Here is a 72,089-nt window from a genome sequence, read left to right on the forward strand (position 1 = left end):
AAGGGGCCTGACGGACATTTTTCGAGATATTTCTTCTTCTTGTTGTTCTTCTTCTGCACAGCTAAGCTGGAAGTGGCATTTGCAGCTCGCAATAGTGCAGAGTTATCTCGAAGAAAGGGGCCACGGTGTTTCTGTATCTCTATTATGTTGGTGCGGCTTCGGAACTTTAAAATATCTTTATATATCTCGAGAACTACGCATCTGATTAAAAAATATCATAGAACGTAAAAAGTAGGAAACTTAATTCTCTACAAATAAAGTCGCTTAACATTTTGCCATAGCTCGCTTCGTTTCCGAGATATTTGCAGATTTATCTCAAGGGAAGGGGCCTGACGGACATATTTCGAGATATTTCTTCTTCTTGTTGTTCTTCTTCTGCACAGCTAAGCTGGAAGTGGCATTTGCAGCTCGCAATAGTGCAGAGTTATCTCGAAGAAAGGGGCCGCGGTGTTTCTGTATCTCTATTATGTTGGTGCGGCTTCGGATCTTTTAAATATCTCGATATATCTCGAAAACTACGCTTCTGATCAAAAAATATCATAGAACGTAAATTGTGGGAAACATAATTCTCTACAAAAAAGGTCTCTTAACATTTTGCCATATCTCGCTTCGTTTCCGAGATATTTGCAGATTTATCTCAAGGGAAGGGGTCTGACGGACATATTTCGAGATATTTCTTCTTCTTGTTGTTCTTCTTCTGCACAGCTAAGCTGGAAGTGGCATTTGCAGCTCGCAATAGTGCAGAGTTATCTCAAAGAAAGGGGCCACGGTGTTTCTGTATCTCTATTATGTTGGTGCGGCTTCGGAACTTTTAAATATCTTGATATATCTCGAGAACTACGCATCTGATTAAAAAATATCATAGAACGTAAAAAGTAGGAAACTTAATTCTCTGCAAATAAAGTCGCTTAACATTTTGCCATAGCTCGCTTCGTTTCCGAGATATTTGCAGATTTATCTCAAGGGAAGGGGCCTGACGGACATATTTCGAGATATTTCTTCTTCTTGTTGTTCTTCTTCTGCACAGCTAAGCTGGAAGTGGCATTTGCAGCTCGCAATAGTGCAGAGTTATCTCAAAGAAAGGGGCCACGGTGTTTCTGTATCTCTATTATGTTGGTGCGGCTTCGGAACTTTAAAATATCTTTATATATCTCGAGAACTACGCATCTGATTAAAAAATATCATAGAACGTAAAAAGTAGGAAACTTAATTCTCTACAAATAAAGTCGCTTAACATTTTGCCATAGCTCGCTTCGTTTCCGAGATATTTGCAGATTTATCTCAAGGGAAGGGGCCTGACGGACATATTTCGAGATATTTCTTCTTCTTGTTGTTCTTCTTCTGCACAGCTAAGCTGGAAGTGGCATTTGCAGCTCGCAATAGTGCAGAGTTATCTCAAAGAAAGGGGCCACGGTGTTTCTGTATCTCTATTATGTTGGTGCGGCTTCGGAACTTTTAAATATCTTGATATATCTCGAGAACTACGTATCTGATCAAAAAATATCATAGAACATAAAAAGTAGGAAACTTAATTCTCTACAAAAAAGGTCTCTTAACATTTTGCCATAGCTCGCTTCGTTTCCAAGATACTTGCAGATTTATCTCAAGGGAAGGGGCCTGACGGACATATTTCGAGATATTTCTTCTTCTTGTTGTTCTTCTTCTGCACAGCTAAACTGGAAGTGGCATTTCCAGCTCGCAGTAGTGCCGAGTTATCTCAAAGAAAGGGGCCACGGTGTTTCTGTATCTCTATTATGTTGGTGCGGCTTCGGAACTTTTAAATATCTTGATATATCTCGAGAACTACGCATCTGATCAAAAAATATCATAGAACATAAAAAGTAGAAAACTTAATTCTCTACAAAAAAGGTCTCTCAACATTTTGCCATAGCTCGCTTCGTTTCCGAGATATATGCAGATTTATCTCAAGGGAAGGGGCCTGACGGACATATTTCGAGATATTTCTTCTTCTTGTTGTTCTTCTTCTGCACAGCTAAACTGGAAGTGGCATTTCCAGCTCGCAATAGTGCAGAGTTATCTGAAAGAAAGGGGCCACGGTGTTTCTGTATCTCTATTATGTTGGTGCGGCTTCGGAACTTTTAAATATCTTGATATATCTCTAGAACTACGCATCTGATCAAATAATATCATAGAACATAAAAAGTAGGAAACTTAATTCTCCACAAAAAAGGTCTCTTAACATTTTGCCATAGCTCGCCTCGCTTCCGAGATATATGCAGATTTATCTCAAGGGAAGGGGCCTGACGGACATGTTTCGAGATATTTCTTCTTCTTGTTGTTCTTCTTCTGCACAGCTAAGCTGGAAGTGGCATTTGCAGCTCGCAATAGTGCAGAGTTATCTCAAAGAAAGGGGCCACGGTGTTTCTGTATCTCTATTATGTTGGTGCGGCTTCGGAACTTTTAAATATCTTGATATATAATTTGAGAACTACGCATCTGATCAAATAATATCATAGAACATAAAAAGTAGGAAACTTAATTCTCCACAAATAAGGTCTCTTAACATTTTGCCATAGCTCGCTTCGTTTCCGAGATATTTGCAGATTTATCTCAAGGGAAGGGGCCTGACGGACATATTTCGAGATATTTCTTCTTCTTGTTGTTCTTCTTCTGCACAGCTAAGCTGGAAGTGGCATTTGCAGCTCGCAATAGTGCAGAGTTATCTCGAAGAAAGGGGCCACGGTGTTTCTGTATCTCTATTATGTTGGTGCGGCTTCGGAACTTTAAAATATCTTTATATATCTCGAGAACTACGCATCTGATTAAAAAATATCATAGAACGTAAAAAGTAGGAAACTTAATTCTCTACAAATAAAGTCGCTTAACATTTTGCCATAGCTCGCTTCGTTTCCGAGATATTTGTAGATTTATCTCAAGGGAAGGGGCCTGACGGACATATTTCGAGATATTTCTTCTTCTTGTTGTTCTTCTTCTGCACAGCTAAGCTGGAAGTGGCATTTGCAGCACGCTGTAGTGCAGAGTTATCTCAAAGAAAGGGGCCACGGTGTTTCTGTATCTCTATTATGTTGGTGCGGCTTCGGAACTTTTAAATATCTTGATATATCTCGAGAACTACGCATCTGATCAAATAATCTCATAGAACATAAAAAGTAGGAAACTTAATTCTCCACAAATAAGGTCTCTTAACATTTTGCCATAGCTCGCTTCGTTTCCGAGATATTTGCAGATTTATCTCAAGGGAAGGGGCCTGACGGACATATTTCGAGATATTTCTTCTTCTTGTTGGTCTTCTTCTGCACAGCTAAGCTGGAAGTGGCATTTGCTTCTCGCAATAGTGCAGAGTTATCTCAAAGAAAGGGGCCACGGTGTTTCTGTATCTCTATTATGTTGGTGCGGCTTCGGAACTTTTAAATATCTTGATATATCTCGAGAACTACGCATCCGATCAAAAAATATCATAGAACATAAAAAGTAGGAAACTTAATTCTCTACAAAAAAGGTCTCTTAACATTTTGCCATAGCTCGCTTCGTTTCCGAGATATTTGCAGATTTATCTCGAGGGAAGGGGCCTGACGGACATATTTCGAGATATTTCTTCTTCTTGTTGTTCTTCTTCTGCACAGCTAAGCTGGAAGTGGCATTTGCAGCTCGCAATAGTGCAGAGTTATCTCAAAGAAAGGGGCCACGGTGTTTCTGTATCTCTATTATGTTGGTGCGGCTTCGGAACTTTTAAATATCTTGATATATCTCGAGAACTACGCATCTGATCAAATAATATCATAGAACATAAAAAGTAGGAAACTTAATTCTCCACAAATAAGGTCTCTTAACATTTTGCCATAGCTCGCTTCGTTTCCGAGATATTTGCAGATTTATCTCAAGGGAAGGGGCCTGACGGACATATTTCGAGATATTTCTTCTTCTTGTTGGTCTTCTTCTGCACAGCTAAGCTGGAAGTGGCATTTGCAGCTCGCAATAGTGCAGAGTTATCTCGAAGAAAGGGGCCACGGTGTTTCTGTATCTCTATTATGTTGGTGCGGCTTCGGATCTTTTAAATATCTTGATATATCTCGAGAACTACGCATCTGATCAAAAAATATCATACAACATAAAAAGTAGGAAACTTAATTCTCTACAAAAAAGGTCTCTTAACATTTTCCCATAACTGGCATCGTTTCCGAGATATTTGCAGATTTAGCTCAAGGGAAGGGGCCTGACGGACATATTCCGAGATATTTCTTCTTCTTGTTGTTCCTCTTCTGCACAGCTAAGCTGGAAGTGGCATTTGCAGGTCGCACTAGTGCAGAGTTATCTCAAAGAAAGGGGCCACGGTGTTTCTGTATCTCTATTATGTTGGTGCAGCTTCGGATCTTTTAAATATCTCGATATATCTCGAAAACTACGCTTCTGATCAAAAAATATCATAGAACATAAATTGTAGGAAACATAATTCTCTACAAAAAAGGTCTCTTCACATTTTGCCATAGCTCGTTTCGTTTCCGAGATATTTGCAGATATATCTCAAGGGAAGGGGCCTGACGGACATATTTCGAGATATTTCCTCTTCTTCTTGTTCTTCTTCTGCACAGCTAAACTGGAAGTGGCATTTCCAGCTCGCAATAGCGCAGAGTTATCTCAAAGAAAGGGGCCACGGTGTTTCTGTATCTCTATTATGTTGGTGCGGCTTCGGAACTTTTAAATATCTTGATATATCTCGAGAACTACGCATCTGATCAAAAAATATCATAGAACATAAAAAGTAGGAAACCTAATTCTCTACAAATAAGGTCTCTTAACATTTTGCCATAGCTCGCTTCGTTTCCGAGATATTTGCAGATTTATCTCAAGGGAAGGGGCCTGACGGACATTTTTCGAGATATTTCTTCTTCTTGTTGTTCTTCTTCTGCACAGCTAAGCTGGAAGTGGCATTTGCAGCTCGCAATAGTGCAGAGTTATCTCGAAGAAAGGGGCCACGGTGTTTCTGTATCTCTATTATGTTGGTGCGGCTTCGGAACTTTTAGATATCTTGATATATCTCGTGAACTACGCATCTGATCAAAAAATATCATAGAACATAAAAAGTAGGAAACTTAATTCTCTACAAAAAAGGTCTCTTAACATTTTGCCATAGCTCGCTTCGTTTCCGAGATATTTGCAGATTTATCTCAAGGGAAGGGGCCTGACGGACATATTTCGAGATATTTCTTCTTCTTGTTGTTCTTCTTCTGCACAGCTAAGCTGGAAGTGGCATTTGCAGCTCGCAATAGTGCAGAGTTATCTCGAAGAAAGGGGCCACGGTGTTTCTGTATCTCTATTATGTTGGTGCGGCTTCGGAACTTTTAAATATCTCGATATATCTCGAAAACTACGCTTCTGATCAAAAAATATCATAGAACATAAATTGTAGGAAACATAATTCTCTACAAAAAACGTCTCTTAACATTTTGCCATAGCTCGCTTCGTTTCCGAGATATTTGCAGATATATCTCAAGGGAAGGGGCCTGACGGACATATTTCGAAATATTTCTTCTTCTTGTTGTTCTTCTTCCGCACAGCTAAGCTGGAAGTGGCATTTACAGTTCGCAATAGTGCAGAGTTATCTCAAAGAAAGGGGCCACGGTGTTTCTGTATCTCTGTTATGTTGGTGCGGCTTCGGAACTTTTAAATATCTTGATATATCTCGAGAACTACGCATCTGATCAAAAAATATCATAGAACATAAAAAGTAAGAAACTTAATTCTCTACAAAAGAGGTCTCTTAACATTTTCCCATAGCTCGCTTCGTTTCCGAGATATTTGCAGATTTATCTCAAGGGAAGGGGCCTGACGGACATATTTCGAGATATTTCTTCTTCTTGTTGTTCTTCTTCTGCACAGCTAAGCTGGAAGTGGCATTTGCGGCTCGCACTAGTGCAGAGTTATCTCAAAGAAAGGGGCCACGGTGTTTCTGTATCCCTATTATGTTGGTGCGGCTTCGGAACTTTCTATATCTCGATATATCTCGAAAACTACGCTTCTGATCAAAAAATATCATAGAACATAAATTGTAGGAAACATAATTCTCTACAAAAAACGTCTCTTAACATTTTGCCATAGCTCGCTTCGTTTCCGAGATATTTGCAGATTCAGCTCAAAGGAACTGGCCTGACGGACATATTTCGAGATATTTCTTCTTCTTGTTGTTCTCCCTCTGCACAGCTAAGCTGGAAGTGGCATTTGCAGCTCGCAATAGTGCAGAGTTATCTCAAAGAAAGGGGCCACGGTGTTTCTGTATCTCTATTATGTTGGTGCGGCTTCGGAACTTTTAAATATCTTGATATATCTCGAGAACTACGCATCTGATCAAAAAATATCATAGAACGTAAAAAGTAGGAAACTTAATTCTCTACAAGAAAGGTCTCTTAACATTTTGCCATAGCTCGCTTCGTTTCCGAGATATTTGCATATTTATCTCAAGGGAAGGGGCCTGACGGACATATTTCGAGATATTTCTTGTTCTTGTTGTTCTTCTTCTGCACAGCTAAGCTGGAAGTGGCATTTGCGGCTCGCACTAGTGCAGAGTTATCTCAAAGAAAGGGGCCACGGTGTTTCTGTATCTCTATTATGTTGGTGCGGCTTCGGAACTTTTTAATATCTCGATATATCTCGAAAACTACGCTTCTGATCAAAAAATATCATAGAACATAAATTGTAGGAAACATAATTCTCTACAAAAAAGGTCTCTTAACATTTTGCCATAGCTCGCTTCGTTTCCGAGATATTTGCAGATATATCTCAAGGGAAGGGACCTGACGGACATATTTCGAGATATTTCTTCTTCTTGTTGTTCTTCTTCTGCACAGCTAAGCTGGAAGTGGCATTTGCAGCTCGCAATAGTGCAGAGATATCTCAAAGAAAGGGGCCACGGTGTTTCTGTATCTCTATTATGTTGGTGCGGCTTCGGAACTTTTAAATATCTTGATATATCTCGAGAACTACGCGTCTGATCAAAAAATATCATAGAACATAAAAAGTAGGAAACATAATTCTCTACAAAAAAGGTCTCTCAACATTTTGCCATAGCTCGCTTCGTTTCCGAGATATTTGCAGATTTATCTCAAGGGAAGTGGCCTGACGGACATATTTCGAGATATTTCTTCTTCTTGTTGTTCTTCTTCTGCACAGCTAAGCTGGACGTGGCATTTACAGCTCGCAATAGTGCAGAGTTATCTCAAAGAAAGGGGCCACGGTGTTTCTGTATCTCTATTATGTTGGTGCGGCTTCGGAACTTTTAAATATCTTGATATATCTCGAGAACTACGCATCCGATCAAAAAATATCATAGAACATAAAAAGTAGGAAACTTAATTCTCTACAAAAAAGGTCTCTTAACATTTTGCCATACCTCGCTTTGTTTCCGAGATATTTGCAGATTTATCTCGAGGGAAGGGGCCTGACGGACATATTTCGAGATATTTCTTCTTCTTGTTGTTCTTCTTCGGCACAGCTAAGCTGGAAGCGGCATTTGCGGCTCGCACTAGTGCAGAGTTATCTCAAAGAAAGGGGCCACGGTGTTTCTGTATCTCTATTATGTTGGTGCAGCTTCGGATCTTTTAAATATCTCGATATATCTCGAAAACTACGCTTCTGATCAAAAAATATCATAGAACATAAATTGTAGGAAACATAATTCTCTACAAAAAAGGTCTCTTCACATTTTGCCATAGCTCGTTTCGTTTCCGAGATATTTGCAGATATATCTCAAGGGAAGGGGCCTGACGGACATATTTCGAGATATTTCCTCTTCTTCTTGTTCTTCTTCTGCACAGCTAAACTGGAAGTGGCATTTCCAGCTCGCAATAGCGCAGAGTTATCTCAAAGAAAGGGGCCACGGTGTTTCTGTATCTCTATTATGTTGGTGCGGCTTCGGAACTTTTAAATATCTTGATATATCTCGAGAACTACGCATCTGATCAAAAAATATCATAGAACATAAAAAGTAGGAAACCTAATTCTCTACAAATAAGGTCTCTTAACATTTTGCCATAGCTCGCTTCGTTTCCGAGATATTTGCAGATTTATCTCAAGGGAAGGGGCCTGACGGACATTTTTCGAGATATTTCTTCTTCTTGTTGTTCTTCTTCTGCACAGCTAAGCTGGAAGTGGCATTTGCAGCTCGCAATAGTGCAGAGTTATCTCGAAGAAAGGGGCCACGGTGTTTCTGTATCTCTATTATGTTGGTGCGGCTTCGGAACTTTTAGATATCTTGATATATCTCGTGAACTACGCATCTGATCAAAAAATATCATAGAACATAAAAAGTAGGAAACTTAATTCTCTACAAAAAAGGTCTCTTAACATTTTGCCATAGCTCGCTTCGTTTCCGAGATATTTGCAGATTTATCTCAAGGGAAGGGGCCTGACGGACATATTTCGAGATATTTCTTCTTCTTGTTGTTCTTCTTCTGCACAGCTAAGCTGGAAGTGGCATTTGCAGCTCGCAATAGTGCAGAGTTATCTCAAAGAAAGGGGCCACGTTGTTTCTGTATCTCTATTATGTTGGTGCGGCTTCGGATCTTTTAAATATCTCGATATACCTCGAAAACTACGCTTCTGATCAAAAAATATCATAGAACATAAATTGTAGGAAACATAATTCTCTACAAAAAAGGTCTCTAAACATTTTGCCATAGCTCGCTTCGTTTCCGAGATATTTGCAGATTTATCTCGAGGGAAGGGGCCTGACGGACATATTTCGAGATATTTCTTCTTCTTGTTGTTCTTCTTCTGCACAGCTAAGCTGGAAGCGGCATTTGCGTCTAGCACTAGTGCAGAGTTATCTCAAAGAAAGGGGCCACGGTGTTTCTGTATCTCTATTATGTTGGTGCAGCTTCGGATCTTTTAAATATCTCGATATATCTCGAAAACTACGCTTCTGATCAAAAAATATCATAGAACATAAATTGTAGGAAACATAATTCTCTACAAAAAAGGTCTCTTAACATTTTGCCATAGCTCGTTTCGTTTCCGAGATATTTGCAGATATATCTCAAGGGAAGGGGCCTGACGGACATATTTCGAGATATTTCCTCTTCTTGTTGTTCTTCTTCTGCACAGCTAAACTGGAAGTGGCATTTCCAGCTCGCAATAGCGCAGAGTTATCTCAAAGAAAGGGGCCACGGTGTTTCTGTATCTCTATTATGTTGGTGCGGCTTCGGAACTTTTAAATATCTTGATATATCTCGAGAACTACGCATCTGATCAAAAAATATCATAGAACATAAAAAGTAGGAAACTTAATTCTCTACAAATAAGGTCTCTTAACATTTTGCAATAGCTCGCTTCGTTTCCGAGATATTTGCAGATTTATCTCAAGGGAAGGGGCCTGACGGACATTTTTCGAGATATTTCTTCTTCTTGTTGTTCTTCTTCTGCACAGCTAAGCTGGAAGTGGCATTTGCAGCTCGCAATAGTGCAGAGTTATCTCGAAGAAAGGGGCCACGGTGTTTCTGTATCTCTATTATGTTGGTGCGGCTTCGGAACTTTTAAATATCTCGATATATCTCGAAAACTACGCTTCTGATCAAAAAATATCATAGAACATAAATTGTAGGAAACATAATTCTCTACAAAAAACGTCTCTTAACATTTTGCCATAGCTCGCTTCGTTTCCGAGATATTTGCAGATATATCTCAAGGGAAGGGGCCTGACGGACATATTTCGAAATATTTCTTCTTCTTGTTGTTCTTCTTCCGCACAGCTAAGCTGGAAGTGGCATTTACAGTTCGCAATAGTGCAGAGTTATCTCAAAGAAAGGGGCCACGGTGTTTCTGTATCTCTGTTATGTTGGTGCGGCTTCGGAACTTTTAAATATCTTGATATATCTCGAGAACTACGCATCTGATCAAAAAATATCATAGAACATAAAAAGTAAGAAACTTAATTCTCTACAAAAGAGGTCTCTTAACATTTTCCCATAGCTCGCTTCGTTTCCGAGATATTTGCAGATTTATCTCAAGGGAAGGGGCCTGACGGACATATTTCGAGATATTTCTTCTTCTTGTTGTTCTTCTTCTGCACAGCTAAGCTGGAAGTGGCATTTGCGGCTCGCACTAGTGCAGAGTTATCTCAAAGAAAGGGGCCACGGTGTTTCTGTATCCCTATTATGTTGGTGCGGCTTCGGAACTTTCTATATCTCGATATATCTCGAAAACTACGCTTCTGATCAAAAAATATCATAGAACATAAATTGTAGGAAACATAATTCTCTACAAAAAACGTCTCTTAACATTTTGCCATAGCTCGCTTCGTTTCCGAGATATTTGCAGATTCAGCTCAAAGGAACTGGCCTGACGGACATATTTCGAGATATTTCTTCTTCTTGTTGTTCTCCCTCTGCACAGCTAAGCTGGAAGTGGCATTTGCAGCTCGCAATAGTGCAGAGTTATCTCAAAGAAAGGGGCCACGGTGTTTCTGTATCTCTATTATGTTGGTGCGGCTTCGGAACTTTTAAATATCTTGATATATCTCGAGAACTACGCATCTGATCAAAAAATATCATAGAACGTAAAAAGTAGGAAACTTAATTCTCTACAAGAAAGGTCTCTTAACATTTTGCCATAGCTCGCTTCGTTTCCGAGATATTTGCATATTTATCTCAAGGGAAGGGGCCTGACGGACATATTTCGAGATATTTCTTGTTCTTGTTGTTCTTCTTCTGCACAGCTAAGCTGGAAGTGGCATTTGCGGCTCGCACTAGTGCAGAGTTATCTCAAAGAAAGGGGCCACGGTGTTTCTGTATCTCTATTATGTTGGTGCGGCTTCGGAACTTTTTAATATCTCGATATATCTCGAAAACTACGCTTCTGATCAAAAAATATCATAGAACATAAATTGTAGGAAACATAATTCTCTACAAAAAAGGTCTCTTAACATTTTGCCATAGCTCGCTTCGTTTCCGAGATATTTGCAGATATATCTCAAGGGAAGGGACCTGACGGACATATTTCGAGATATTTCTTCTTCTTGTTGTTCTTCTTCTGCACAGCTAAGCTGGAAGTGGCATTTGCAGCTCGCAATCGTGCAGAGATATCTCAAAGAAAGGGGCCACGGTGTTTCTGTATCTCTATTATGTTGGTGCGGCTTCGGAACTTTTAAATATCTTGATATATCTCGAGAACTACGCGTCTGATCAAAAAATATCATAGAACATAAAAAGTAGGAAACATAATTCTCTACAAAAAAGGTCTCTCAACATTTTGCCATAGCTCGCTTCGTTTCCGAGATATTTGCAGATTTATCTCAAGGGAAGTGGCCTGACGGACATATTTCGAGATATTTCTTCTTCTTGTTGTTCTTCTTCTGCACAGCTAAGCTGGAAGTGGCATTTGCGGCTCGCACTAGTGCAGAGTTATCTCAAAGAAAGGGGCCACGGTGTTTCTGTATCTCTATTATGTTGGTGCGGCTTCGGAACTTTTAAATATCTTGATATATCTCGAGAACTACGCATCTGATCAAAAAATATCATAGAACATAAAAAGTAGGAAACTTAATTCTCTACAAAAAAGGTCTCTTAACATTTTGCCATAGCTCGCTTCGTTTCCGAGATATTTGCATATTTATCTCAAGGGAAGGGGCCTGACGGACATATTTCGAGATATTCCTTCTTCTTGTTGTTCTTCTTCCGCACAGCTAAACTGGAAGTGGCATTTCCAGCTCGCAATAGTGCAGAGTTATCTCGAAGAAAGGGGCCACGGTGTTTCTGTATCTCTATTATGTTGGTGCGGCTTCGGAACTTTTAGATATCTTGATATATCTCGAAAACTACGCTTCTGATTAAAAAATATCATAGAACATAAATTGTAGGAAACATAATTCTCTACAAAAAAGGTCTCTTAACATTTTGCCATAGCTCGTTTCGTTTCCGAGATATTTGCAGATATATCTCAAGGGAAGGGGCCTGACGGACATATTTCGAGATATTTCCTCTTCTTGTTGTTCTTCTTCTGCACAGCTAAACTGGAAGTGGCATTTCCAGCTCGCAATAGCGCAGAGTTATCTCAAAGAAAGGGGCCACGGTGTTTCTGTATCTCCATGATGTTGGTGCGTCTTCGGAACTTTTAAATATCTCGATATATCTCGAAAACTACGCTTCTGATCAAAAAATATCATAGAACATAAATTATAGGAAACATAATTCTCTACAAAGAACGTCTCTTAACATTTTGCCATAGCTCGCTTCGTTTCCGAGATATTTGCAGATATATCTCAAGGGAAGGGGCCTGACGGACATATTTCGAGATATTTCTTCTTCTTGTTGTTCTTCTTCCGCACAGCTAAGCTGGAAGTGGCATTTACAGTTCGCAATAGTGCAGAGTTATCTCAAAGAAAGGGGCCACGGTGTTTCTGTATCTCTGTTATGTTGGTGCGGCTTCGGAACTTTTAAATATCTTGATATATCTCGAGAACTACGCATCTGATCAAAAAATATCATACAACGTAAAAAGTAAGAAACTTAATTCTCTACAAAAGAGGTCTCTTAACATTTTCCCATAGCTCGCTTCGTTTCCGAGATATTTGCAGATTTATCTCAAGGGAAGGGGCCTGACGGACATATTTCGAGATATTTCTTCTTCTTGTTGTTCTTCTTCTGCACAACTAAGCTGGAAGTGGCATTTGCAGCTCGCAATAGTGCAGAGATATCTCAAAGAAAGGGGCCACGGTGTTTCTGTATCTCTATTATGTTGGTGCGGCTTCGGAACTTTTAAATATCTTGATATATCTCGAGAACTACGCGTCTGATCAAAAAATATCATAGAACATAAAAAGTAGGAAACATAATTCTCTACAAAAAAGGTCTCTCAACATTTTGCCATAGCTCGCTTCGTTTCCGAGATATTTGCAGATTTATCTCAAGGGAAGTGGCCTGACGGACATATTTCGAGATATTTCTTCTTCTTGTTGTTCTTCTTCTGCACAGCTAAGCTGGAAGTGGCATTTGCGGCTCGCACTAGTGCAGAGTTATCTCAAAGAAAGGGGCCACGGTGTTTCTGTATCTCTATTATGTTGGTGCGGCTTCGGAACTTTTAAATATCTTGATATATCTCGAGAACTACGCATCTGATCAAAAAATATCATAGAACATAAAAAGTAGGAAACTTAATTCTCTACAAAAAAGGTCTCTTAACATTTTGCCATAGCTCGCTTCGTTTCCGAGATATTTGCATATTTATCTCAAGGGAAGGGGCCTGACGGACATATTTCGAGATATTCCTTCTTCTTGTTGTTCTTCTTCCGCACAGCTAAACTGGAAGTGGCATTTCCAGCTCGCAATAGTGCAGAGTTATCTCGAAGAAAGGGGCCACGGTGTTTCTGTATCTCTATTATGTTGGTGCGGCTTCGGAACTTTTAGATATCTTGATATATCTCGAAAACTACGCTTCTGATTAAAAAATATCATAGAACATAAATTGTAGGAAACATAATTCTCTACAAAAAAGGTCTCTTAACATTTTGCCATAGCTCGTTTCGTTTCCGAGATATTTGCAGATATATCTCAAGGGAAGGGGCCTGACGGACATATTTCGAGATATTTCCTCTTCTTGTTGTTCTTCTTCTGCACAGCTAAACTGGAAGTGGCATTTCCAGCTCGCAATAGCGCAGAGTTATCTCAAAGAAAGGGGCCACGGTGTTTCTGTATCTCCATGATGTTGGTGCGTCTTCGGAACTTTTAAATATCTCGATATATCTCGAAAACTACGCTTCTGATCAAAAAATATCATAGAACATAAATTGTAGGAAACATAATTCTCTACAAAGAACGTCTCTTAACATTTTGCCATAGCTCGCTTCGTTTCCGAGATATTTGCAGATATATCTCAAGGGAAGGGGCCTGACGGACATATTTCGAGATATTTCTTCTTCTTGTTGTTCTTCTTCCGCACAGCTAAGCTGGAAGTGGCATTTACAGTTCGCAATAGTGCAGAGTTATCTCAAAGAAAGGGGCCACGGTGTTTCTGTATCTCTGTTATGTTGGTGCGGCTTCGGAACTTTTAAATATCTTGATATATCTCGAGAACTACGCATCTGATCAAAAAATATCATAGAACGTAAAAAGTAAGAAACTTAATTCTCTACAAAAGAGGTCTCTTAACATTTTCCCATAGCTCGCTTCGTTTCCGAGATATTTGCAGATTTATCTCAAGGGAAGGGGCCTGACGGACATGTTTCGAGATATTTCTTCTTCTTGTTGTTCTTCTTCTGCACAGCTAAGCTGGAAGTGGCATTTGCGGCTCGCACTAGTGCAGAGTTATCTCAAAGAAAGGGGCCACGGTGTTTCTGTATCCCTATTATGTTGGTGCGGCTTCGGAACTTTCTATATCTCGATATATCTCGAAAACTACGCTTCTGATCAAAAAATATCATAGAACATAAATTGTAGGAAACATAATTCTCTACAAAAAACGTCTCTTAACATTTTGCCATAGCTCGCTTCGTTTCCGAGATATTTGCAGATTCAGCTCAAAGGAACTGGCCTGACGGACATATTTCGAGATATTTCTTCTTCTTGTTGTTCTTCCTCTGCACAGCTAAGCTGGAAGTGGCATTTGCAGCTCGCAATAGTGCAGAGTTATCTCAAAGAAAGGGGCCACGGTGTTTCTGTATCTCTATTATGTTGGTGCGGCTTCGGAACTTTTAAATATCTTGATATATCTCGAGAACTACGCATCTGATCAAAAAATATCATAGAACATAGAAAGTAGGAAACGTAATTCTCTACAAAAAAGGTCTCTTAGCATTTTGCCATAGCTCGCTTCGTTTCCGAGATATTTGCAGATTTATCTCAAGGGAAGGGGCCTGACGGAAATATTTCGAGATATTTCTTCTTCTTGTTGTTCTTCTTCTGCACAGCTAAGCTGGAAGTGGCATTTGCAGCTCGCAATAGTGCAGAGTTATCTCAAAGAAAGGGGCCACGGTGTTTCTGTATCTCTATTATGTTGGTGCGGCTTCGGAACTTTTAAATATCTTGATATATCTCGAGAACTACGCATCTGATCAAAAAATATCATAGAACATAAAAAGTAGGAAACTTAATTCTCTATAAAAAAGGTCTCTTAACATTTTGCCATAGCTCTCTTCGTTTCCGAGATATTTGCAGATTTATCTCAAGGGAAGGGGCCTGACGGACATATTTCGAGATATTTCTTCTTCTTGTTGTTCTTCTTCTGCACAGCTAAGCTGGAAGTGGCATTTGCAGCTCGCAGTAGTGCAGAGTTATCTCAAAGAAAGGGGCCACGGTGTTTCTGTATCTCTATTATGTTGGTGCGGCTTCGCAACTTTTAAATATCTTGATATATCTCGAGAACTACGCATCTGATCAAAAAATATCATTGAACATAAAAAGTAGGAAACTTAATTCTCTACAAAAAAGGTCTCTTAACATTTTGCCACAGCTCGCTTCGTTTCCGAGATATTTGCAGATTTATCTCAAGGGAAGGGGCCTGACGGACATATTTCGAGATATTTCTTCTTCTTGTTGTTCTTCTTCTGCACAGCTAAGCTGGAAGTGGCATTTGCAGCTCGCAATAGTGCAGAGATATCTCAAAGAAAGGGGCCACGGTGTTTCTGTATCTCTATTATGTTGGTGCGGCTTCGGAACTTTTAAATATCTTGATATATCTCGAGAACTACGCGTCTGATCAAAAAATATCATAGAACATAAAAAGTAGGAAACATAATTCTCTACAAAAAAGGTCTCTCAACATTTTGCCATAGCTCGCTTCGTTTCCGAGATATTTGCAGATTTATCTCAAGGGAAGTGGCCTGACGGACATATTTCGAGATATATCTTCTTCTTGTTGTTCTTCTTCTGCACAGCTAAGCTGGAAGTGGCATTTGCGGCTCGCACTAGTGCAGAGTTATCTCAAAGAAAGGGGCCACGGTGTTTCTGTATCTCTATTATGTTGGTGCGGCTTCGGAACTTTTAAATATCTTGATATATCTCGAGAACTACGCATCTGATCAAAAAATATCATAGAACATAAAAAGTAGGAAACTTAATTCTCTATAAAAAAGGTCTCTTAACATTTTGCCATAGCTCTCTTCGTTTCCGAGATATTTGCAGATTTATCTCAAGGGAAGGGGCCTGACGGACATATTTCGAGATATTTCTTCTTCTTGTTGTTCTTCTTCTGCACAGCTAAGCTGGAAGTGGCATTTGCAGCTCGCAGTAGTGCAGAGTTATCTCAAAGAAAGGGGCCACGGTGTTTCTGTATCTCTATTATGTTGGTGCGGCTTCGCAACTTTTAAATATCTTGATATATCTCGAGAACTACGCATCTGATCAAAAAATATCATTGAACATAAAAAGTAGGAAACTTAATTCTCTACAAAAAAGGTCTCTCAACATTTTGCCACAGCTCGCTTCGTTTCCGAGATATTTGCAGATTTATCTCAAGGGAAGGGGCCTGACGGACATATTTCGAGATATTTCTTCTTCTTGTTGTTCTTCTTCTGCACAGATAAGCTGGAAGTGGCATTTGCAGCTCGCAATAGTGCAGAGATATCTCAAAGAAAGGGGCCACGGTGTTTCTGTATCTCTATTATGTTGGTGCGGCTTCGGAACTTTTAAATATCTTGATATATCTCGAGAACTACGCGTCTGATCAAAAAATATCATAGAACATAAAAAGTAGGAAACATAATTCTCTACAAAAAAGGTCTCTCAACATTTTGCCATAGCTCGCTTCGTTTCCGAGATATTTGCAGATTTATCTCAAGGGAAGTGGCCTGACGGACATATTTCGAGATATTTCTTCTTCTTGTTGTTCTTCTTCTGCACAGCTAAGCTGGAAGTGGCATTTACAGCTCGCAATAGTGCAGAGTTATCTCAAAGAAAGGGGCCACGGTGTTTCTGTATCTCTATTATGTTGGTGCGGCTTCGGAACTTTTAAATATCTTGATATATCTCGAGAACTACGCATCTGATCAAAAAATATCATAGAACATAAAAAGTAGGAAACTTAATTCTCTACAAAAAAGGTCTCTTAACATTTTGCCATAGCTCGCTTCGTTTCCGAGATATTTGCATATATATCTCAAGGGAAGGGGCCTGACGGACATATTTCGAGATATTTCTTCTTCTTGTTGTTCTTCTTCCGCACAGCTAAACTGGAAGTGGCATTTCCAGCTCGCAATAGTGCAGAGTTATCTCGAAGAAAGGGGCCACGGTGTTTCTGTATCTCTATTATGTTGGTGCGGCTTCGGAACTTTTAGATATCTTGATATATCCCGAAAACTACGCTTCTGATTAAAAAATATCATAGAACATAAATTGTAGGAAACATAATTCTCTACAAAAAAGGTCTCTTAACATTTTGCCATAGCTCGTTTCGTTTCCGAGATATTTGCAGATATATCTCAAGGGAAGGGGCCTGACGGACATATTTCGAGATATTTCCTCTTCTTGTTGTTCTTCTTCTGCACAGCTAAACTGGAAGTGGCATTTCCAGCTCGCAATAGCGCAGAGTTATCTCAAAGAAAGGGGCCACGGTGTTTCTGTATCTCCATTATGTTGGTGCGTCTTCGGAACTTTTAAATATCTCGATATATCTCGAAAACTACGCTTCTGATCAAAAAATATCATAGAACATAAATTGTAGGAAACATAATTCTCTACAAAGAACGTCTCTTAACATTTTGCCATAGCTCGCTTCGTTTCCGAGATATTTGCAGATTCAGCTCAAAGGAACTGGCCTGACGGACATATTTCGAGATATTTCTTCTTCTTGTTGTTCTTCCTCTGCACAGCTAAGCTGGAAGTGGCATTTGCAGCTCGCAATAGTGCAGAGTTATCTCAAAGAAAGGGGCCACGGTGTTTCTGTATCTCTATTATGTTGGTGCGGCTTCGGAACTTTTAAATATCTTGATATATCTCGAGAACTACGCATCTGATCAAAAAATATCATAGAACATAGAAAGTAGGAAACGTAATTCTCTACAAAAAAGGTCTCTTAACATTTTGCCATAGCTCGCTTCGTTTCCGAGATATTTGCAGATTTATCTCAAGGGAAGGGGCCTGACGGAAATATTTCGAGATATTTCTTCTTCTTGTTGTTCTTCTTCTGCACAGCTAAGCTGGAAGTGGCATTTGCAGCTCGCAGTAGTGCAGAGTTATCTCAAAGAAAGGGGCCACGGTGTTTCTGTATCTCTATTATGTTGGTGCGGCTTCGCAACTTTTAAATATCTTGATATATCTCGAGAACTACGCATCTGATCAAAAAATATCATTGAACATAAAAAGTAGGAAACTTAATTCTCTACAAAAAAGGTCTCTTAACATTTTGCCACAGCTCTCTTCGTTTCCGAGATATTTGCAGATTTATCTCAAGGGAAGGGGCCTGACGGACATATTTCGAGATATTTCTTCTTCTTGTTGTTCTTCTTCTGCACAGCTAAGCTGGAAGTGGCATTTGCAGCTCGCAGTAGTGCAGAGTTATCTCAAAGAAAGGGGCCACGGTGTTTCTGTATCTCTATTATGTTGGTGCGGCTTCGCAACTTTTAAATATCTTGATATATCTCGAGAACTACGCATCTGATCAAAAAATATCATTGAACATAAAAAGTAGGAAACTTAATTCTCTACAAAAAAGGTCTCTCAACATTTTGCCACAGCTCGCTTCGTTTCCGAGATATTTGCAGATTTATCTCAAGGGAAGGGGCCTGACGGACATATTTCGAGATATTTCTTCTTCTTGTTGTTCTTCTTCTGCACAGCTAAGCTGGAAGTGGCATTTGCAGCTCGCAATAGTGCAGAGATATCTCAAAGAAAGGGGCCACGGTGTTTCTGTATCTCTATTATGTTGGTGCGGCTTCGGAACTTTTAAATATCTTGATATATCTCGAGAACTACGCGTCTGATCAAAAAATATCATAGAACATAAAAAGTAGGAAACATAATTCTCTACAAAAAAGGTCTCTCAACATTTTGCCATAGCTCGCTTCGTTTCCGAGATATTTGCAGATTTATCTCAAGGGAAGTGGCCTGACGGACATATTTCGAGATATTTCTTCTTCTTGTTGTTCTTCTTCTGCACAGCTAAGCTGGAAGTGGCATTTACAGCTCGCAATAGTGCAGAGTTATCTCAAAGAAAGGGGCCACGGTGTTTCTGTATCTCTATTATGTTGGTGCGGCTTCGGAACTTTTAAATATCTTGATATATCTCGAGAACTACGCATCTGATCAAAAAATATCATAGAAGATAAAAAGTAGGAAACTTAATTCTCTACAAAAAAGGTCTCTTAACATTTTGCCATAGCTCGCTTCGTTTCCGAGATATTTGCATATTTATCTCAAGGGAAGGGGCCTGACGGACATATTTCGAGATATTTCTTCTTCTTGTTGTTCTTCTTCCGCACAGCTAAACTGGAAGTGGCATTTCCAGCTCGCAATAGTGCAGAGTTATCTCGAAGAAAGGGGCCACGGTGTTTCTGTATCTCTATTATGTTGGTGCGGCTTCGGAACTTTTAGATATCTTGATATATCCCGAAAACTACGCTTCTGATTAAAAAATATCATAGAACATAAATTGTAGGAAACATAATTCTCTACAAAAAAGGTCTCTTAACATTTTGCCATAGCTCGTTTCGTTTCCGAGATATTTGCAGATATATCTCAAGGGAAGGGGCCTGACGGACATATTTCGAGATATTTCCTCTTCTTGTTGTTCTTCTTCTGCACAGCTAAACTGGAAGTGGCATTTCCAGCTCGCAATAGCGCAGAGTTATCTCAAAGAAAGGGGCCACGGTGTTTCTGTATCTCCATTATGTTGGTGCGTCTTCGGAACTTTTAAATATCTCGATATATCTCGAAAACTACGCTTCTGATCAAAAAATATCATAGAACATAAATTGTAGGAAACATAATTCTCTACAAAGAACGTCTCTTAACATTTTGCCATAGCTCGCTTCGTTTCCGAGATATTTGCAGATTCAGCTCAAAGGAACTGGCCTGACGGACATATTTCGAGATATTTCTTCTTCTTGTTGTTCTTCCTCTGCACAGCTAAGCTGGAAGTGGCATTTGCAGCTCGCAATAGTGCAGAGTTATCTCAAAGAAAGGGGCCACGGTGTTTCTGTATCTCTATTATGTTGGTGCGGCTTCGGAACTTTTAAATATCTTGATATATCTCGAGAACTACGCATCTGATCAAAAAATATCATAGAACATAGAAAGTAGGAAACGTAATTCTCTACAAAAAAGGTCTCTTAACATTTTGCCATAGCTCGCTTCGTTTCCGAGATATTTGCAGATTTATCTCAAGGGAAGGGGCCTGACGGAAATATTTCGAGATATTTCTTCTTCTTGTTGTTCTTCTTCTGCACAGCTAAGCTGGAAGTGGCATTTGCAGCTCGCAGTAGTGCAGAGTTATCTCAAAGAAAGGGGCCACGGTGTTTCTGTATCTCTATTATGTTGGTGCGGCTTCGCAACTTTTAAATATCTTGATATATCTCGAGAACTACGCATCTGATCAAAAAATATCATTGAACATAAAAAGTAGGAAACTTAATTCTCTACAAAAAAGGTCTCTTAACATTTTGCCACAGCTCTCTTCGTTTCCGAGATATTTGCAGATTTATCTCAAGGGAAGGGGCCTGACGGACATATTTCGAGATATTTCTTCTTCTTGTTGTTCTTCTTCTGCACAGCTAAGCTGGAAGTGGCATTTGCAGCTCGCAGTAGTGCAGAGTTATCTCAAAGAAAGGGGCCACGGTGTTTCTGTATCTCTATTATGTTGGTGCGGCTTCGCAACTTTTAAATATCTTGATATATCTCGAGAACTACGCATCTGATCAAAAAATATCATTGAACATAAAAAGTAGGAAACTTAATTCTCTACAAAAAAGGTCTCTCAACATTTTGCCACAGCTCGCTTCGTTTCCGAGATATTTGCAGATTTATCTCAAGGGAAGGGGCCTGACGGACATATTTCGAGATATTTCTTCTTCTTGTTGTTCTTCTTCTGCACAGCTAAGCTGGAAGTGGCATTTGCAGCTCGCAATAGTGCAGAGATATCTCAAAGAAAGGGGCCACGGTGTTTCTGTATCTCTATTATGTTGGTGCGGCTTCGGAACTTTTAAATATCTTGATATATCTCGAGAACTACGCGTCTGATCAAAAAATATCATAGAACATAAAAAGTAGGAAACATAATTCTCTACAAAAAAGGTCTCTCAACATTTTGCCATAGCTCGCTTCGTTTCCGAGATATTTGCAGATTTATCTCAAGGGAAGTGGCCTGACGGACATATTTCGAGATATTTCTTCTTCTTGTTGTTCTTCTTCTGCACAGCTAAGCTGGAAGTGGCATTTACAGCTCGCAATAGTGCAGAGTTATCTCAAAGAAAGGGGCCACGGTGTTTCTGTATCTCTATTATGTTGGTGCGGCTTCGGAACTTTTAAATATCTTGATATATCTCGAGAACTACGCATCTGATCAAAAAATATCATAGAAGATAAAAAGTAGGAAACTTAATTCTCTACAAAAAAGGTCTCTTAACATTTTGCCATAGCTCGCTTCGTTTCCGAGATATTTGCATATTTATCTCAAGGGAAGGGGCCTGACGGACATATTTCGAGATATTTCTTCTTCTTGTTGTTCTTCTTCCGCACAGCTAAACTGGAAGTGGCATTTCCAGCTCGCAATAGTGCAGAGTTATCTCGAAGAAAGGGGCCACGGTGTTTCTGTATCTCTATTATGTTGGTGCGGCTTCGGAACTTTTAGATATCTTGATATATCCCGAAAACTACGCTTCTGATTAAAAAATATCATAGAACATAAATTGTAGGAAACATAATTCTCTACAAAAAAGGTCTCTTAACATTTTGCCATAGCTCGTTTCGTTTCCGAGATATTTGCAGATATATCTCAAGGGAAGGGGCCTGACGGACATATTTCGAGATATTTCCTCTTCTTGTTGTTCTTCTTCTGCACAGCTAAACTGGAAGTGGCATTTCCAGCTCGCAATAGCGCAGAGTTATCTCAAAGAAAGGGGCCACGGTGTTTCTGTATCTCCATTATGTTGGTGCGTCTTCGGAACTTTTAAATATCTCGATATATCTCGAAAACTACGCTTCTGATCAAAAAATATCATAGAACATAAATTGTAGGAAACATAATTCTCTACAAAGAACGTCTCTTAACATTTTGCCATAGCTCGCTTCGTTTCCGAGATATTTGCAGATTCAGCTCAAAGGAACTGGCCTGACGGACATATTTCGAGATATTTCTTCTTCTTGTTGTTCTTCCTCTGCACAGCTAAGCTGGAAGTGGCATTTGCAGCTCGCAATAGTGCAGAGTTATCTCAAAGAAAGGGGCCACGGTGTTTCTCTATCTCTATTATGTTGGTGCGGCTTCGGAACTTTTAAATATCTTGATATATCTCGAGAACTACGCATCTGATCAAAAAATATCATAGAACATAGAAAGTAGGAAACGTAATTCTCTACAAAAAAGGTCTCTTAACATTTTGCCATAGCTCGCTTCGTTTCCGAGATATTTGCAGATTTATCTCAAGGGAAGGGGCCTGACGGAAATATTTCGAGATATTTCTTCTTCTTGTTGTTCTTCTTCTGCACAGCTAAGCTGGAAGTGGCATTTGCAGCTCGCAGTAGTGCAGAGTTATCTCAAAGAAAGGGGCCACGGTGTTTCTGTATCTCTATTATGTTGGTGCGGCTTCGCAACTTTTAAATATCTTGATATATCTCGAGAACTACGCATCTGATCAAAAAATATCATTGAACATAAAAAGTAGGAAACTTAATTCTCTACAAAAAAGGTCTCTTAACATTTTGCCACAGCTCGCTTCGTTTCCGAGATATTTGCAGATTTATCTCAAGGGAAGGGGCCTGACGGACATATTTCGAGATATTTCTTCTTCTTGTTGTTCTTCTTCTGCACAGCTAAGCTGGAAGTGGCATTTGCAGCTCGCAATAGTGCAGAGATATCTCAAAGAAAGGGGCCACGGTGTTTCTGTATCTCTATTATGTTGGTGCGGCTTCGGAACTTTTAAATATCTTGATATATCTCGAGAACTACGCGTCTGATCAAAAAATATCATAGAACATAAAAAGTACGAAACATAATTCTCTACAAAAAAGGTCTCTCAACATTTTGCCATAAATCGCTTCGTTTCCGAGATATTTGCAGATTTATCTCAAGGGAAGTGGCCTGACGGACATATTTCGAGATATTTCTTCTTCTTGTTGTTCTTCTTCTGCACAGCTAAGCTGGAAGTGGCATTTGCGGCTCGCACTAGTGCAGAGTTATCTCAAAGAAAGGGGCCACGGTGTTTCTGTATCTCTATTATGTTGGTGCGGCTTCGGAACTTTTAAATATCTTGATATATCTCGAGAACTACGCATCTGATCAAAAAATATCATAGAACATAAAAAGTAGGAAACTTAATTCTCTACAAAAAAGGTCTCTTAACATTTTGCCATAGCTCGCTTCGTTTCCGAGATATTTGCATATTTATCTCAAGGGAAGGGGCCTGACGGACATATTTCGAGATATTTCTTCTTCTTGTTGTTCTTCTTCTGCACAGCTAAGCTGGAAGTGGCATTTGCAGCTCGCAATAGTGCAGAGTTATCTCAAAGAAAGGGGCCACGGTGTTTCTGTATCTCTATTATGTTGGTGCGGCTTCGGAACTTTTAAATATCTTGATATATCTCGAAAACTACGCTTCTGATCAAAAAATACCATAGAACATAAATTGTAGGAAACATAATTCTCTACAAAAAAGGTCTCTTAACATTTTGCCATCGCTCGCTTCGTTTCCGAGATATTTGCAGATTTATCTCAAGGGAAGGGTCCTGATGGACATATTTCGAGATATTTCTTCTTCTTGTTGTTCTTCTTCTGCACAGCTAAGCTGGAAGTGGCATTTGCAGCTCGCAATAGTGCAGAGTTATCGCAAAGAAAGGGGCTACGGTGTTTCTGTATCTCTATTATGTTGGTGCGGCATCGGAACTTTTAAATATCTTGATATATCTCGAGAACTACGCATCTGGTCAAAAAATATCATAGAACATAAAAAGTAGGAAACTTAATTCTCTACAAAAAAGGTCTCTTAACATTTTGCCATAGCTCGCTTCGTTTCCGAGATATTTGCAGATTTATCTCAAGGGAAGGGGCCTGACGGACATATTTCGAGATATTTCTTCTTCTTGTTGTTCTTCTTCTGCACAGCTAAGCTGGAAGTGGCATTTGCAGCGCGCAATAGTGCAGAGTTATCTCAAAGAAAGGGGCCACGGTGTTTCTGTATCTCTATTATGTTGGTGCGGCTTCGGAACTTTTAAATATCTTGATATATCTCGAGAACTACGCATCTGATCAAAAAATATCATAGAACATAAAAAGTAGGAAACTTAATTCTCTACAAAAAAGGTCTCTTAACATTTTGCCATAGCTCGCTTCGTTTCCGAGATATTTGCAGATTTATCTCAAGGGAAGGGGCCTGACGGACATATTTCGAGATATTTCTTCTTCTTGTTGTTCTTCTTCTGCACAGCTAAGCTGGAAGTGGCATTTGCAGCGCGCAATAGTGCAGAGTTATCTCAAAGAAAGGGGCCACGGTGTTTCTGTATCTCTATTATGTTGGTGCGGCTTCGGAACTTTTAAATATGTTGATATATCTCGAGAACTACGCATCTGTTCAAAAAATATCATAGAACATAAAAAGTAGGAATCCTAATTTTCTACAAAAAAGGTCTCTTAACATTTTGCCGTAGCTCGCTTCGTTTCCGAGATATTTGCAGATTTATCTCAAGGGAAGGGGCCTGACGGACATATTTCCAGATATTTCTTCTTCTTGTTGTTCTTCTTCTATACAGCTAAGCTGGAAGTGGCGTTTGCAGCTCGCAATAGTGCAGAGTTATCGCAAAGAAAGGGGCCACGGTGTTTCTGTATCTCTATTATGTTGGTGCAGGTTCGGAGCTTTTAAATATCTTGATATATCTCGAGAACTACGCATCTGATCAAAAAATATCATAGAACATAAAAAGTAGGAAACTTAATTCTCTACAAAAAAGGTCTCTTAACATTTTGCCATAGCTCGCTTCGTTTCCGAGATATTTGCAGATTTATCTCAAGGGAAGGGGCCTGACGGACATATTCCGAGATATTTCTTCTTCTTGTTGTTCCTCTTCTGCACAGCTAAGCTGGAAGTGGCATTTGCAGGTCGCAATAGTGCAGAGTTATCTCAAAGAAAGGGGCCACGGTGTTTCTGTATCTCTATTATGTTTGTGCGGCTTCGGAACTTTTAAATATCTCGATATATCTCGAAAACTACGCTTCTGATCAAAAAATATCAGAGAACGTAAATTGTAGGAAACATAATTCTCTACAAAAAAGGTCTCTTAACATTTTGCCATAGCTCGCTTCGTTTCCGAGATATTTGCAGATTTATCTCAAGGGAAGGGGCCTGACGGACATATTTCGAGATATTTCTTCTTCTTGTTGTTCTTCTTCTGCACAGCTAAGCTGGAAGTGGCATTTGCAGCGCGCAATAGTGCAGAGTTATCTCAAAGAAAGGGGCCACGGTGTTTCTGTATCTCTATTATGTTGGTGCGGCTTCGGAACTTTTAAATATGTTGATATATCTCGAGAACTACGCATCTGTTCAAAAAATATCATAGAACATAAAAAGTAGGAATCCTAATTTTCTACAAAAAAGGTCTCCTAACATTTTGCCGTAGCTCGCTTCGTTTCCGAGATATTTGCAGATTTATCTCAAGGGAAGGGGCCTGACGGACATATTTCCAGATATTTCTGCTTCTTGTTGTTCTTCTTCTATACAGCTAAGCTGGAAGTGGCATTTGCAGCTCGCAATAGTGCAGAGTTATCGCAAAGAAAGGGGCCACGGTGTTTCTGTATCTCTATTATGTTGGTGCAGGTTCGGAGCTTTTAAATATCTTGATATATCTCGAGAACTACGCATCTGATCAAAAAATATCATAGAACATCAAAAGTAGGAAACTTAATTCTCTACAAAAAAGGTCTCTTAACATTTTGCCATAGCTCGCTTCGTTTCCGAGATATTTGCAGATTTATCTCAAGGGAAGGGGCCTGACGGACATATTCCGAGATATTTCTTCTTCTTGTTGTTCCTCTTCTGCACAGCTAAGCTGGAAGTGGCATTTGCAGGTCGCAATAGTGCAGAGTTATCTCAAAGAAAGGGGCCACGGTGTTTCTGTATCTCTATTATGTTTGTGCGGCTTCGGAACTTTTAAATATCTCGATATATCTCGAAAACTACGCTTCTGATCAAAAAATATCAGAGAACGTAAATTGTAGGAAACATAATTCTCTACAAAAAAGGTCTCTTAACATTTTGCCATAGCTCGCTTCGTTTCCGAGATATTTGCAGATTTATCTCAAGGGAAGGGGCCTGACGGACATATTTCGAGATATTTCTTCTTCTTGTTGTTCTTCTTCTGCACAGCTAAGCTGGAAGTGGCATTTGCAGCGCGCAATAGTGCAGAGTTATCTCAAAGAAAGGGGCCACGGTGTTTCTGTATCTCTATTATGTTGGTGCGGCTTCGGAACTTTTAAATATGTTGATATATCTCGAGAACTACGCATCTGTTCAAAAAATATCATAGAACATAAAAAGTAGGAATCCTAATTTTCTACAAAAAAGGTCTCCTAACATTTTGCCGTAGCTCGCTTCGTTTCCGAGATATTTGCAGATTTATCTCAAGGGAAGGGGCCTGACGGACATATTTCCAGATATTTCTGCTTCTTGTTGTTCTTCTTCTATACAGCTAAGCTGGAAGTGGCATTTGCAGCTCGCAATAGTGCAGAGTTATCGCAAAGAAAGGGGCCACGGTGTTTCTGTATCTCTATTATGTTGGTGCAGGTTCGGAGCTTTTAAATATCTTGATATATCTCGAGAACTACGCATCTGATCAAAAAATATCATAGAACATCAAAAGTAGGAAACTTAATTCTCTACAAAAAAGGTCTCTTAACATTTTGCCATAGCTCGCTTCGTTTCCGAGATATTTGCAGATTTATCTCAAGGGAAGGGGCCTGACGGACATATTCCGAGATATTTCTTCTTCTTGTTGTTCCTCTTCTGCACAGCTAAGCTGGAAGTGGCATTTGCAGGTCGCAATAGTGCAGAGTTATCTCAAAGAAAGGGGCCACGGTGTTTCTGTATCTCTATTATGTTTGTGCGGCTTCGGAACTTTTAAATATCTCGATATATCTCGAAAACTACGCTTCTGATCAAAAAATATCAGAGAACGTAAATTGTAGGAAACATAATTCTCTACAAAAAAGGTCTCTTAACATTTTGCCATAGCTCGCTTCGTTTCCGAGATATTTGCAGATTTATCTCAAGGGAAGGGGCCTGACGGACATATTTCGAGATATTTCTTCTTCTTGTTGTTCTTCTTCTGCACAGCTAAGCTGGAAGTGGCATTTGCAGCTCGCAATAGTGCAGAGTTATCTCAAAGAAAGGGGCCACGGTGTTTCTGTATCTCTATTATGTTTGTGCGGCTTCGGAACTTTTAAATATCTCGATATATCTCGAAAACTACGCTTCTGATCAAAAAATATCAGAGAACGTAAATTGTAGGAAACATAATTCTCTACAAAAAAGGTCTCTTAACATTTTGCCATAGCTCGCTTCGTTTCCGAGATATTTGCAGATTTATCTCAAGGGAAGGGGCCTGACGGACATATTTCGAGATATTTCTTCTTCTTGTTGTTCTTCTTCTGCACAGCTAAGCTGGAAGTGGCATTTGCAGCTCGCAATAGTGCAGAGTTATCTCAAAGAAAGGGGCCACGGTGTTTCTGTATCTCTATTATGTTGGTGCGGCTTCGGAACTTTTAAATATCTTGATATATCTCGAGAACTACGCATCTGATCAAAGAATATCGTAGAACATAAAAAGTAGGAAACTTAATTCTCTACAAATAAGGTCTCTAAACATTTTGCCATAGCTCGCATGGTTTCCGAGATATTTGCAGATTTATCTCAAGGGAAGGGGCCTGACGGACATATTTCGAGATATTCCTTCTTCTTGTTGTTCTTCTTCTGCACAGCTAAGCTGGAAGTGGCATTTGCAGCTCGCAATAGTGCAGAGTTACCTCAAAGAAAGGGGCCACGGTGTTTCTGTATCTCTATTATGTTGGTGCCGCTTCGGAACTTTTAAATATCAGGATATATCTCGAGAACTACGCATCTGATCAAAAAATATCATAGAACATAAAAAGTAGGAAACTTAATTCTCTACAAAAATGGTCTCTTAACATTTTGCCATAGCTCGCTTCGTTTCCGAGATATTTGCAGATTTATCTCGAGGGAAGGGGCCTGACGGACATATTTCGAGATATTTCTTCTTCTTGTTGTTCTTCTTCTGCACAGCTAAGCTGGAAGTGGCATTTGCGGCTCGCACTAGTGCAGAGTTATCTCAACGAAAGGGGCCACGGTGTTTCTGTATCTCTATTATGTTGGTGCGGCTTCGGAACTTTTAAATATCTCGATATATCTCGAAAACTACGCTTCTGATCAAAAAATATCATAGAACATAAATTGTAGGAAACATAATTCTCTACAAAAAAGGTCTCTCAACATTTTGCCATAGCTCGCTTCGTTTCCGAGATATTTGCAGATATATCTCAAGGGAAGGGGCCTGACGGACATATTTCGAGATATTTCTTCTTCTTGTTGTTCTTCTTCTGCACAGCTAAGCTGGAAGTGGCATTTACAGCTCGCAATAGTGCAGAGTTATCTCAAAGAAAGGGGCCACGGTGTTTCTGTATCTCTATTATGTTGGTGCGGCTTCGGAACTTTTAAATATCTTGATATATCTCGAGAACTACGCTTCTGATCAAAAAATATCATAGAACATAGATTGTAGGAAACATAATTCTCTACAAAAAACGTCTCTTAACATTTTGCCATAGCTCGCTTCGTTTCCGAGATATTTGCAGATTCAGCTCAAAGGAACTGGCCTGACGGACATATTTCGAGATATTTCTTCTTCTTGTTGTTCTTCTTCTGCACAGCTAAGCTGGAAGTGGCATTTGCAGCTCGCAATAGTGCAGAGTTATCTCAAAGAAAGGGGCCACGGTGTTTCTGTATCTCTATTATGTTGGTGCGGCTTCGGAACTTTTAAATATCTTAATATATCTCGAGAACTACGCATCTGATCAAAAAATATCATACAACACAAAAAGTAGGAAACTTAATTCTCTACAAAAAAGGTCTCTTCACATTTTGCCATAGCTCGCTTCGTTTCCGAGATATTTGCAGATTTATCTCAAGGGAAGGGGCCTGACGGACATATTTCGAGATATTTCTTCTTCTTGTTGTTCTTCTTCTGCACAGCTAAGCTGGAAGTGGCATTTGCGGCTCGCACTAGTGCAGAGTTATCTCAAAGAAAGGGGCCACGGTGTTTCTGTATCTCTATTATGTTGGTGCGGCTTCGGAACTTTTAAATATCTCGATATATCTCGAAAACTACGCTTCTGATCAAAAAATATCATAGAGCATAAATTGTAGGAAACAGAATTCTCTACAGAAAAGGTCTCTTAACATTTTGCTATAGCTCGCTTCGTTTCCGAGATATTTGCAGATATATCTCAAGGGAAGGGGCCTGACAGACATATTTCGTGATATTTCTTCTTCTTGTTGTTCTTCTTCTGCACAGCTAAGCTGGAAGTGGCATTTGCGGCTCGCACTAGTGCAGAGTTATCTCAAAGAAAGGGGCCACGGTGTTTCTGTATCTCTATTATGTTGGTGCGGCTTCGGAACTTTTAAATATCTGGATGTATCTCGAAAACTACGCTTTTGATCAAAAAATATCATAGAACATAAATTGTAGGAAACATAATGCTCTACAAAAAAGGTTTCTGAACATTTTGCCATAGCTCGCTTCGTTTCCGAGATATTTGCAGATATATCTCAAGGGAAGGGGCCTGACGGACATATTTCGAGATATTTCTTCTTCTTGTTGTTCTTCTTCTGCACAGCTAAGCTGGAGGTGGCATTTACAGCTCGCAATAGTGCAGAGTTATCTCAAAGAAAGGGGCCACGGTGTTTCTGTATCTCTATTATGTTGGTGCGGCTTCGGAACTTTTAAATATCTTGATATATCTCGAGAACTACGCATCTGATTAAAAAATATCATAGAACATAAAAAGTAGGAAACCTAATTTTCTACAAAAAAGGTCTCTTAACATTTTGCCGTAGCTCGCTTCGTTTCCGAGATATTTGCAGATTTATCTCAAGGGAAGGGGCCTGACGGACATATTTCGAGATATTTCTTCTTCTTGTTGTTCTTCTTCTGCACAGCTAAGCTGGAAGTGGCATTTGCAGCGCGCAATAGTGCAGAGTTATCTCAAAGAAAGGGGCCACGGTGTTTCTGTATCTCTATTATGTTGGTGCGGCTTCGGAACTTTTAAATATCTTGATATATCTCGAGAACTACGCATCTGATCAAAAAATATCATACAACATAAAAAGTAGGAAACTTAATTCTCTACAAAAAAGGTCTCTTAACATTTTCCCATAACTGGCATCGTTTCCGAGATATTTGCAGATTTAGCTCAAGGGAAGGGGCCTGACGGACATATTCCGAGATATTTCTTCTTCTTGTTGTTCCTCTTCTGCACAGCTAAGCTGGAAGTGGCATTTGCAGGTCGCAATAGTGCAGAGTTATCTCAAAGAAAGGGGCCACGGTGTTTCTGTATCTCTATTATGTTGGTGCGGCTTCGGAACTTTTAAATATCTCGATATATCTCGAAAACTACGCTTCTGATCAAAAAATATCAGAGAAGGTAAATTGTAGGAAACATAATTCTCTACAAAAAAGGTCTCTTAACATTTTGCCATAGCTCGCTTCGTTTCCGAGATATTTGCAGATTTATCTCAAGGGAAGGGGCCTGACGGACATATTTCGAGATATTCCTTCTTCTTGTTGTTCTTCTTCTGCACAGCTAAGCTGGAAGTGGCATTTGCAGCTCGCAACAGTGCAGAGTTACCTCAAAGAAAGGGGCCACGGTGTTTCTGTATCTCTATTATGTTGGTGCGGCTTCGGAACTTTTAAATATCTCGATATATCTCGAAAACTACGCTTCTGATCAAAAAATATCATAGAACGTAAATTGTAGGAAACATTATTCTCTACAAAAAAGATCTCTTAACATTTTGCCATAGCTCGCTTCGTTTCCGAGATATTTGCAGATTTATCTCAAGGGAAGGGGCCTGACGGACATATTTCGAGATATTTCTTCTTCTTGTTGTTCTTCTTCTGCACAGCTAAGCTGGAAGTGGCATTTGCAGCGCGCAATAGTGCAGAGTTATCTCAAAGAAAGGGGCCACGGTGTTTCTGTATCTCTATTATGTTGGTGCGGCTTCGGAACTTTTAAATATCTTGATATATCTCGAGAACTACGCATCTGTTCAAAAAATATCATAGAACATAAAAAGTAGGAATCCTAATTTTCTACAAAAAAGGTCTCTTAACATTTTGCCGTAGCTCGCTTCGTTTCCGAGATATTTGCAGATTTATCTCAAGGGAAGGGGCCTGACGGACATATTTCCAGATATTTCTTCTTCTTGTTGTTCTTCTTCTGCACAGCTAAGCTGGAAGTGGCATTTGCAGCTCGCAATAGTGCAGAGTTATCTCAAAGAGAGGGGCCACGGTGTTTCTGTATCTCTATTATGTTGGTGCGGCTTCGGAACTTTTAAATATCTTGATATATCTCGAGAACTACGCATCTGATCGAAAAATATCATAGAACATAAAAAGTAGGAAACTTAATTCTCTACAAAAGAGGTCTCTTAACATTTTGCCATAGCTCGCTTCGTTTCCGAGATATTTGCAGATTTATCTCAAGGGAAGGGGCCTGACGGACATATTTCGAGATATTTCTTCTTCTTGTTGTTCTTCTTCTGCACAGCTAAGCTGGAAGTGGCATTTGCAGCTCGCAATAGTGCAGAGTTATCTCAAAGAAAGGGGCCACGGTGTTTCTGTATCTCTATTATGTTGGTGCGGCTTCGGAACTTTTAAATATCTTGATATATCTCGAGAACTACGCATCTGATCAAAAAATATCGTAGAACATAAAAAGTAGGAAACTTAATTCTCTACAAATAAGGTCTCTAAACATTTTGCCATAGCTCGCATGGTTTCCGAGATATTTGCAGATTTATCTCAAGGGAAGGGGCCTGACGGACATATTTCGAGATATTCCTTCTTCTTGTTGTTCTTCTTCTGCACAGCTAAGCTGGAAGTGGCATTTGCAGCTCGCAATAGTGCAGAGTTACCTCAAAGAAAGGGGCCACGGTGTTTCTGTATCTCTATTATGTTGGTGCCGCTTCGGAACTTTTAAATATCAGGATATATCTCGAGAACTACGCATCTGATCAAAAAATATCATAGAACATAAAAAGTAGGAAACTTAATTCTCTACAGAAATGGTCTCTTAACATTTTGCCATAGCTCGCTTCGTTTCCGCGATATTTGCAGATTTATCTCAAGGGAAGGGGCCTGACGGACATATTTCGAGATATTTCTTCTTCTTGTTGTTCTTCTTCTGCACAGCTAAGCTGGAAGTGGCATTTGCAGCTCGCAGTAGTGCAGAGTTATCTCAAAGAAAGGGGCCACGGTGTTTCTGTATCTCTATTATGTTGGTGCGGCTTCGGAACTTTTAAATATCTTGATATATTTCGAGAACTACGCATCTGATCAGAAAATATCATAGAACATAAAAAGTAGGAAACTTAATTCTCTACAAAAAAGATCTCTTAACATTTTGCCATAGCTCGCTTCGTTTCCGAGATATTTGCAGATTTATCTCAAGGGAAGGGGCCTGACGGACATATTTCGAGATATTTCTTCTTCTTGTTGTTCTTCTTCTGCACAGCTAAGCTGGAAGTGGCATTTGCAGCTCGCAGTAGTGCAGAGTTATCTCAAAGAAAGGGGCCACGGTGTTTCTGTATCTCTATTATGTTGGTGCGGCTTCGGAACTTTTAAATATCTTGATATATTTCGAGAACTACGCATCTGATCAGAAAATATCATAGAACATAAAAAGTAGGAAACTTAATTCTCTACAAAAAAGATCTCTTAACATTTTGCCATAGCTCGCTTCGTTTCCGAGATATTTGCAGATTTATCTCAAGGGAAGGGGCCTGACGGACATATTTCGAGATATTTCTTCTTCTTGTTGTTCTTCTTCTGCACAGCTAAGCTGGAAGTGGCATTTGCAGCGCGCAATAGTGCAGAGTTATCTCAAAGAAAGGGGCCACGGTGTTTCTGTATCTCTATTATGTTGGTGCGGCTTCGGAACTTTTAAATATCTTGATATATCTCGAGAACTACGCATCTGTTCAAAAAATATCATAGAACATAAAAAGTAGGAATCCTAATTTTCTACAAAAAAGGTCTCTTAACATTTTGCCGTAGCTCGCTTCGTTTCCGAGATATTTGCAGATTTATCTCAAGGGAAGGGGCCTGACGGACATATTTCCAGATATTTCTTCTTCTTGTTGTTCTTCTTCTGCACAGCTAAGCTGGAAGTGGCATTTGCAGCTCGCAATAGTGCAGAGTTATCTCAAAGAGAGGGGCCACGGTGTTTCTGTATCTCTATTATGTTGGTGCGGCTTCGGAACTTTTAAATATCTTGATATATCTCGAGAACTACGCATCTGATCGAAAAATATCATAGAACATAAAAAGTAGGAAACTTAATTCTCTACAAAAGAGGTCTCTTAACATTTTGCCATAGCTCGCTTCGTTTCCGAGATATTTGCAGATTTATCTCAAGGGAAGGGGCCTGACGGACATATTTCGAGATATTTCTTCTTCTTGTTGTTCTTCTTCTGCACAGCTAAGCTGGAAGTGGCATTTGCAGCTCGCAATAGTGCAGAGTTATCTCAAAGAAAGGGGCCACGGTGTTTCTGTATCTCTATTATGTTGGTGCGGCTTCGGAACTTTTAAATATCTTGATATATCTCGAGAACTACGCATCTGATCAAAAAATATCGTAGAACATAAAAAGTAGGAAACTTAATTCTCTACAAATAAGGTCTCTAAACATTTTGCCATAGCTCGCATGGTTTCCGAGATATTTGCAGATTTATCTCAAGGGAAGGGGCCTGACGGACATATTTCGAGATATTCCTTCTTCTTGTTGTTCTTCTTCTGCACAGCTAAGCTGGAAGTGGCATTTGCAGCTCGCAATAGTGCAGAGTTACCTCAAAGAAAGGGGCCACGGTGTTTCTGTATCTCTATTATGTTGGTGCCGCTTCGGAACTTTTAAATATCAGGATATATCTCGAGAACTACGCATCTGATCAAAAAATATCATAGAACATAAAAAGTAGGAAACTTAATTCTCTACAGAAATGGTCTCTTAACATTTTGCCATAGCTCGCTTCGTTTCCGCGATATTTGCAGATTTATCTCAAGGGAAGGGGCCTGACGGACATATTTCGAGATATTTCTTCTTCTTGTTGTTCTTCTTCTGCACAGCTAAGCTGGAAGTGGCATTTGCAGCTCGCAGTAGTGCAGAGTTATCTCAAAGAAAGGGGCCACGGTGTTTCTGTATCTCTATTATGTTGGTGCGGCTTCGGAACTTTTAAATATCTTGATATATTTCGAGAACTACGCATCTGATCAGAAAATATCATAGAACATAAAAAGTAGGAAACTTAATTCTCTACAAAAAAGATCTCTTAACATTTTGCCATAGCTCGCTTCGTTTCCGAGATATTTGCAGATTTATCTCAAGGGAAGGGGCCTGACGGACATATTTCGAGATATTTCTTCTTCTTGTTGTTCTTCTTCTGCACAGCTAAGCTGGAAGTGGCATTTGCAGCTCGCAGTAGTGCAGAGTTATCTCAAAGAAAGGGGCCACGGTGTTTCTGTATCTCTATTATGTTGGTGCGGCTTCGGAACTTTTAAATATCTTGATATATTTCGAGAACTACGCATCTGATCAGAAAATATCATAGAACATAAAAAGTAGGAAACTTAATTCTCTACAAAAAAGATCTCTTAACATTTTGCCATAGCTCGCTTCGTTTCCGAGATATTTGCAGATTTATCTCAAGGGAAGGGGCCTGACGGACATATTTCGAGATATTTCTTCTTCTTGTTGTTCTTCTTCTGCACAGCTAAGCTGGAAGTGGCATTTGCAGCGCGCAATAGTGCAGAGTTATCTCAAAGAAAGGGGCCACGGTGTTTCTGTATCTCTATTATGTTGGTGCGGCTTCGGAACTTTTAAATATCTTGATATATCTCGAGAACTACGCATCTGTTCAAAAAATATCATAGAACATAAAAAGTAGGAATCCTAATTTTCTACAAAAAAGGTCTCTTAACATTTTGCCGTAGCTCGCTTCGTTTCCGAGATATTTGCAGATTTATCTCAAGGGAAGGGGCCTGACGGACATATTTCCAGATATTTCTTCTTCTTGTTGTTCTTCTTCTGCACAGCTAAGCTGGAAGTGGCATTTGCGGCTCGCACTAGTGCAGAGTTATCTCAAAGAAAGGGGCCACGGTGTTTCTGTATCTCTATTATGTTGGTGCGGCTTCGGAACTTTTAAATATCTCGATGTATCTCGAAAACTACGCTTCTGATCAAAAAATATCATAGAACATAAATTGTAGGAAACATAATTCTCTACAAAAAAGGTCTCTCAACATTTTGCCATAGCTCGCTTCGTTTCCGAGATATTTGCAGATATATCTCAAGGGAAGGGGCCTGACGGACATATTTCGAGATATTTCTTCTTCTTGTTGTTCTTCTTCTGCACAGCTAAGCTGGAAGTGGCATTTACAGCTCGCAATAGTGCAGAGTTATCTCAAAGAAAGTGGCCACGGTGTTTCTGTATCTCTATTATGTTGGTGCGGCTTCGGAACTTTTAAATATCTTGATATATCTCGAGAACTACGCATCTGATCAAAAAATATCATAGAACATGAAAAGTAGGAAACTTAATTCTCTACAAAAAAGGTCTCTTAACATTTTGCCATAGCTCTCTTCGTTTCCGAGATATTTGCAGATTTATCTCAAGGGAAGGGGCCTGACGGACATATTTCGAGATATTTCTTCTTCTTGTTGTTCTTCTTCTGCACAGCTAAGCTGGAAGTGGCATTTGCAGCGCGCAATAGTGCAGAGTTATCTCAAAGAAAGGGGCCACGGTGTTTCTGTATCTCTATTATGTTGGTGCGGCTTCGGAACTTTTAAATATCTTGATATATCTCGAGAACTACGCATCTGATCAAAAAATATCATAGAACATAAAAAGTAGGAAACTTAATTCTCTACAAAAAAGGTCTCTTAACATTTTCCCATAACTGGCATCGTTTCCGAGATATTTGCAGATTTAGCTCAAGGGAAGGGGCCTGACGGACATATTCCGAGATATTTCTTCTTCTTGTTGTTCCTCTTCTGCACAGCTAAGCTGGAAGTGGCATTTGCAGCTCGCAATAGTGCAGAGTTATCTCAAAGAAAGGGGCCACGGTGTTTCTGTACCTCTATTATGTTGGTGCAGCTTCGGAGCTTTTAAATATCTTGATATATCTCGAGAACTACGCATCTGATCAAACAATATCATAGAACATAAAAAGTAGGAAACTTAATTCTCTACAAAAAAGTCTGTTAACATTTTCCCATAGCTGGCATCGTTTCCGAGATATTTGCAGATTTAGCTCAAGGGAAGGGGCCTGACGGACATATTTCGAGATATTTCTTCTTCTTGTTGTTCTTCTTCTGCACAGCTAAGCTGGAAGTGGCATTTGCAGCGCGCAATAGTGCAGAGTTATCTCAAAGAAAGGGGCCACGGTGTTTCTGTATCTCTATTATGTTGGTGCGGCTTCGGATCTTTTAAATATCTCGATATATCTCGAAAACAACGCTTCTGATCAAAAAATATCATAGAACATAAATTGTAGGAAACATAATTCTCTACAAAAAAGGTCTCTTAACATTTTGCCGTAGCTCGCTTCGTTTCCGAGATATTTGCAGATTTATCTCAAGGGAAGGGGCCTGACGGACATATTTCGAGATATTTCTTCTTCTTGTTGTTCTTCTTCTGCACAGCTAAGCTGGAAGTGGCATTTGCAGCTCGCAATAGTGCAGAGTTATCTCAAAGAAAGGGGCCACGGTGTTTCTGTATCTCTATTATGTTGGTGCGGCTTCGGAACTTTTAAATATCTTGATATATCTCGAGAACTACGCATCTGATCAAAAAATATCGTAGAACATAAAAAGTAGGAAACTTAATTCTCTACAAATAAGGTCTCTAAACATTTTGCCATAGCTCGCATGGTTTCCGAGATATTTGCAGATTTATCTCAAGGGAAGGGGCCTGACGGACATATTTCGAGATATTCCTTCTTCTTGTTGTTCTTCTTCTGCACAGCTAAGCTGGAAGTGGCATTTGCAGCTCGCAATAGTGCAGAGTTACCTCAAAGAAAGGGGCCACGGTGTTTCTGTATCTCTATTATGTTGGTGCCGCTTCGGAACTTTTAAATATCAGGATATATCTCGAGAACTACGCATCTGATCAAAAAATATCATAGAACATAAAAAGTAGGAAACTTAATTCTCTACAAAAATGGTCTCTTAACATTTTGCCATAGCTCGCTTCGTTTCCGAGATATTTGCAGATTTATCTCAAGGGAAGGGGCCTGACGGACATATTTCGAGATATTTCTTCTTCTTGTTGTTCTTCTTCTGCACAGCTAAGCTGGAAGTGGCATTTGCAGCTCGCAGTAGTGCAGAGTTATCTCAAAGAAAGGGGCCACGGTGTTTCTGTATCTCTATTATGTTGGTGCGGCTTCGGAACTTTTAAATATCTTGATATATTTCGAGAACTACGCATCTGATCAGAAAATATCATAGAACATAAAAAGTAGGAAACTTAATTCTCTACAAAAAAGATCTCTTAACATTTTGCCATAGCTCGCTTCGTTTCCGAGATATTTGCAGATTTATCTCAAGGGAAGGGGCCTGACGGACATATTTCGAGATATTTCTTCTTCTTGTTGTTCTTCTTCTGCACAGCTAAGCTGGAAGTGGCATTTGCAGCTCGCAGTAGTGCAGAGTTATCTCAAAGAAAGGGGCCACGGTGTTTCTGTATCTCTATTATGTTGGTGCGGCTTCGGAACTTTTAAATATCTTGATATATTTCGAGAACTACGCATCTGATCAGAAAATATCATAGAACATAAAAAGTAGGAAACTTAATTCTCTACAAAAAAGATCTCTTAACATTTTGCCATAGCTCGCTTCGTTTCCGAGATATTTGCAGATTTATCTCAAGGGAAGGGGCCTGACGGACATATTTCGAGATATTTCTTCTTCTTGTTGTTCTTCTTCTGCACAGCTAAGCTGGAAGTGGCATTTGCAGCGCGCAATAGTGCAGAGTTATCTCAAAGAAAGGGGCCACGGTGTTTCTGTATCTCTATTATGTTGGTGCGGCTTCGGAACTTTTAAATATCTTGATATATCTCGAGAACTACGCATCTGTTCAAAAAATATCATAGAACATAAAAAGTAGGAATCCTAATTTTCTACAAAAAAGGTCTCTTAACATTTTGCCGTAGCTCGCTTCGTTTCCGAGATATTTGCAGATTTATCTCAAGGGAAGGGGCCTGACGGACATATTTCCAGATATTTCTTCTTCTTGTTGTTCTTCTTCTGCACAGCTAAGCTGGAAGTGGCATTTGCAGCTCGCAATAGTGCAGAGTTATCTCAAAGAAAGGGGCCACGGTGTTTCTGTATCTCTATTATGTTGGTGCGGCTTCGGAACTTTTAAATATCTTGATATATCTCGAGAACTACGCATCTGATCGAAAAATATCATAGAACATAAATTGTAGGAAACATAATTCTCTACAAAAAAGGTCTCTTAACATTTTGCCGTAGCTCGCTTCGTTTCCGAGATATTTGCAGATTTATCTCAAGGGAAGGGGCCTGACGGACATATTTCCAGATATTTCTTCTTCTTGTTGTTCTTCTTCTGCACAGCTAAGCTGGAAGTGGCATTTGCGGCTCGCACTAGTGCAGAGTTATCTCAAAGAAAGGGGCCACGGTGTTTCTGTATCTCTATTATGTTGGTGCGGCTTCGGAACTTTTAAATATCTCGATGTATCTCGAAAACTACGCTTCTGATCAAAAAATATCATAGAACATAAATTGTAGGAAACATAATTCTCTACAAAAAAGGTCTCTTAACATTTTGCCATAGCTCGCTTCGTTTCCGAGATATTTGCAGATATATCTCAAGGGAAGGGGCCTGACGGACATATTTCGAGATATTTCTTCTTCTTGTTGTTCTTCTTCTGCACAGCTAAGCTGGAAGTGGCATTTACAGCTCGCAATAGTGCAGAGTTATCTCAAAGAAAGTGGCCACGGTGTTTCTGTATCTCTATTATGTTGGTGCGGCTTCGGAACTTTTAAATATCTTGATATATCTCGAGAACTACGCATCTGATCAAAAAATATCATAGAACATGAAAAGTAGGAAACTTAATTCTCTACAAAAAAGGTCTCTTAACATTTTGCCATAGCTCTCTTCGTTTCCGAGATATTTGCAGATTTATCTCAAGGGAAGGGGCCTGACGGACATATTTCGAGATATTTCTTCTTCTTGTTGTTCTTCTTCTGCACAGCTAAGCTGGAAGTGGCATTTGCGGCTCGCACTAGTGCAGAGTTATCTCAAAGAAAGGGGCCACGGTGTTTCTGTATCTCTATTATGTTGGTGCGGCTTCGGAACTTTTAAATATCTTGATATATCTCGAGAACTACGCGTCTGATCAAAAAATATCATAGAACATAAAAAGTAGGAAACTTAATTCTCTACAAAAACGGTCTCTTAACATTTTGCAATAGCTCGCTTCGTTTCCGAGATATTTGCAGATATATCTCAAGGGAAGGGGCCTGACGGACATATTTCGAGATATTTCTTCTTCTTGTTGTTCTTCTTCCGCACAGCTAAGCTGGAAGTGGCATTTACAGTTCGCAATAGTGCAGAGTTATCGCAAAGAAAGGGGCCACGGTGTTTCTGTATCTCTATTATGTTGGTGCGGCTTCGGAACTTTTTAATATCTTGATATATCTCGAGAACTACGCATCTGATCAAAAAATATCATATAACATAAAAAGTAGGAAACCTAATTTTCTACAAAAAAGGTCTCTTAACATTTTGCCGTAGCTCGCTTCGTTTCCGAGATATTTGCAGATTTATCTCAAGGGAAGGGGCCTGACGGACATATTTCGAGATATTTCTTCTTCTTGTTGTTCTTCTTCTGCACAGCTAAGCTGGAAGTGGCATTTGCAGCGCGCAATAGTGCAGAGTTATCTCAAAGAAAGGGGCCACGGTGTTTCTGTATCTCTATTATGTTGGTGCGGCTTCGGAACTTTTAAATATCTTGATATATCTCGAGAACTACGCATCTGATCAAAAAATATCGTAGAACATAAAAAGTAGGAAACTTAATTCTCTACAAAAAAGGTCTCTTAACATTTTCCCATAACTGGCATCGTTTCCGAGATATTTGCAGATTTAGCTCAAGGGAAGGGGCCTGACGGACATATTCCGAGATATTTCTTCTTCTTGTTGTTCCTCTTCTGCACAGCTAAGCTGGAAGTGGCATTTGCAGCTCGCAATAGTGCAGAGTTATCTCAAAGAAAGGGGCCACGGTGTTTCTGTACCTCTATTATGTTGGTGCAGCTTCGGAGCTTTTAAATATCTTGATATATCTCGAGAACTACGCATCTGATCAAACAATATCATAGAACATAAAAAGTAGGAAACTTAATTCTCTACAAAAAAGTCTGTTAACATTTTCCCATAGCTGGCATCGTTTCCGAGATATTTGCAGATTTAGCTCAAGGGAAGGGGCCTGACGGACATATTTCGAGATATTTCTTCTTCTTGTTGTTCTTCTTCTGCACAGCTAAGCTGGAAGTGGCATTTGCAGCGCGCAATAGAGCAGAGTTATCTCAAAGAAAGGGGCCACGGTGTTTCTGTATCTCTATTATGTTGGTGCGGCTTCGGATCTTTTAAATATCTCGATATATCTCGAAAACAACGCTTCTGATCAAAAAATATCATAGAACATAAATTGTAGGAAACATAATTCTCTACAAAAAAGGTCTCTTAACATTTTGCCGTAGCTCGCTTCGTTTCCGAGATATTTGCAGATTTATCTCAAGGGAAGGGGCCTGACGGACATATTTCCAGATATTTCTTCTTCTTGTTGTTCTTCTTCTGCACAGCTAAGCTGGAAGTGGCATTTGCAGCTCGCAATAGTGCAGAGTTATCTCAAAGAGAGGGGCCACGGTGTTTCTGTATCTCTATTATGTTGGTGCGGCTTCGGAACTTTTGAATATCTTGATATATCTCGAGAACTACGCATCTGATCGAAAAATATCATAGAACATAAAAAGTAGGAAACTTAATTCTCTACAAAAGAGGTCTCTTAACATTTTGCCATAGCTCGCTTCGTTTCCGAGATATTTGCAGATTTATCTCAAGGGAAGGGGCCTGACGGACATATTTCGAGATATTTCTTCTTTTTGTTGTTCTTCTTCTGCACAGCTAAGCTGGAAGTGGCATTTGCAGCTCGCAATAGTGCAGAGTTATCTCAAAGAAAGGGGCCACGGTGTTTCTGTATCTCTATTATGTTGGTGCGGCTTCGGAACTTTTAAATATCTTGATATATCTCGAGAACTACGCGTCTGATCAAAAAATATCATAGAACATAAAAAGTAGGAAACTTAATTCTCTACAAAAACGGTCTCTTAACATTTTGCAATAGCTCGCTTCGTTTCCGAGATATTTGCAGATATATCTCAAGGGAAGGGGCCTGACGGACATATTTCGAGATATTTCTTCTTCTTGTTGTTCTTCTTCCGCACAGCTAAGCTGGAAGTGGCATTTACAGTTCGCAATAGTGCAGAGTTATCGCAAAGAAAGGGGCCACGGTGTTTCTGTATCTCTATTATGTTGGTGCGACTTCGGAACTTTTAAATATCTTGATATATCTCGAGAACTACGCATCTGATCAAAAAATATCATAGAACATAAAAAGTAGGAAACCTAATTTTCTACAAAAAAGGTCTCTTAACATTTTGCCGTAGCTCGCTTCGTTTCCGAGATATTTGCAGATTTATCTCAAGGGAAGGGGCCTGACGGACATATTTCGAGATATTTCTTCTTCTTGTTGTTCTTCTTCTGCACAGCTAAGCTGGAAGTGGCATTTGCAGCGCGCAATAGTGCAGAGTTATCTCAAAGAAAGGGGCCACGGTGTTTCTGTATCTCTATTATGTTGGTGCGGCTTCGGAACTTTTAAATATCTTGATATATCTCGAGAACTACGCATCTGATCAAAAAATATCATAGAACATAAAAAGTAGGAAACTTAATTCTCTACAAAAAAGGTCTCTTAACATTTTCCCATAACTGGCATCGTTTCCGAGATATTTGCAGATTTAGCTCAAGGGAAGGGGCCTGACGGACATATTCCGAGATATTTCTTCTTCTTGTTGTTCCTCTTCTGCACAGCTAAGCTGGAAGTGGCATTTGCAGCTCGCAATAGTGCAGAGTTATCTCAAAGAAAGGGGCCACGGTGTTTCTGTACCTCTATTATGTTGGTGCAGCTTCGGAGTTTTTAAATATCTTGATATATCTCGAGAACTACGCATCTGATCGAAAAATATCATAGAACATAAAAAGTAGGAAACTTAATTCTCTACAAAAGAGGTCTCTTAACATTTTGCCATAGCTCGCTTCGTTTCCGAGATATTTGCAGATTTATCTCAAGGGAAGGGGCCTGACGGACATATTTCGAGATATTTCTTCTTTTTGTTGTTCTTCTTCTGCACAGCTAAGCTGGAAGTGGCATTTGCAGCTCGCAATAGTGCAGAGTTATCTCAAAGAAAGGGGCCACGGTGTTTCTGTATCTCTATTATGTTGGTGCGGCTTCGGAACTTTTAAATATCTTGATATATCTCGAGAACTACGCATCCGATCAAAAAATATCATAGAACATAAAAAGTAGGAAACTTAATTCTCTACAAAAGAGGTCTCTTAACATTTTGCCATAGCTCGCTTCGTTTCCGAGATATTTGCAGATTTATCTCAAGGGAAGGGGCCTAACGGACATATTTCGAGATATTTCTTCTTCTTGTTGTTCTTCTTCTGCACAGCTAAACTGGAAGTGGCATTTCCAGCTCGCAATAGTGCAGAGTTATCTCAAAGAGAGGGGCCACGGTGTTTCTGTATCTCTATTATGTTGGTGCGGCTTCGGAACTTTTAAATATCTTGATATATCTCGAGAACTACGCATCTGATCAAAAAATATCGTAGAACATAAAAAGTAGGAAACTTAATTCTCTACAAAAAAGGTCTCTTAACATTTTCCCATAACTGGCATCGTTTCCGAGATATTTGCAGATTTAGCTCAAGGGAAGGGGCCTGACGGACATATTCCGAGATATTTCTTCTTCTTGTTGTTCCTCTTCTGCACAGCTAAGCTGGAAGTGGCATTTGCAGCTCGCAATAGTGCAGAGTTATCTCAAAGAAAGGGGCCACGGTGTTTCTGTACCTCTATTATGTTGGTGCAGCTTCGGAGCTTTTAAATATCTTGATATATCTCGAGAACTACGCATCTGATCAAACAATATCATAGAACATAAAAAGTAGGAAACTTAATTCTCTACAAAAAAGTCTGTTAACATTTTCCCATAGCTGGCATCGTTTCCGAGATATTTGCAGATTTAGCTCAAGGGAAGGGGCCTGACGGACATATTTCGAGATATTTCTTCTTCTTGTTGTTCTTCTTCTGCACAGCTAAGCTGGAAGTGGCATTTGCAGCGCGCAATAGAGCAGAGTTATCTCAAAGAAAGGGGCCACGGTGTTTCTGTATCTCTATTATGTTGGTGCGGCTTCGGATCTTTTAAATATCTCGATATATCTCGAAAACAACGCTTCTGATCAAAAAATATCATAGAACATAAATTGTAGGAAACATAATTCTCTACAAAAAAGGTCTCTTAACATTTTGCCGTAGCTCGCTTCGTTTCCGAGATATTTGCAGATTTATCTCAAGGGAAGGGGCCTGACGGACATATTTCCAGATATTTCTTCTTCTTGTTGTTCTTCTTCTGCACAGCTAAGCTGGAAGTGGCATTTGCAGCTCGCAATAGTGCAGAGTTATCTCAAAGAGAGGGGCCACGGTGTTTCTGTATCTCTATTATGTTGGTGCGGCTTCGGAACTTTTGAATATCTTGATATATCTCGAGAACTACGCATCTGATCGAAAAATATCATAGAACATAAAAAGTAGGAAACTTAATTCTCTACAAAAGAGGTCTCTTAACATTTTGCCATAGCTCGCTTCGTTTCCGAGATATTTGCAGATTTATCTCAAGGGAAGGGGCCTGACGGACATATTTCGAGATATTTCTTCTTTTTGTTGTTCTTCTTCTGCACAGCTAAGCTGGAAGTGGCATTTGCAGCTCGCAATAGTGCAGAGTTATCTCAAAGAAAGGGGCCACGGTGTTTCTGTATCTCTATTATGTTGGTGCGGCTTCGGAACTTTTAAATATCTTGATATATCTCGAGAACTACGCGTCTGATCAAAAAATATCATAGAACATAAAAAGTAGGAAACTTAATTCTCTACAAAAACGGTCTCTTAACATTTTGCAATAGCTCGCTTCGTTTCCGAGATATTTGCAGATATATCTCAAGGGAAGGGGCCTGACGGACATATTTCGAGATATTTCTTCTTCTTGTTGTTCTTCTTCCGCACAGCTAAGCTGGAAGTGGCATTTACAGTTCGCAATAGTGCAGAGTTATCGCAAAGAAAGGGGCCACGGTGTTTCTGTATCTCTATTATGTTGGTGCGACTTCGGAACTTTTAAATATCTTGATATATCTCGAGAACTACGCATCTGATCAAAAAATATCATAGAACATAAAAAGTAGGAAACCTAATTTTCTACAAAAAAGGTCTCTTAACATTTTGCCGTAGCTCGCTTCGTTTCCGAGATATTTGCAGATTTATCTCAAGGGAAGGGGCCTGACGGACATATTTCGAGATATTTCTTCTTCTTGTTGTTCTTCTTCTGCACAGCTAAGCTGGAAGTGGCATTTGCAGCGCGCAATAGTGCAGAGTTATCTCAAAGAAAGGGGCCACGGTGTTTCTGTATCTCTATTATGTTGGTGCGGCTTCGGAACTTTTAAATATCTTGATATATCTCGAGAACTACGCATCTGATCAAAAAATATCATAGAACATAAAAAGTAGGAAACTTAATTCTCTACAAAAAAGGTCTCTTAACATTTTCCCATAACTGGCATCGTTTCCGAGATATTTGCAGATTTAGCTCAAGGGAAGGGGCCTGACGGACATATTCCGAGATATTTCTTCTTCTTGTTGTTCCTCTTCTGCACAGCTAAGCTGGAAGTGGCATTTGCAGCTCGCAATAGTGCAGAGTTATCTCAAAGAAAGGGGCCACGGTGTTTCTGTACCTCTATTATGTTGGTGCAGCTTCGGAGTTTTTAAATATCTTGATATATCTCGAGAACTACGCATCTGATCGAAAAATATCATAGAACATAAAAAGTAGGAAACTTAATTCTCTACAAAAGAGGTCTCTTAACATTTTGCCATAGCTCGCTTCGTTTCCGAGATATTTGCAGATTTATCTCAAGGGAAGGGGCCTGACGGACATATTTCGAGATATTTCTTCTTTTTGTTGTTCTTCTTCTGCACAGCTAAGCTGGAAGTGGCATTTGCAGCTCGCAATAGTGCAGAGTTATCTCAAAGAAAGGGGCCACGGTGTTTCTGTATCTCTATTATGTTGGTGCGGCTTCGGAACTTTTAAATATCTTGATATATCTCGAGAACTACGCATCCGATCAAAAAATATCATAGAACATAAAAAGTAGGAAACTTAATTCTCTACAAAAGAGGTCTCTTAACATTTTGCCATAGCTCGCTTCGTTTCCGAGATATTTGCAGATTTATCTCAAGGGAAGGGGCCTAACGGACATATTTCGAGATATTTCTTCTTCTTGTTGTTCTTCTTCTGCACAGCTAAACTGGAAGTGGCATTTCCAGCTCGCAATAGTGCAGAGTTATCTCAAAGAGAGGGGCCACGGTGTTTCTGTATCTCTATTATGTTGGTGCGGCTTCGGAACTTTTAAATATCTTGATATATCTCGAGAACTACGCGTCTGATCAAAAAATATCATAGAACATAAAAAGTAGGAAACTTAATTCTCTACAAAAACGGTCTCTTAACATTTTGCAATAGCTCGCTTCGTTTCCGAGATATTTGCAGATATATCTCAAGGGAAGGGGCCTGACGGACATATTTCGAGATATTTCTTCTTCTTGTTGTTCTTCTTCCGCACAGCTAAGCTGGAAGTGGCATTTACAGTTCGCAATAGTGCAGAGTTATCGCAAAGAAAGGGGCCACGGTGTTTCTGTATCTCTATTATGTTGGTGCGACTTCGGAACTTTTAAATATCTTGATATATCTCGAGAACTACGCATCTGATCAAAAAATATCATAGAACATAAAAAGTAGGAAACCTAATTTTCTACAAAAAAGGTCTCTTAACATTTTGCCGTAGCTCGCTTCGTTTCCGAGATATTTGCAGATTTATCTCAAGGGAAGGGGCCTGACGGACATATTTCGAGATATTTCTTCTTCTTGTTGTTCTTCTTCTGCACAGCTAAGCTGGAAGTGGCATTTGCAGCGCGCAATAGTGCAGAGTTATCTCAAAGAAAGGGGCCACGGTGTTTCTGTATCTCTATTATGTTGGTGCGGCTTCGGAACTTTTAAATATCTTGATATATCTCGAGAACTACGCATCTGATCAAAAAATATCATAGAACATAAAAAGTAGGAAACTTAATTCTCTACAAAAAAGGTCTCTTAACATTTTCCCATAACTGGCATCGTTTCCGAGATATTTGCAGATTTAGCTCAAGGGAAGGGGCCTGACGGACATATTCCGAGATATTTCTTCTTCTTGTTGTTCCTCTTCTGCACAGCTAAGCTGGAAGTGGCATTTGCAGCTCGCAATAGTGCAGAGTTATCTCAAAGAAAGGGGCCACGGTGTTTCTGTACCTCTATTATGTTGGTGCAGCTTCGGAGTTTTTAAATATCTTGATATATCTCGAGAACTACGCATCTGATCGAAAAATATCATAGAACATAAAAAGTAGGAAACTTAATTCTCTACAAAAGAGGTCTCTTAACATTTTGCCATAGCTCGCTTCGTTTCCGAGATATTTGCAGATTTATCTCAAGGGAAGGGGCCTGACGGACATATTTCGAGATATTTCTTCTTTTTGTTGTTCTTCTTCTGCACAGCTAAGCTGGAAGTGGCATTTGCAGCTCGCAATAGTGCAGAGTTATCTCAAAGAAAGGGGCCACGGTGTTTCTGTATCTCTATTATGTTGGTGCGGCTTCGGAACTTTTAAATATCTTGATATATCTCGAGAACTACGCATCCGATCAAAAAATATCATAGAACATAAAAAGTAGGAAACTTAATTCTCTACAAAAGAGGTCTCTTAACATTTTGCCATAGCTCGCTTCGTTTCCGAGATATTTGCAGATTTATCTCAAGGGAAGGGGCCTAACGGACATATTTCGAGATATTTCTTCTTCTTGTTGTTCTTCTTCTGCACAGCTAAACTGGAAGTGGCATTTCCAGCTCGCAATAGTGCAGAGTTATCTCAAAGAGAGGGGCCACGGTGTTTCTGTATCTCTATTATGTTGGTGCGGCTTCGGAACTTTTAAATATCTTGATATATCTCGAGAACTACGCATCTGATCAAAAAATATCATACAACATAAAAAGTAGGAAACTTAATTCTCTACAAAAAAGGTCTCTTAACATTTTGCCATAGCTCGCTTCGTTTCCGAGATATTTGCAGATTTATCTCGAGGGAAGGGGCCTGACGGACATATTTCGAGATATTTCTTCATCTTGTTGTTCTTCTTCTGCACAGCTAAGCTGGAAGTGGCATTTGCAGCGCGCAATAGTGCAGAGTTATCTCAAAGAAAGGGGCCACGGTGTTTCTGTATCTCTATTATGTTGGTGCGGCTTCGGAACTTTTAAATATCTTGATATATCTCGAGAACTACGCATCTGATCCAAAAATATCATAGAACATAAAAAGTAGGAATCCTAATTTTCTACAAAAAAGGTCTCTTAACATTTTGCCGTAGCTCGCTTTGTTTCCGAGATATTTGCAGATTTATCTCAAGGGAAGGGGCCTGACGGACATATTTCGAGATATTTCTTCTTTTTGTTGTTCTTCTTCTGCACAGCTAAGCTGGAAGTGGCATTTGCAGCTCGCAATAGTGCAGAGTTATCTCAAAGAGAGGGGCCACGGTGTTTCTGTATCTCTATTATGTTGGTGCGGCTTCGGAACTTTTAAATATCTTGATATATCTCGAGAACTACGCATCTGATCGAAAAATATCATAGAACATAAAAAGTAGGAAACTTAATTCTCTACAAAAGAGGTCTCTTAACATTTTGCCATAGCTCGCTTCGTTTCCGAGATATTTGCAGATTTATCTCAAGGGAAGGGGCCTGACGGACATATTTCGAGATATATCTTCTTTTTGTTGTTCTTCTTCTGCACAGCTAAGCTGGAAGTGGCATTTGCAGCTCGCAATAGTGCAGAGTTATCTCAAAGAAAGGGGCCACGGTGTTTCTGTATCTCTATTATGTTGGTGCGGCTTCGGAACTTTTAAATATCTTGATATATCTCGAGAACTACGCATCCGATCAAAAAATATCATACAACATAAAAAGTAGGAAACTTAATTCTCTACAAAAAAGCTCTCTTAACATTTTGGCATAGCTCGCTTCGTTTCCGAGATATTTGCAGATTTATCTCGAGGGAAGGGGCCTGACGGACATATTTCGAGATATTTCTTCTTCTTGTTGTTCTTCTTCTGCACAGCCAAGCTGGAAGTGGCATTTGCAGCGCGCAATAGTGCAGAGTTATCTCAAAGAAAGGGGCCACGGTGTTTCTGTATCTCTATTATGTTGGTGCGGCTTCGGAACTTTTAAATATCTTGATATATCTCGAGAACTACGCATCTGATCCAAAAATATCATAGAACATAAAAAGTAGGAATCCTAATTTTCTACAAAAAAGGTCTCTTAACATTTTGCCGTAGCTCGCTTTGTTTCCGAGATATTTGCAGATTTATCTCAAGGGAAGGGGCCTGACGGACATATTTCGAGATATTTCTTCTTTTTGTTGTTCTTCTTCTGCACAGCTAAGCTGGAAGTGGCATTTGCAGTTCGCAATAGTGCAGAGTTATCTCAAAAACAGGGGCGACGGTGTTTCTGTATCTCTATTATGTTGGTGCGGCTTCGGAACTTTTAAATATCTCGATATATCTCGAAAACTACGCTTCTGATCAAAAAATATCAGAGAACGTAAATTGCAGGAAACATAATTCTCTACAAAAAAGGTCTCTTAACATTTTGCCATAGCTCGCTTCGTTTCCGAGATATTTGCAGATTTATCTCAAGGGAAGGGGCCTGACGGACATATTTCGAGATATTTCTTCTTCTTGTTGTTCTTCTTCTGCACAGCTAAGCTGGAAGTGACATTTGCAGGTCGCAATAGTGCAGAGTTATCTCAAAGAAAGGGGCCACGGTGTTTCTGTATCTCTATTATGTTGGTGCGGCTTCGGAACTTTTAAATATCTCGATATATCTCGAAAACTACGCTTCTGATCAAAAAATATCATAGAACGTAAATTGTAGGAAACATTATTCTCTACAAAAAAGGTCTCTTAACATTTTGCCATAGCTCGCTTCGTTTCCGAGATATGTGCAGATTCATCTCAAGGGAAGGGGTCTGACGGACATATTTCGAGATATTTCTTCTTCTTGTTGTTCTTCTTCTGCACAGCTACGCTCGAAGTGGCATTTGCAGCTCGCAATAGTGCAGAGTTATCTCAAAGAAAGAGGCCACGGTGTTTCTGTACCTCTATTATGTTGGTGCAGCTTCGGAACTTTTAAATATCTTGATATATCTCGAGAACTACGCATCTGATCAAAAAATATCATCGAACATAAAAAGTAGGAAACATAATTCTCTACAAAAAAGGTCTCTTAACATTTTGCCATAGCTCGCTTCGTTTCCGAGATATTTGCAGATTTATCTCAAGGGAAGGGGCCTGACGGACATATTTCGAGATATTTCTTCTTCTTGTTGTTCTTCTTCTGCACAGCTAAGCTAGAAGTGGCATTTACAGCTCGCAATAGTGCAGAGTTATCTCAAAGAAAGGGGCCACGGTGTTTCTGTATCTCTACTATGTTGGTGCGGCTTCGGAACTTTTAAATATCTTGATATATCTCGAGAACTACGCATCTGATCCAAAAATATCATAGAACATAAAAAGTAGGAATCCTAATTTTCTACAAAAAAGGTCTCTTAACATTTTGCCGTAGCTCGCTTTGTTTCCGAGATATTTGCAGATTTATCTCAAGGGAAGGGGCCTGACGGACATATTTCGAGATATTTCTTCTTTTTGTTGTTCTTCTTCTGCACAGCTAAGCTGGAAGTGGCATTTGCAGCTCGCAATAGTGCAGAGTTATCTCAAAGAGAGGGGCCACGGTGTTTCTGTATCTCTATTATGTTGGTGCGGCTTCGGAACTTTTAAATATCTTGATATATCTCGAGAACTACGCATCTGATCGAAAAATATCATAGAACATAAAAAGTAGGAAACTTAATTCTCTACAAAAGAGGTCTCTTAACATTTTGCCATAGCTCGCTTCGTTTCCGAGATATTTGCAGATTTATCTCAAGGGAAGGGGCCTGACGGACATATTTCGAGATATATCTTCTTTTTGTTGTTCTTCTTCTGCACAGCTAAGCTGGAAGTGGCATTTGCAGCTCGCAATAGTGCAGAGTTATCTCAAAGAAAGGGGCCACGGTGTTTCTGTATCTCTATTATGTTGGTGCGGCTTCGGAACTTTTAAATATCTCGATATATCTCGAAAACTACGCTTCTGATCAAAAAATATCAGAGAACGTAAATTGTAGGAAACATAATTCTCTACAAAAAAGGTCTCTTAACATTTTGCCATAGCTCGCTTCGTTTCCGAGATATTTGCAGATTTATCTCAAGGGAAGGGGCCTGACGGACATATTTCGAGATATTTCTTCTTCTTGTTGTTCTTCTTCTGCACAGCTAAGCTGGAAGTGGCATTTGCAGCTCGCAATAGTGCAGAGTTATCTCAAAGAAAGGGGCCACGGTGTTTCTGTATCTCTATTATGTTGGTGCGGCTTCGGAACTTTTAAATATCTTGATATATCTCGAGAACTACGCATCTGATCAAAAAATATCGTAGAACATAAAAAGTAGGAAACTTAATTCTCTACAAATAAGGTCTCTAAACATTTTGCCATAGCTCGCATGGTTTCCGAGATATTTGCAGATTTATCTCAAGGGAAGGGGCCTGACGGACATATTTCGAGATATTCCTTCTTCTTGTTGTTCTTCTTCTGCACAGCTAAGCTGGAAGTGGCATTTGCAGCTCGCAATAGTGCAGAGTTACCTCAAAGAAAGGGGCCACGGTGTTTCTGTATCTCTATTATGTTGGTGCCGCTTCGGAACTTTTAAATATCAGGATATATCTCGAGAACTACGCATCTGATCAAAAAATATCATAAAACATAAAAAGTAGGAAACTTAATTCTCTACAAAAATGGTCTCTTAACATTTTGCCATAGCTCGCTTCGTTTCCGAGATATTTGCAGATTTATCTCAAGGGAAGGGGCCTGACGGACATATTTCGAGATATTTCTTCTTCTTGTTGTTCTTCTTCTGCACAGCTAAGCTGGAAGTGGCATTTGCAGCTCGCAGTAGTGCAGAGTTATCTCAAAGAAAGGGGCCACGGTGTTTCTGTATCTCTATTATGTTGGTGCGGCTTCGGAACTTTTAAATATCTTGATATATTTCGAGAACTACGCATCTGATCAGAAAATATCATAGAACATAAGAAGTAGGAAACTTAATTCTCTACAAAAAAGATCTCTTAACATTTTGCCATAGCTCGCTTCGTTTCCGAGATATTTGCAGATTTATCTCAAGGGAAGGGGCCTGACGGACATATTTCGAGATATTTCTTCTTCTTGTTGTTCTTCTTCTGCACAGCTAAGCTGGAAGTGGCATTTGCAGCGCGCAATAGTGCAGAGTTATCTCAAAGAAAGGGGCCACGGTGTTTCTGTATCTCTATTATGTTGGTGCGGCTTCGGAACTTTTAAATATCTTGATATATCTCGAGAACTACGCATCTGTTCAAAAAATATCATAGAACATAAAAAGTAGGAATCCTAATTTTCTACAAAAAAGGTCTCTTAACATTTTGCCGTGGCTCGCTTCGTTTCCGAGATATTTGCAGATTTATCTCAAGGGAAGGGGCCTGACGGACATATTTCCAGATATTTCTTCTTCTTGTTGTTCTTCTTCTGCACAGCTAAGCTGGAAGTGGCATTTGCAGCTCGCAATAGTGCAGAGTTATCTCGAAGAAAGGGGCCACGGTGTTTCTGTATCTCTATTATGTTGGTGCGGCTTCGGAACTTTTAAATATCTTGATATATCTCGAGAACTACGCATCTGATCGAAAAATATCATAGAACATAAACTGTAGGAAACATAATTCTCTACAAAAAAGGTCTCTTAACATTTTGCCGTAGCTCGCTTCGTTTCCGAGATATTTGCAGATTTATCTCAAGGGAAGGGGCCTGACGGACATATTTCCAGATATTTCTTCTTCTTGTTGTTCTTCTTCTGCACAGCTAAGCTGGAAGTGGCATTTGCAGCTCGCAATAGTGCAGAGTTATCTCAAAGAAAGGGGCCACGGTGTTTCTGTATCTCTATTATGTTGGTGCGGCTTCGGAACTTTTAAATATCTTGATATATCTCGAGAACTACGCATCTGATCGAAAAATATCATAGAACATAAAAAGTAGGAAACTTGATTCTCTACAAAAGAGGTCTCTTAACATTTTGCCATAGCTCGCTTCGTTTCCGAGATATTTGCAGATTTATCTCAAGGGAAGGGGCCTGACGGACATATTTCGAGATATTTCTTCTTTTTGTTGTTCTTCTTCTGCACAGCTAAGCTGGAAGTGGCATTTGCAGCTCGCAATAGTGCAGAGTTATCTCAAAGAAAGGGGCCACGGTGTTTCTGTACCTCTATTATGTTGGTGCGGCTTCGGAACTTTTAAATATCTTGATATATCTCGAGAACTACGCATCCGATCAAAAAATATCATAGAACATAAAAAGTAGGAAACTTAATTCTCTACAAAAAAGGTCTCTTAACATTTTGCCATAGCTCGCTTCGTTTCCGAGATATTTGCAGATTTATCTCGAGGGAAGGGGCCTGACGGACATATTTCGAGATATTTCTTCTTCTTGTTGTTCTTCTTCTGCACAGCTAAGCTGGAAGTGGCATTTGCAGCGCGCAATAGTGCAGAGTTATCTCAAAGAAAGGGGCCACGGTGTTTCTGTATCTCTATTATGTTGGTGCGGCTTCGGATCTTTTAAATATCTCGATATATCTCGAAAACAACGCTTCTGATCAAAAAATATCATAGAACATAAATTGTAGGAAACATAATTCTCTACAAAAAAGGTCTCTTAACATTTTGCCGTAGCTCGCTTCGTTTCCGAGATATTTGCAGATTTATCTCAAGGGAAGGGGCCTGACGGACATATTTCCAGATATTTCTTCTTCTTGTTGTTCTTCTTCTGCACAGCTAAGCTGGAAGTGGCATTTGCAGCTCGCAATAGTGCAGAGTTATCTCAAAGAGAGGGGCCACGGTGTTTCTGTATCTCTATTATGTTGGTGCGGCTTCGGAGCTTTTAAATATCTCGATATATCTCGAAAACTACGCTTCTGATCAAAAAATATCATAGAACATAAATTGTAGGAAACATAATTCTCTATAAAAAACGTCTCTTAACATTTTGCCATAGCTCGCTTCGTTTCCGAGATATTTGCAGATATATCTCAAGGGAAGGGGCCTGACGGACATATTTCGAGATATTTCTTCTTCTTGTTGTTCTTCTTCTGCACAGCTAAGCTGGAAGTGGCATTTACAGCTCGCAATAGTGCAGAGTTATCTCAAAGAAAGGGGCCACGGTGTTTCTGTATCTCTACTATATTGGTGCGGCTTCGGAACTTTTAAATATCTTGATATATCTCGAGAACTACGCATCTGATCAAAAAATATCATAGAACATGAAAAGTAGGAAACTTAATTCTCTACAAAAAAGGTCTCTTAACATTTTGCCATAGCTCTCTTCGTTTCCGAGATATTTGCAGATTTATCTCAAGGGAAGGGGCCTGACGGACATATTTCGAGATATTTCTTCTTCTTGTTGTTCTTCTTCTGCACAGCTAAGCTGGAAGTGGCATTTGCAGCTCGCAATAGTGCAGAGTTATCTCAAAGAAAGGGGCCACGGTGTTTCTGTATCTCTATTATGTTGGTGCGGCTTCGGAACTTTTAAATATCTTGATATATCTCGAGAACTACGCATCTGATCAAAAAATATCATAGAACATAAAAAGTAGGAAACTTAATTCTCTACAAAAAAGGTCTCTTAACATTTTGCCATAGCTCGCTTCGTTTCCGAGATATTTGCAGATTTATCTCAAGGGAAGGGGCCTGACGGACATATTTCGAGATATTTCTTCTTCTTGTTATTCTTCTTCTGCACAGCTAAGTTGGAAGTGGCATTTGCGGCTCGCACTAGTGAAGAGTTATCTCAACGAAAGGGGCCACGGTGCTTCTGTATCTCTATTATGTTGGTGCGGCTTCGGAACTTTTAAATATCTCGATATATCTCGAAAACTACGCTTCTGATCAAAAAATATCATAGAACATAAATTGTAGGAAGCATAATTCTCTACAAAAAAGGTCTCTTAACATTTTGCCATAGCTCGCTTCGTTTCCGAGATATTTGCAGATATATCTCAAGGGAAGGGGCCTGACGGACATATTTCGAGATATTTCTTCTTCTTGTTGTTCTTCTTCTGCACAGCTGAGCTGGAAGTGACATTTGCAGGTCGCAATAGTGCAGAGTTATCTCAAAGAAAGGGGCCACGGTGTTTCTGTATCTCTATTATGTTGGTGCGGCTTCGGAACTTTTAAATATCTCGATATATCTCGAAAACTACGCTTCTGATCAAAAAATATCATAGAACGTAAATTGTAGGAAACATTATTCTCTACAAAAAAGGTCTCTTAACATTTTGCCATAGCTCGCTTCGTTTCCGAGATATGTGCAGATTCATCTCAAGGGAAGGGGTCTGACGGACATATTTCGAGATATTTCTTCTTCTTGTTGTTCTTCTTCTGCACAGCTACGCTCGAAGTGGCATTTGCAGCTCGCAATAGTGCAGAGTTATCTCAAAGAAAGAGGCCACGGTGTTTCTGTACCTCTATTATGTTGGTGCAGCTTCGGAACTTTTAAATATCTTGATATATCTCGAGAACTACGCATCTGATCAAAAAATATCATCGAACATAAAAAGTAGGAAACATAATTCTCTACAAAAAAGGTCTCTTAACATTTTGCCATAGCTCGCTTCGTTTCCGAGATATTTGCAGATTTATCTCAAGGGAAGGGGCCTGACGGACATATTTCGAGATATTTCTTCTTCTTGTTGTTCTTCTTCTGCACAGCTAAGCTAGAAGTGGCATTTACAGCTCGCAATAGTGCAGAGTTATCTCAAAGAAAGGGGCCACGGTGTTTCTGTATCTCTACTATGTTGGTGCGGCTTCGGAACTTTTAAATATCTTGATATATCTCGAGAACTACGCATCTGATCAAAAAATATCATAGAACATTAAAAGTAGGAAACTTAATTCTCTACAAAAAAGGTCTCTTAAGATTTTGCCATAGCTCGCTTCGTTTCCGAGATATTTGCAGATATATCTCAAGGGAAGGGGCCTGACGGACATATTTCGAGATATTTCTTCTTCTTGTTGTTCTTCTTCTGCACAGCTGAGCTGGAAGTGGCATTTGCAGGTCGCAATAGTGCAGAGTTATCTCAAAGAAAGGGGCCACGGTGTTTCTGTATCTCTATTATGTTGGTGCGGCTTCGGAACTTTTAAATATCTCGATATATCTCGAAAACTACGCTTCTGATCAAAAAATATCATAGAACGTAAATTGTAGGAAACATAATTCTCTACAAAAAAGGTCTCTTAACATTTTGCCATAGCTTGCTTCGTTTCCGAGATATTTGCAGATTTATCTCAAGGGAAGGGGCCTGACGGACATATTTCGAGATATTTCTTCTTCTTGTTGTTCTTCTTCTGCACAGCTAAGCTGGAAGTGGCATTTACAGCTCGCAATAGTGTAGAGTTATCTCAAAGAAAGGGGCCACGGTGTTTCTGTATCTCTACTATGTTGGTGCGGCTTCGGAACTTTTAAATATCTTGATATATCTCGAGAACTACGCATCTGATCAAAAAATATCATAGAACATGAAAAGTAGGAAACTTAATTCTCTACAAAAAAGGTCTCTTAACATTTTGCCATAGCTCTCTTCGTTTCCGAGATATTTGCAGATTTATCTCAAGGGAAGGGGCCTGACGGACATATTTCGAGATATTTCTTCTTCTTGTTGTTCTTCTTCTGCACAGCTAAGCTGGAAGTGGCATTTGCAGCTCGCAATAGTGCAGAGTTATCTCAAAGAAAGGGGCCACGGTGTTTCTGTATCTCTATTATGTTGGTGCGGCTTCGGAACCGTTAAATATCTTGATATATCTCGAAAACTACGCTTCTGATCAAAAAATATCATAGAACATAAATTGTAGGAAGCATAATTCTCTACAAAAAAGGTCTCTTACCATTTTGCCATAGCTCGCTTCGTTTCCGAGATATTTGCAGATATATCTCAAGGGAAGGGGCCTGACGGACATATTTCGAGATATTTCTTCTTCTTGTTGTTCTTCTTCTGCACAGCTAAACTGGAAGTGGCATTTCCAGCTCGCAATAGTGCTGAGTTATCTCAAAGAAAGGGGCCACGGTGTTTCTGTATCTCTATTATGTTGGTGCGGCTTCGGAACTTTTAAATATCTCGATTTATCTCGAAAACTACGCTTCTGATCAAAAAATATCATAGAACATAAATTGTAGGAAGCATAATTCTCTACAAAAAAGGTCTCTTACCATTTTGCCATAGCTCGCTTCGTTTCCGAGATATTTGCAGATATATCTCAAGGGAAGGGGCCTGACGGACATATTTCGAGATATTTCTTCTTCTTGTTGTTCTTCTTCTGCACAGCTAAACTGGAAGTGGCATTTCCAGCTCGCAATAGTGCTGAGTTATCTCAAAGAAAGGGGCCACGGTGTTTCTGTATCTCTATTATGTTGGTGCGGCTTCGGAACTTTTAAATATCTCGATATATCTCGAAAACTACGCTTCTGATCAAAAAATATCATAGAACATAAATTGTAGGAAGCATAATTCTCTACAAAAAAGGTCTCTTAACATTTTGCCATAGCTCTCTTCGTTTCCGAGATATTTGCAGATTTATCTCAAGGGAAGGGGCCTGACGGACATATTTCGAGATATTTCTTCTTCTTGTTGTTCTTCTTCTGCACAGCTAAGCTGGAAGTGGCATTTGCGGCTCGCACTAGTGCAGAGTTATCTCAAAGAAAGGAGCCACGGTGTTTCTGTATCTCTATTATGTTGGTGCGGCTTCGGAACTTTTAAATATCTTGATATATCTCGAGAACTACGCATCTGATCAAAAAATATCATAGAACATAAAAAGTAGGAAACATAATTCTCTACAAAAAAGGTCTCTTAACATTTTGCCATAGCTCGCTTCGTTTCCCAGATATTTGCAGATTTATCTCAAGGGAAGGGGCCTGACGGACATATTTCGAGATATTTCTTCTTCTTGTTGTTCTTCTTCTGCACAGCTAAGCTGGAAGTGGCATTTACAGCTCGCAATAGTGCAGAGTTATCTCAAAGAAAGGGGCCACGGTGTTTCTGTATCTCTACTATATTGGTGCGGCTTCGGAACTTTTAAATATCTTGATATATCTCGAGAACTACGCATCTGATCAAAAAATATCATAGAACATGAAAAGTAGGAAACTTAATTCTCTACAAAAAAGGTCTCTTAACATTTTGCAATAGCTCTCTTCGTTTCCGAGATATTTGCAGATTTATCTCAAGGGAAGGGGCCTGACGGACATATTTCGAGATATTTCTTCTTCTTGTTGTTCTTCTTCTGCACAGCTAAGCTGGAAGTGGCATTTGCAGCTCGCAATAGTGCAGAGTTATCTCAAAGAAAGGGGCCACGGTGTTTCTGTATCTCTATTATGTTGGTGCGGCTTCGGAACTTTTAAATATCTTGATATATCTCGAGAACTACGCATCTGATCAAAAAATATCATAGAACATAAAAAGTAGGAAACTTAATTCTCTACAAAAAAGGTCTCTTAACATTTTGCCATAGCTCGCTTCGTTTCCGAGATATTTGCAGATTTATCTCAAGGGAAGGGGCCTAACGGACATATTTCGAGATATTTCTTCTTCTTGTTGTTCTTCTTCTGCACAGCTAAACTGGAAGTGGCATTTCCAGCTCGCAATAGTGCTGAGTTATCTCAAAGAAAGGGGCCACGGTGTTTCTGTATCTCTATTATGTTGGTGCGGCTTCGGAACTTTTAAATATCTCGATTTATCTCGAAAACTACGCTTCTGATCAAAAAATATCATAGAACATAAATTGTAGGAAACATAATTCTCGACAAAAAAGGTCTCTTAACATTTTGCCATAGCTCGCTTCGTTTCCGAGATATTTGCAGATATATCTCAAGGGAAGGGGCCTGACGGACATATTTCGAGATATTTCTTCTTCTTGTTGTTCTTCTTCTGCACAGCTAAACTGGAAGTGGCATTTCCAGCTCGCAATAGTGCTGAGTTATCTCAAAGAAAGGGGCCACGGTGTTTCTGTATCTCTATTATGTTGGTGCGGCTTCGGAACTTTTAAATATCTCGATATATCTCGAAAACTACGCTTCTGATCAAAAAATATCATAGAACATAAATTGTAGGAAGCATAATTCTCTACAAAAAAGGTCTCTTAACATTTTGCCATAGCTCTCTTCGTTTCCGAGATATTTGCAGATTTATCTCAAGGGAAGGGGCCTGACGGACATATTTCGAGATATTTCTTCTTCTTGTTGTTCTTCTTCTGCACAGCTAAGCTGGAAGTGGCATTTGCAGCTCGCAATAGTGCAGAGTTATCTCAAAGAAAGGGGCCACGGTGTTTCTGTATCTCTATTATGTTGGTGCGGCTTCGGAACTTTTAAATATCTTGATATATCTCGAGAACTACGCGTCTGATCAAAAAATATCATAGAACATAAAAAGTAGGAAACTTAATTCTCTACAAAAACGGTCTCTTAACATTTTGCCATAGCTCGCTTCGTTTCCGAGATATTTGCAGATATATCTCAAGGGAAGGGGCCTGACGGACATATTTCGAGATATTTCTTCTTCTTGTTGTTCTTCTTCTGCACAGCTAAGCTGGAAGTGGCATTTGCGGCTCGCACTAGTGCAGAGTTATCTCAAAGAAAGGAGCCACGGTGTTTCTGTATCTCTATTATGTTGGTGCGGCTTCGGAACTTTTAAATATCTTGATATATCTCGAGAACTACGCATCTGATCAAAAAATATCATAGAACATAAAAAGTAGGAAACATAATTCTCTACAAAAAAGGTCTCTTAACATTTTGCCATAGCTCGCTTCGTTTCCCAGATATTTGCAGATTTATCTCAAGGGAAGGGGCCTGACGGACATATTTCGAGATATTTCTTCTTCTTGTTGTTCTTCTTCTGCACAGCTAAGCTGGAAGTGGCATTTACAGCTCGCAATAGTGCAGAGTTATCTCAAAGAAAGGGGCCACGGTGTTTCTGTATCTCTACTATATTGGTGCGGCTTCGGAACTTTTAAATATCTTGATATATCTCGAGAACTACGCATCCGATCAAAAAATATCATAGAACATGAAAAGTAGGAAACTTAATTCTCTACAAAAAAGGTCTCTTAACATTTTGCAATAGCTCTCTTCGTTTCCGAGATATTTGCAGATTTATCTCAAGGGAAGGGGCCTGACGGACATATTTCGAGATATTTCTTCTTCTTGTTGTTCTTCTTCTGCACAGCTAAGCTGGAAGTGGCATTTGCAGCTCGCAATAGTGCAGAGTTATCTCAAAGAAAGGGGCCACGGTGTTTCTGTATCTCTATTATGTTGGTGCGGCTTCGGAACTTTTAAATATCTTGATATATCTCGAGAACTACGCATCTGATCAAAAAATATCATAGAACATAAAAAGTAGGAAACTTAATTCTCTACAAAAAAGGTCTCTTAACATTTTGCCATAGCTCGCTTCGTTTCCGAGATATTTGCAGATTTATCTCAAGGGAAGGGGCCTAACGGACATATTTCGAGATATTTCTTCTTCTTGTTGTTCTTCTTCTGCACAGCTAAACTGGAAGTGGCATTTCCAGCTCGCAATAGTGCTGAGTTATCTCAAAGAAAGGGGCCACGGTGTTTCTGTATCTCTATTATGTTGGTGCGGCTTCGGAACTTTTAAATATCTCGATTTATCTCGAAAACTACGCTTCTGATCAAAAAATATCATAGAACATAAATTGTAGGAAACATAATTCTCGACAAAAAAGGTCTCTTAACATTTTGCCATAGCTCGCTTCGTTTCCGAGATATTTGCAGATTTATCTCAAGGGAAGGGGCCTGACGGACATATTTCGAGATATTTCTTCTTCTTGTTATTCTTCTTCTGCACAGCTAAGCTGGAAGTGGCATTTGCGGCTCGCACTAGTGAAGAGTTATCTCAACGAAAGGGGCCACGGTGCTTCTGTATCTCTATTATGTTGGTGCGGCTTCGGAACTTTTAAATATCTCGATATATCTCGAAAACTACATTTCTGATCAAAAAATATCATAGAACATAAATTGTAGGAAGCATAATTCTCTACAAAAAAGGTCTCTTAACATTTTGCCATAGCTCGCTTCGTTTCCGAGATATTTGCAGATATATCTCAAGGGAAGGGGCCTGACGGACATATTTCGAGATATTTCTTCTTCTTGTTGTTCTTCTTCTGCACAGCTGAGCTGGAAGTGACATTTGCAGGTCGCAATAGTGCAGAGTTATCTCAAAGAAAGGGGCCACGGTGTTTCTGTATCTCTATTATGTTGGTGCGGCTTCGGAACTTTTAAATATCTCGATATATCTCGAAAACTACGCTTCTGATCAAAAAATATCATAGAACGTAAATTGTAGGAAACATTATTCTCTACAAAAAAGGTCTCTTAACATTTTGCCATAGCTCGCTTCGTTTCCGAGATATGTGCAGATTCATCTCAAGGGAAGGGGTCTGACGGACATATTTCGAGATATTTCTTCTTCTTGTTGTTCTTCTTCTGCACAGCTAAGCTCGAAGTGGCATTTGCAGCTCGCAATAGTGCAGAGTTATCTCAAAGAAAGAGGCCACGGTGTTTCTGTATCTCTACTATGTTGGTGCGGCTTCGGAACTTTTAAATATCTTGATATATCTCGAGAACTACGCATCTGATCAAAAAATATCATAGAACATTAAAAGTAGGAAACTTAATTCTCTACAAAAAAGGTCTCTTAAGATTTTGCCATAGCTCGCTTCGTTTCCGAGATATTTGCAGATATATCTCAAGGGAAGGGGCCTGACGGACATATTTCGAGATATTTCTTCTTCTTGTTGTTCTTCTTCTGCACAGCTGAGCTGGAAGTGGCATTTGCAGGTCGCAATAGTGCAGAGTTATCTCAAAGAAAGGGGCCACGGTGTTTCTGTATCTCTATTATGTTGGTGCGGCTTCGGAACTTTTAAATATCTCGATATATCTCGAAAACTACGCTTCTGATCAAAAAATATCATAGAACGTAAATTGTAGGAAACATAATTCTCTACAAAAAAGGTCTCTTAACATTTTGCCATAGCTTGCTTCGTTTCCGAGATATTTGCAGATTTATCTCAAGGGAAGGGGCCTGACGGACATATTTCGAGATATTTCTTCTTCTTGTTGTTCTTCTTCTGCACAGCTAAGCTGGAAGTGGCATTTACAGCTCGCAATAGTGTAGAGTTATCTCAAAGAAAGGGGCCACGGTGTTTCTGTATCTCTACTATGTTGGTGCGGCTTCGGAACTTTTAAATATCTTGATATATCTCGAGAACTACGCATCTGATCAAAAAATATCGTAGAACATGAAAAGTAGGAAACTTAATTCTCTACAAAAAAGGTCTCTTAACATTTTGCCATAGCTCTCTTCGTTTCCGAGATATTTGCAGATTTATCTCAAGGGAAGGGGCCTGACGGACATATTTCGAGATATTTCTTCTTCTTGTTGTTCTTCTTCTGCACAGCTAAACTGGAAGTGGCATTTCCAGCTCGCAATAGTGTTGAGTTATCTCAAAGAAAGGGGCCACGGTGTTTCTGTATCTCTATTATGTTGGTGCGGCTTCGGAACTTTTAAATATCTCGATATATCTCGAAAACTACGCTTCTGATCAAAAAATATCATAGAACATAAATTGTAGGAAGCATAATTCTCTACAAAAAAGGTCTCTTAACATTTTGCCATAGCTCTCTTCGTTTCCGAGATATTTGCAGATTTATCTCAAGGGAAGGGGCCTGACGGACATATTTCGAGATATTTCTTCTTCTTGTTGTTCTTCTTCTGCACAGCTAAGCTGGAAGTGGCATTTGCGGCTCGCACTAGTGCAGAGTTATCTCAAAGAAAGGGGCCACGGTGTTTCTGTATCTCTATTATGTTGGTGCGGCTTCGGAACTTTTAAATATCTCGATATATCTCGAAAACTACGCTTCTGATCAAAAAATATCATAGAGCATAAATTGTAGGAAACAGAATTCTCTACAAAAAAGGTCTCTTAACATTTTGCCATAGCTCGCTTCCTTTCCGAGATATTTGCAGATATATCTCAAGGGAAGGGGCCTGACAGACATATTTCGAGATATTTCTTCTTCTTGTTGTTCTTCTTCTGCACAGCTCAGCTGGAAGTGGCATTTGCGGCTCGCACTAGTGCAGAGTTATCTCAAAGAAAGGGGCCACGGTGTTTCTGTATCTCTATTATGTTGGTGCGGCTTCGGAACTTTTAAATATCTCGATGTATCTCGAAAACTACGCTTCTGATCAAAAAATATCATAGAACATAAATTGTAGGAAACATAATGCTCTACAAAAAAGGTCTCTGAACATTTTGCCATAGCTCGCTTCGTTTCCGAGATATTTGCAGATATATCTCAAGGGAAGGGGCCTGACGGACATATTTCGAGATATTTCTTCTTCTTGTTGTTCTTCTTCTGCACAGCTAAGCTGGAGGTGGCATTTACAGCTCGCAATAGTGCAGAGTTATCTCAAAGAAAGGGGCCACGGTGTTTCTGTATCTCTATTATGTTGGTGCGGCTTCGGAACTTTTAAATATCTTGATACATCTCGAGAACTACGCATCTGATCAAAAAATATCATGGAAGATAAAAAGTAGGAAACTTAATTCTCTACAAAAAAGGTCTCTTAACATTTTGCCATAGCTCGCTTCGTTTCCGAGATATTTGCAGATTTATCTCAAGGGAAGGGGCCTGACGGACATATTTCGAGATATTTCTTCTTCTTGTTGTTCTTCTTCTGCACAGCTAAGCTGGAAGCGGCATTTGCGGCTCGCACTAGTGCAGAGTTATCTCAAAGAAAGGGGCCACGGTGTTTCTGTATCCCTATTATGTTGGTGCGGCTTCGGAACTTTTAAATATCTCGATGTATCTCGAAAACTACGCTTCTGATCAAAAAATATCATAGAACATAAATTGTAGGAAACATGATTCTCTACAAAAAAGGTCTCTTAACATTTTGCCATAGCTCGCTTCGTTTCCGAGATATTTGCAGATATATCTCAAGGGAAGGGGCCTGACGGACATATTTCGAGATATTTCTTCTTCTTGTTGTTCTTCTTCTGCACAGCTAAGCTGGAAGTGGCATTTGCGGCTCGCACTAGTGCAGAGTTATCTCAAAGAAAGGGGCCACGGTGTTTCTGTATCTCTATTATGTTGGTGCGGCTTCGGAACTTTTAAATATCTTGATATATCTCGAGAACTACGCATCTGATCAAAAAATATCATAGAACATAAAAAGTAGGAAACATAATTCTCTACAAAAAAGGTCTCTTAACATTTTGCCATAGCTCGCTTCGTTTCCGAGATATTTGCAGATTTATCTCAAGGGAAGGGGCCTGACGGACATATTTCGAGATATTTCTTCTTCTTGTTGTTCTTCTTCTGCACAGCTAAACTGGAAGTGGCATTTCCAGCTCGCAATAGTGCTGAGTTATCTCAAAGAAAGGGGCCACGGTGTTTCTGTATCTCTACTATATTGGTGCGGCTTCGGAACTTTTAAATATCTCGATTTATCTCGAAAACTACGCTTCTGATCAAAAAATATCATAGAACATAAATTGTAGGAAGCATAATTCTCTACAAAAAAGGTCTCTTACCATTTTGCCATAGCTCGCTTCGTTTCCGAGATATTTGCAGATATATCTCAAGGGAAGGGGCCTGACGGACATATTTCGAGATATTTCTTCTTCTTGTTGTTCTTCTTCTGCACAGCTAAACTGGAAGTGGCATTTCCAGCTCGCAATAGTGCTGAGTTATCTCAAAGAAAGGGGCCACGGTGTTTCTGTATCTCTATTATGTTGGTGCGGCTTCGGAACTTTTAAATATCTCGATATATCTCGAAAACTACGCTTCTGATCAAAAAATATCATAGAACATAAATTGTAGGAAGCATAATTCTCTACAAAAAAGGTCTCTTAACATTTTGCCATAGCTCTCTTCGTTTCCGAGATATTTGCAGATTTATCTCAAGGGAAGGGGCCTGACGGACATATTTCGAGATATTTCTTCTTCTTGTTGTTCTTCTTCTGCACAGCTAAGCTGGAAGTGGCATTTGCAGCTCGCAATAGTGCAGAGTTATCTCAAAGAAAGGGGCCACGGTGTTTCTGTATCTCTATTATGTTGGTGCGGCTTCGGAACTTTTAAATATCTCGATGTATCTCGAAAACTACGCTTCTGATCAAAAAATATCATAGAACATAAATTGTAGGAAACATAATTCTCTACAAAAAATGTCTCTTAACATTTTGCCATAGCTCGCTTCGTTTCCGAGATATTTGCAGATTTATCTCAAGGGAAGGGGCCTGACGGACATATTTCGAGATATTTCTTCTTCTTGTTGTTCTTCTTCTGCACAGCTAAGCTGGAAGCGGCATTTGCGGCTCGCACTAGTGCAGAGTTATCTCAAAGAAAGGGGCCACGGTGTTTCTGTATCCCTATTATGTTGGTGCGGCTTCGGAACTTTTAAATATCTCGATGTATCTCGAAAACTACGCTTCTGATCAAAAAATATCATAGAACATAAATTGTAGGAAACATAATTCTCTACAAAAAAGGTCTCTTCACATTTTGCCATAGCTCGCTTCGTTTCCGAGATATTTGCAGATTTATCTCAAGGGAAGGGGCCTGACGGACATATTTCGAGATATTTCTTCTTCTTGTTGTTCTTCTTCTGCACAGCTAAGCTGGAAGTGGCATTTGCGGCTCGCACTAGTGCAGAGTTATCTCAAAGAAAGGGGCCACGGTGTTTCTGTATCTCTATTATGTTGGTGCGGCTTCGGAACTTTTAAATATCTCGATATATCTCGAAAACTACGCTTCTGATCAAAAAATATCATAGAGCATAAATTGTAGGAAACAGAATTCTCTACAAAAAAGGTCTCTTAACATTTTGCCATAGCTCGCTTCCTTTCCGAGATATTTGCAGATTTATCTCAAGGGAAGGGGCCTGACGGACATATTTCGAGATATTTCTTCTTCTTGTTGTTCTTCTTCTGCACAGCTAAGCTGGAAGTGGCATTTGCAGCTCGCAATAGTGCAGAGTTATCTCAAAGAAAGGGGCCACGGTGTTTCTGTATCTCTACTATATTGGTGCGGCTTCGGAACTTTTAAATATCTTGATATATCTCGAGAACTACGCATCTGATCAAAAAATATCATAGAACATGAAAAGTAGGAAACTTAATTCTCTACAAAAAAGGTCTCTTAACATTTTGCCATAGCTCTCTTCGTTTCCGAGATATTTGCAGATTTATCTCAAGGGAAGGGGCCTGACGGACATATTTCGAGATATTTCTTCTTCTTGTTGTTCTTCTTCTGCACAGCTAAACTGGAAGTGGCATTTCCAGCTCGCAATAGTGCTGAGTTATCTCAAAGAAAGGGGCCACGGTGTTTCTGTATCTCTATTATGTTGGTGCGGCTTCGGAACTTTTAAATATCTCGATTTATCTCGAAAACTACGCTTCTGATCAAAAAATATCATAGAACATAAATTGTAGGAAGCATAATTCTCTACAAAAAAGGTCTCTTACCATTTTGCCATAGCTCGCTTCGTTTCCGAGATATTTGCAGATATATCTCAAGGGAAGGGGCCTGACGGACATATTTCGAGATATTTCTTCTTCTTGTTGTTCTTCTTCTGCACAGCTAAACTGGAAGTGGCATTTCCAGCTCGCAATAGTGCTGAGTTATCTCAAAGAAAGGGGCCACGGTGTTTCTGTATCTCTATTATGTTGGTGCGGCTTCGGAACTTTTAAATATCTCGATATATCTCGAAAACTACGCTTCTGATCAAAAAATATCATAGAACATAAATTGTAGGAAGCATAATTCTCTACAAAAAAGGTCTCTTAACATTTTGCCATAGCTCTCTTCGTTTCCGAGATATTTGCAGATTTATCTCAAGGGAAGGGGCCTGACGGACATATTTCGAGATATTTCTTCTTCTTGTTGTTCTTCTTCTGCACAGCTAAGCTGGAAGTGGCATTTGCAGCTCGCAATAGTGCAGAGTTATCTCAAAGAAAGGGGCCACGGTGTTTCTGTATCTCTATTATGTTGGTGCGGCTTCGGAACTTTTAAATATCTCGATGTATCTCGAAAACTACGCTTCTGATCAAAAAATATCATAGAACATAAATTGTAGGAAACATAATTCTCTACAAAAAATGTCTCTTAACATTTTGCCATAGCTCGCTTCGTTTCCGAGATATTTGCAGATTTATCTCAAGGGAAGGGGCCTGACGGACATATTTCGAGATATTTCTTCTTCTTGTTGTTCTTCTTCTGCACAGCTAAGCTGGAAGCGGCATTTGCGGCTCGCACTAGTGCAGAGTTATCTCAAAGAAAGGGGCCACGGTGTTTCTGTATCCCTATTATGTTGGTGCGGCTTCGGAACTTTTAAATATCTCGATGTATCTCGAAAACTACGCTTCTGATCAAAAAATATCATAGAACATAAATTGTAGGAAACATAATTCTCTACAAAAAAGGTCTCTTCACATTTTGCCATAGCTCGCTTCGTTTCCGAGATATTTGCAGATTTATCTCAAGGGAAGGGGCCTGACGGACATATTTCGAGATATTTCTTCTTCTTGTTGTTCTTCTTCTGCACAGCTAAGCTGGAAGTGGCATTTGCGGCTCGCACTAGTGCAGAGTTATCTCAAAGAAAGGGGCCACGGTGTTTCTGTATCTCTATTATGTTGGTGCGGCTTCGGAACTTTTAAATATCTCGATATATCTCGAAAACTACGCTTCTGATCAAAAAATATCATAGAGCATAAATTGTAGGAAACAGAATTCTCTACAAAAAAGGTCTCTTAACATTTTGCCATAGCTCGCTTCCTTTCCGAGATATTTGCAGATATATCTCAAGGGAAGGGGCCTGACAGACATATTTCGAGATATTTCTTCTTCTTGTTGTTCTTCTTCTGCACAGCTCAGCTGGAAGTGGCATTTGCGGCTCGCACTAGTGCAGAGTTATCTCAAAGAAAGGGGCCACGGTGTTTCTGTATCTCTATTATGTTGGTGCGGCTTCGGAACTTTTAAATATCTCGATGTATCTCGAAAACTACGCTTCTGATCAAAAAATATCATAGAACATAAATTGTAGGAAACATAATGCTCTACAAAAAAGGTCTCTGAACATTTTGCCATAGCTCGCTTCGTTTCCGAGATATTTGCAGATATATCTCAAGGGAAGGGGCCTGACGGACATATTTCGAGATATTTCTTCTTCTTGTTGTTCTTCTTCTGCACAGCTAAGCTGGAAGTGGCATTTGCGGCTCGCACTAGTGCAGAGTTATCTCAAAGAAAGGGGCCACGGTGTTTCTGTATCTCTATTATGTTGGTGCGGCTTCGGAACTTTTAAATATCTTGATATATCTCGAGAACTACGCATCTGATCAAAAAATATCATAGAACATAAAAAGTAGGAAACATAATTCTCTACAAAAAAGGTCTCTTAACATTTTGCCATAGCTCGCTTCGTTTCCGAGATATTTGCAGATTTATCTCAAGGGAAGGGGCCTGACGGACATATTTCGAGATATTTCTTCTTCTTGTTGTTCTTCTTCTGCACAGCTAAGCTGGAAGTGGCATTTACAGCTCGCAATAGTGCAGAGTTATCTCAAAGAAAGGGGCCACGGTGTTTCTGTATCTCTACTATATTGGTGCGGCTTCGGAACTTTTAAATATCTTGATATATCTCGAGAACTACGCATCTGATCAAAAAATATCATAGAACATGAAAAGTAGGAAACTTAATTCTCTACAAAAAAGGTCTCTTAACATTTTGCCATAGCTCTCTTCGTTTCCGAGATATTTGCAGATTTATCTCAAGGGAAGGGGCCTGACGGACATATTTCGAGATATTTCTTCTTCTTGTTGTTCTTCTTCTGCACAGCTAAGCTGGAAGTGGCATTTGCAGCTCGCAATAGTGCAGAGTTATCTCAAAGAAAGGGGCCACGGTGTTTCTGTATCTCTATTATGTTGGTGCGGCTTCGGAACTTTTAAATATCTTGATATATCTCGAGAACTACGCATCTGATCAAAAAATATCATAGAACATAAAAAGTAGGAAACTTAATTCTCTACAAAAAAGGTCTCTTAACATTTTGCCATAGCTCGCTTCGTTTCCGAGATATTTGCAGATTTATCTCAAGGGAAGGGGCCTAACGGACATATTTCGAGATATTTCTTCTTCTTGTTGTTCTTCTTCTGCACAGCTAAACTGGAAGTGGCATTTCCAGCTCGCAATAGTGCTGAGTTATCTCAAAGAAAGGGGCCACGGTGTTTCTGTATCTCTATTATGTTGGTGCGGCTTCGGAACTTTTAAATATCTCGATTTATCTCGAAAACTACGCTTCTGATCAAAAAATATCATAGAACATAAATTGTAGGAAACATAATTCTCGACAAAAAAGGTCTCTTAACATTTTGCCATAGCTCGCTTCGTTTCCGAGATATTTGCAGATTTATCTCAAGGGAAGGGGCCTGACGGACATATTTCGAGATATTTCTTCTTCTTGTTATTCTTCTTCTGCACAGCTAAGCTGGAAGTGGCATTTGCGGCTCGCACTAGTGAAGAGTTATCTCAACGAAAGGGGCCACGGTGCTTCTGTATCTCTATTATGTTGGTGCGGCTTCGGAACTTTTAAATATCTCGATATATCTCGAAAACTACGCTTCTGATCAAAAAATATCATAGAACATAAATTGTAGGAAGCATAATTCTCTACAAAAAAGGTCTCTTAACATTTTGCCATAGCTCGCTTCGTTTCCGAGATATTTGCAGATATATCTCAAGGGAAGGGGCCTGACGGACATATTTCGAGATATTTCTTCTTCTTGTTGTTCTTCTTCTGCACAGCTGAGCTGGAAGTGACATTTGCAGGTCGCAATAGTGCAGAGTTATCTCAAAGAAAGGGGCCACGGTGTTTCTGTATCTCTATTATGTTGGTGCGGCGTCGGAACTTTTAAATATCTCGATATATCTCGAAAACTACGCTTCTGATCAAAAAATATCACAGAACGTAAATTGTAGGAAACATTATTCTCTACAAAAAAGGTCTCTTAACATTTTGCCATAGCTCGCTTCGTTTCCGAGATATGTGCAGATTCATCTCAAGGGAAGGGGTCTGACGGACATATTTCGAGATATTTCTTCTTCTTGTTGGTCTTCTTCTGCACAGCTAAGCTCGAAGTGGCATTTGCAGCTCGCAATAGTGCAGAGTTATCTCAAAGAAAGAGGCCACGGTGTTTCTGTACCTCTATTATGTTGGTGCAGCTTCGGAACTTTTAAATATCTTGATATATCTCGAGAACTACGCATCTGATCAAAAAATATCATCGAACATAAAAAGTAGGAAACATAATTCTCTACAAAAAAGGTCTCTTAACATTTTGCCATAGCTCGCTTCGTTTCCGAGATATTTGCAGATTTATCTCAAGGGAAGGGGCCTGACGGACATATTTCGAGATATTTCTTCTTCTTGTTGTTCTTCTTCTGCACAGCTAAGCTAGAAGTGGCATTTACAGCTCGCAATAGTGCAGAGTTATCTCAAAGAAAGGGGCCACGGTGTTTCTGTATCTCTACTATGTTGGTGCGGCTTCGGAACTTTTAAATATCTTGATATATCTCGAGAACTACGCATCTGATCAAAAAATATCATAGAACATTAAAAGTAGGAAACTTAATTCTCTACAAAAAAGGTCTCTTAAGATTTTGCCATAGCTCGCTTCGTTTCCGAGATATTTGCAGATATATCTCAAGGGAAGGGGCCTGACGGACATATTTCGAGATATTTCTTCTTCTTGTTGTTCTTCTTCTGCACAGCTGAGCTGGAAGTGGCATTTGCAGGTCGCCATAGTGCAGAGTTATCTCAAAGAAAGGGGCCACGGTGTTTCTGTATCTCTATTATGTTGGTGCGGCTTCGGAACTTTTAAATATCTCGATATATCTCGAAAACTACGCTTCTGATCAAAAAATATCATAGAACGTAAATTGTAGGAAACATAATTCTCTACAAAAAAGGTCTCTTAACATTTTGCCATAGCTTGCTTCGTTTCCGAGATATTTGCAGATTTATCTCAAGGGAAGGGGCCTGACGGACATATTTCGAGATATTTCTTCTTCTTGTTGTTCTTCTTCTGCACAGCTAAGCTGGAAGTGGCATTTACAGCTCGCAATAGTGTAGAGTTATCTCAAAGAAAGGGGCCACGGTGTTTCTGTATCTCTACTATGTTGGTGCGGCTTCGGAACTTTTAAATATCTTGATATATCTCGAGAACTACGCATCTGATCAAAAAATATCGTAGAACATGAAAAGTAGGAAACTTAATTCTCTACAAAAAAGGTCTCTTAACATTTTGCCATAGCTCTCTTCGTTTCCGAGATATTTGCAGATTTATCTCAAGGGAAGGGGCCTGACGGACATATTTCGAGATATTTCTTCTTCTTGTTGTTCTTCTTCTGCACAGCTAAACTGGAAGTGGCATTTCCAGCTCGCAATAGTGCTGAGTTATCTCAAAGAAAGGGGCCACGGTGTTTCTGTATCTCTATTATGTTGGTGCGGCTTCGGAACTTTTAAATATCTCGATATATCTCGAAAACTACGCTTCTGATCAAAAAATATCATAGAACATAAATTGTAGGAAGCATAATTCTCTACAAAAAAGGTCTCTTAACATTTTGCCATAGCTCTCTTCGTTTCCGAGATATTTGCAGATTTATCTCAAGGGAAGGGGCCTGACGGACATATTTCGAGATATTTCTTCTTCTTGTTGTTCTTCTTCTGCACAGCTAAGCTGGAAGTGGCATTTGCAGCTCGCAATAGTGCAGAGTTATCTCAAAGAAAGGGGCCACGGTGTTTCTGTATCTCTATTATGTTGGTGCGGCTTCGGAACTTTTAAATATCTCGATGTATCTCGAAAACTACGCTTCTGATCAAAAAATATCATAGAACATAAATTGTAGGAAACATAATTCTCTACAAAAAATGTCTCTTAACATTTTGCCATAGCTCGCT

Source organism: Osmia lignaria, unplaced genomic scaffold, assembly GCF_051020975.1.
Source record: "Osmia lignaria lignaria isolate PbOS001 unplaced genomic scaffold, iyOsmLign1 scaffold0002, whole genome shotgun sequence".
In the NCBI taxonomy this organism is placed as follows: Eukaryota; Metazoa; Arthropoda; class Insecta; order Hymenoptera; family Megachilidae; genus Osmia; species Osmia lignaria.